Genomic DNA, 70,457 nt, shown 5'->3' with positions numbered 1-70,457 from the left:
CGCACACAACCCCATAATATCAGAACCTGATAACACAGAAATTCAGAAATCTCCAGAAGATCAAATCAGGAATATAACTATAGAAATAATACAGGACTTTCAAAAAGAATTTAGAGAGAGTCTAAAATAAATAAAGGATGAAATCATTGAAGTAAAGGCATCAATTCAAACTATAAACAATCGATTAGACAGCATGGAGAATAGAATCTCGCTCCTAGAAGATGATCACTCCAAAAACGAACACATAATTTATAATTTAGAAAAAAATCCGACAGCAGGAATCTGACATTGAAGAAATATGGGCCCATTTTAAGAGAGCTAACCTAAGAATAATTAGAACAGAGGAGTGAAAAGAAGGTGAAATCAAAGGGATCAATAATCTCTTCAAAGAAATAATAGCAGAAAAATTTCCAAACATAGAGCAAGAGGTTGATACACAGGTCCAGGAAACTTATAGAACTCCCTTTAAACAGGATCAGAGAAGAGGTTCCCCACACCACATAATTTTCAAAATGACCAATATGGAAGCCAAGCAGAGAATCTAAAAGGCAACAAAAACAAAAGGCCAAGTGACATTCAGAGGCAAGCCAATTAGAATCACTCCAGACTTCCCAAACCAACTCATGAAAGCCAGAAGGGCTTGGAGTAGCATATTCCAAACTCTGAAAGAAAACAACTTCCAGCCAAAAATTTCCTACCCAGCAAAACTATCTATCAAATTAGTTGTAAAAATAAGAAGCTTCCATGACAAACAGAAACTGAAGCAAGTTATGTCTTCAAAACCAGCACTAAAGAAAATACTCAAAGAGATTAACTACAAAGAAGAAATAGGTAATACACACCAGAACCAGAGAAACAAGATTTTCCATCCAGCAGACAACCAAGCAAAGAATAAACAGTATTTCAAACAGAAATAAAATCTTAACTTGCTAGGAATTAAAAGTTATTTCTCAATAATCACACTGAATGTAAATGACCTCAATTCCCCAATAAAAAGATATAAAGTGGCAAAATGGATTAAAAACCAGAATCCATCCATCTGCTGCTTACAAGAAACACACTTTACAAGTAAAGATAGTAACAAACTCAAGGTAAAGGGCTGGAGCAAGGTAATTCATGTTAAGTAGCCATCCTAACAAATGTGAAGTAGTATTTCACTATAGTTTTTATTTGTATTTCCTTGATGCTTGGTTATATTATGATAATGATGAGTGATATTCATGTGTTTACTGGTCATATAAAAATCTTTGGAGATTCATTATCTATTTTAGTCTTTAACTATTTCTAAATTGTATTGTTTGCTTTTATTGTTGCTAATTTTTAGGATTTCTATTTGGAATATTAATATATCATCAGATATAGCATTTGGAAATATATTATCCCATTCTATCAGTAACTTTTCATTCTGTTTACATTGTCTTTGGATGTACAATATTTTTCTATTTTTATGAAGTTTATTCTTTTGTTGCCTATGCCTTTGGAATCATATCCAAGAAATCACTGCCAATTTCAATGTTGTGAAGCTTTATGACCCTGGTTTCCTTCTAAAAGTTTATAGTCTTAAGATTTACATTTAGATCTTTTATCTATTTTGAGTTAATATTTGTATATGGTGTTAGGTAAGGGCCCAATTTATTCTTTTTCATGTAGTTATTATTTTTCAACAATATTTAGTGAAAAGATTATTATTTCCTTCACCAAATGTTCTTGGAAACCATGTCAAAAATAACTTGACCATATATGGAAGAAAAAAAACTTATCAAAGTTAATCAGGAAACCAAGCATGGGAAGGAGGGAGGAGGAGGGAAGGGCTAGGGATTGGGTAGAGGTTGGTTGGGTGATGTGTGCATGTATATATCTCCACAAGTTTTTTTTATGCCATTAAGATATATGACTACAATGCACCAATAAAAATTTATTAAAAAAAAAAAAGAAACAGGCTGGGCACGCAGTCTGACAAGCTCAACCTCCTTCTTGGACAGGGCAGCCATGATCAACCACAGCGCCCCCGCAGGCTTCCTGCTGCTGGGCTTCTCTGAACACCCCCGGCTGGAGCACATCCTCTTCCCTGTCATCTTGACTTCCTACCTCCTGACACTGGTGGGCAACACGCTCATCATCCTGCTGTCCGTGCTGGACCCCCGGCTCCACACCCCCATGTACTTCTTCCTCTCCAACCTCTCCTTCCTGGATCTCTGCTTCACCACGAGTTGTGTCCCTCAGATGCTGGTCCACCTCTGGGGCCCCGGAAAGACCATCAGCTTCCTCGGCTGCTTTGCCCAGCTCTTCGTCTTGCTGGCCCTGGGGACCATGGAGTGCATCCTCCTGGCAGTGATGGCCTTCGACCGCTATGTGGCCATCTGCCAGCCGCTCCACTACGCCGCCATCGTCCACCCGCGCCTGTGCCACCAGCTGGCAGCGGTGGCCTGGACCATTGGGTTGGTGGAGTCCGTGGTCCAGATGCCACCCACCCTCTGCCTGCCCTTCTGTTCCCAGATTTTCTATGTGAAGTCCCTTCTCTAATGAAACTCTCCTGTGGGGACACCACCTACAGTGAGATCCAGATGGCCGCTGCCAGTGTGCTCATCTTGGTTGTGCTTCTTGGCCTCATCCTGGTCTCTTAGGTACCGTTGCCCGGGCAGTGCTGAGTGTCTGATCTGGTTCTGTTGGTGCTGAGCCACCAGCACCATGGACCCAGCTTCATCTCCCTTTCTGCCAGACCTTTCCTCTTGTCTCTTCCACTTCCTCTTATTGTTCTTTTCTCCTTTACAAGACGTTTTTCTTTAACACTTAAAATATCACTGTATATTCTAACAAAAGTGTGAGTAAAGCAAATCTCTACTGTTAAAAAAAAGAAAAAAAGACAGGGTCAGCTAGTACATGTCTGTAATCCCAGTATTTGGGAAGATGAGAGAGGAGGATGGCAGCTCAGAGTCAGCCTCACCAATTTAGCGAGGCTATTGGCAACTTAGTAAGACTTTATTTCTAAAAGAAATAAAATATAGCTGTAGGCGTGCCCTTGGCTTCAATCCTTAGCATCACAAAATAACTTTTTTAAATGACAGGATCAATTCCTGGTGCGCCTCCCAACCAGGATAAGGAGTGGAATAAACATTTGAAGTGTCTTGGAAGTTCATGAGTTTCCCACTCCCCAGGATGGATCGAACCACCAGTCTGAATTTTCACTTATTTGTCTTGTGAGATGGAGTCTGGCTTTGTTGTCCAATCTGGTCCCCAATTCCTGGGCTCAAGCGATCCTCCCACCTCAGCCTCCCAAGTGCTGGCACTACAGCCCACCACCATGCCTGGCTTTTAATTTTTTTTTTTTTTTTTTTTTTTTTTTTTGGTGGTACTGGGGTTCCTGGAAACCCTTCTACTTCCGGGCTACACTCTCTGACCTATTTTTATATTTTTATTTGGAAACAGGGTCTCTTAAGCCAGCAAGGCTGGCTTTGAACCTGCATGATGCTCCTGTCTCCGCCTCCCAAGTGCAGGGATTACAAGCATTCGCCATCATACCCAGCTCTGGCTTTTAATTTTTAATTAATTACCCTTTTATCTTTTATTTTTAGATATAGTTCAGGTGCCATAAAATTTGCCTTTTTAAGATGTATAACTTAGTGTCTTTGAGTCTATTCACCAATTATGATGTACTCAACACTAGCTACTTCTGGAACATTTCATCACCCCTAAAGAAACCCCATGCCTGCTAATAGCAACAAGCCTTTGTCTGCTTTATAATATTCAATTCTTTATATGTAACCTTAAATAACAGATAACTATTTCTCTCTCTCTCTCTCTCTTTCTCTCTCTCTCTCTCTCTGTGTGTGTGTGTGTGTGTGTGTGTGTGTGTGTGTGTGTGTGTGGTGCTGGGGATGGAATCCAGGGGCTACCTCCAGACTACAATCCCAGACCTATTTTTTATATATTTTTTGGAAACAGGGTCTCACTAAGTTGCTGAGAGCCTCACTAAGTAACTGAGGCTGGCTTTGAACCTGCGCGATCCTCCTGTCTCAGCCTCCCAAGAACTGGAATTATAAGCATGTGCCACCACATCTGGCTGATAACTATTTCTTATTCCTTCATCAACTACCCTCCTAATCAACATTTTGCACTTCTAATTTGTTCTTTTACTCCATTTATTTACCTTATTTCTTGTGTGTGTGTGTGTGTGTGTGTGTGTGTGTGTGTGTGTGTGTTCTAAGTTCTAACTCTGAGCTTACCAGCCCTATTTTTTTTTTATCTGATCACCATGGCTACCATGCTGGAGCTGGGCAGTCTGAGAAGAGGAACTCTTTTTTTAAGTTCCTAGAAATTTTAGATGTTGAAAACATTCTCTGTGCACAAGACTCAATGTTATACTCAGCAAGACTGTTTCTAATTAAAAAATAAAAAGGGATGGGAGTGTGACTTGGAGGTAGTGCCCCTGGATCAAATCTGCAGTACAAAAAAAGGGTTACAAGCATGTGCCACCACACCCGGCTTTATTATTTTGAAAGAGAGTCTTACTAAATTATGGAGGGCCTCACTAAGTAACTGAGGCTGGCTGCAAACCTGCAATTTTAAAATTTCGCCAGGGCCAGATGCAGTGATGCACACCTGTAATCCTAGCTACTTGAGAGTCTGAGCCAAAGGAAGGCAAGTTCGAGACCACTTGCACTAGAAATGGACAATTTGGCGAGACGCTGTCTCAAAAATTTTGCCAGAGGCTCAGCAGACAACTTGAACTAGCATATGAAAGAATAGCAAACTTAGAGGTGGATGAGTAGATTATATAACTTAAAGTACATTCAAAAACAGAAAACCAAAACTCATGAAAAACAGGACCTGTGGGTTATCAAGCATACCAACACACACATAATGGGAGTCCCAGAAGGAGAGGAGAGAGAAGAAAAATGCGGAGAAAAGATATAGGAGAACAATTAAGTGCCACCTGTCAAAAATAAAAATGATTATGCCAAAGTGAATTAACAGAAATACCCTTCAGTAAGGCCAGGTGTAGTGGCGCACATTTGTCATCCCAGGTATTTGGAAGGCTGAAACAGGAAGATTGTAGGTTCACAGCCAGCCTCGGCTACTTAGCGAGGCCTTTGAAACTTATTGAGACCCTCTTTCAAGATGACTAAAAAATAGGCTGAGGATGTAGCTCAGAGGTAGAATATCCCTGGATTCAATCCCCCATGCCGCCAAAAAAAAAAAAAAAAACACTCAAAATAGGAAATGCTCATGTCTTAAGAATGATACATTTAAGAGTTATAAGATTCCAAATGAGAAATATGCATTATCCATGTTACAGGTTTCCAACCTCCTCGAAGAACACAAAAAACAAGGTGTTCAAACTGCATGTTTCCACAAGCAGAACAAGAAAGACAAGTTTTTCACGTCTGACACAAAGGCAAGTTTAATAAAATAAAAGCAACATTTAACTTCCACAGCACCAGCTGATTTTCTTAATCCCCACCCTGTCTCAATCTGGCCCACACCCAGCCATCTTGTGTATCAGTACACAGAACTCTCCACCTCTAAATTTGTTTCCCCACCCAATATTTCAACAACAAAACAGTAAAGAGGAGTGTCACTGAATGAATACTACCACAATATGGCAAAAAAAATAAAGGCCAATTTATTTGTTGAAGCCGGGCACTGAGATTAGGAGACACTGAAAGGGTAGGAGGGATACTATGCAGTTTTGCTTACTTCACTCTGATTTTGGAGCACACGATTGTGTCCAAATTACCTAAAGCTTAGCTGGGCGTGGTTGGCGCACACCAAAATCCCAGTACGTGATGGGCTGAGAAAGAATAATTCTGGTTCATTCTAGGTTCTGGCACAGCCTCAGCAAATAATGAGACTTTCATCAACCTAGGGAGACCCTGTTTAAAAAAAAAAAAAATACAACAGGCTGGGAGTGTATTTCAGAGGTAGAATGTGCATGGATTCATTCCCTAATACCACATACACACACCAAAAAAAATGATCTAATGATGCCAAGAAATACCCAAACATTAATTATAAAAGACTATACTGTTTATGAAAAGTTTATAACAAGATGGAAAATAATTATTATAAAGTTAAATGAAAAATTAGGATACACAATTGTATACTGTATGATCTTAACTATTTCAAAACCAACCAAACAGGGCCGAGGATGAGGCTCAGTGGTAGAGCCCTTCCATAGTATGTGGGAGGCCCTGGGTTCCATCTTCAGCACCAGAAACAAAGCATAACAAAATACTACACCAACCAACCGAACTATGCCTTATAAAAGACTGAAAGCAAATGCTTCAAAGGGTTAACGGTGTTGTATTTACGTACGGCATCTACAATGATCTTTCTGCTTCCTTCACTTTTCTGAGTTGTTTTTTTACTAAATTTAACACACAAAAAAATTAAAACAATCGTTAAACTGGGTGTGATGACTGTAATCCCACCACATGGGAGGCAGAGACAGGAGGATTGCAACCTCCAGGCCAGGCCACCCTCAACAACTTAGCAAGTTTCTATTTCAAAATAAAAAATCAAATGGGCTGGGCTCCGGTAGTCCTCGGGCTTGACCAAGCTTCCAACGACCTGCAGGCACCGCTCTTTCAGGGTGAACACTGGCAGGGTGATGTTGGCCACGACAGGCCGTCCCTCCGCGCTGGCAGAGGGCACAGATAACTCGGCTTGGTTAACCAGCAGCGGCGTCGGTGCCCGCGTCTCTGCAGAGCCACAGGTGACCTCGGTAGGTGCAGACGCGGAGGCCCCGGCCCGCCGGGGAAGTCGAGCCACCCGGGCTGCACGACGCGGGCTGCGGCTGCACAGGAGGACCTGCTCCCCGGCGTCCGGTCCTGACTCCCCGCGCCAGCCGCGTCCACACCCGACGCCTACCGCCCCGGAACCCGCCTCCTTCCGGGCCTCTTCCGGTTCCCCATCTTCCTGCGCATGCGCAGCCCTGGCGTGCGCGTGCGTGCTGAGTGCGTGCGTGCGTACGTACGTGCGTGCCCGAGCTCCCTAGTTGGTCGGCGCGCTTCGGGGTAGTATAGGCATTGACCCAAACGACCCGCTCGCTTTCCATCTTTCTTTCTTCTCTCTCTTCTCTTTCTTTTCTTTTTTCTCTCTTCTCCTCTTCTAATCTTTCCTCTTTTGCTGCTGCGAATTGTACCCAGTGGCATTTTATCTCCAAGTTACTCACATAGCCATTTACTTATCTATTTACGTATTTATTTATTTATTTAATAAGTTGGGCACCCTTACCTCTAAACTAGTATGCCCCCTGCACTCTTTTTTGTTGTTGTTTTGAAACAGGGTCTTTGTGTGTGTGTGTGTGTGTGTGTGTGTTACTGGGGATGGGACCCAGGGGCCTTCTACCTCCGGGCTACACTCCTAGACCTATTTTATATTTTATTTGGAAACAAAGTCTCACTAAGTTGCTGAGAGCCTCGCTAAGTAGCTGAGGCTGGCTTCGAACCTGCGCGATGCTCCTGTCTCAGCCTCCCAAGCGCGGGGATTACAAGCGTGTGCCACCACACCCGGCTTGAAACAGGGTCTTGCTAAGGAGTCTCCCAAGTACTGGGACTACAGAGATGTGCCATCATACCCTGCCCAGCTGTTTGTTTGTTTTGTTTTGAGTTTGGCTCTCTGTTTTTGCATAGGGAGAGCAAAGATTTTTGGCCAGCCAGTGATTGGTTGGAGGTTCTGCTTATACAAAAGGTTCTACCATTCCTCATAGATGTGTATGTGACTTGGGAAATGCTTTCAAAGCTCAATTTAACTGCTAATTTTAATTAAAATTTACAGTCTCCTGTTCCAATTTACAGTGTGCTGCTTGAGCCAGTAAGAGCCCACCCTCTGCTGATAGATCTTTGTGTCTGAATTGGATTGGGGGACGGGAGTTCACTGGGGCGCTGGGGGTTAAATCCAGAGGTTTTCTACCTCTGAGCGACACCCCCAACTTGGTTGTCTTCCTCCTCCTCCTCCTCCCCCTCCTCCTCCTCCTCCCCTCCTCTTCCTCCTCCTCCCCCTCCCCTCCTCCTCCCCCTCCTCCTCCTCCCCCTCCTCTTCCTCCTCCCCCTCCCCTCCTCCTCCCCCTCCCCTCCTCCCCCTCCTCCTCCTCCTCCTCCCCCTTCTCCTCCCCCTCCTCCTCCTCCTCCCCCTCCTCTTCCTCCTCCTCCCCCTCCTCCTCCTCCTCCTCCTCCTCCTCCTCTTCTCCTCTTCCTTCTCTCTCTATTTTTTTATTGTTTAATTTTTTGTCGTGGGGATTGAACACAGGGGGCATTCTACCTCTATGAGCCACAGCCTATCTTATTTGTTTTATTTTTATTTTGAAACAGAGTCTCAGTAAGTTGCTGAGGGTCTTGCTAAATTGCTGCGACTGGCATCAAACCTGCAATCCTTCTGTCTCAGCCTCCCAAGACTGGGATTACAGGTGTGCCGCACCACACCCAATTTGCATTGGCTTTGACTTTCTGTTCTTATGGTCAAGAATAAGTAGCACACTTGGTCTCTCTATGTGTGCATCAGTGCACACATGTGCGTGGTATTCCAGCCACAAGTCTTTCAAGGCCAGCTTTGGTAGATTTGTTACCTAGAGCGCCTTGATAAATTTCTGGCTGATTTGCCAGTCTGTTGCTTGCCCCAAACAAGACTGCAACTTCAGATTAGCTATGATGCTGACTTTCCTAATTGCTTGCCAGTAGGATCATTCTTCATTTGATAATGCTCCAAATCTGGAGAATTTTTCTCTATTTCAAGTAGAGCAGCCCCATCCTCAGCAGAGGTCCTGATCCCTATAAGCTGCCCTGCCTAACTGGATTTTGTATTGTTTTATTGGTGCATTATAAAGTCATGTTGACAAGGACATACATGCACACGGTACTTGGTGTCCCCTTCCCATTTTTCTTCCTCCCAATACCAAGTACCCAGATTGACATGGTATATTCACATGTCTACACATAGTCAATGGTAGTATTTCCATTAATGAAACTCAATCTTCTCCTCCCCCACCCTTCTTTCCTGGCTAACAATGTTTTCATGGCATGGAGCTGGAACATTGGTAGGAACAGCCTTAGACTAAAAAGACACAGACTCCCACTGCTCTAACCAAAGTTCAGTTTCTTGTATGCCATTGGTTAGATCTCAGAGTATTGAAATGAGGTTTTAGTTTTCCCCAGATGTATCAATGGCATTGGGAGAGGGTTTGCTGTGTTGTTCACATGCCATTCTTCCTTCGCTGAACTTTAACTCCAACGCTCAGTAAATAAGAATTCAAAGTAAGTTTTTGGATTAAGTTTGGTTGCTTGTTTGGGGGTTTTGTTTGTTTGCTTGTTTTGATATTGGAGATTGAACTCAGGGTGTAGCTGAGACATAGAATGTCCCTGGATTAAATCCCTAGTACCACAAAAATAAAAGAGGAGGAGGAGGAGGAGGAGGAGGAGGAGGAGGAGGAGGAGGAGAAGGAAGGAGGGAAAGAAAGCTTTCCTCTAGAGAGATTCAGTGGGTGGATTGACTTAATCAGGCCCATGCCATCAGCTTGGGGCAAGACAGAAAGTTTATGACTTCTCTGCCGCCTCCTATTCCTTTCAAAATTCCCACAGCCTGATTCCACACTTTGTTTGGTTTCTGTCTTTGTTAAAGGGCAAATAAGGTAAGAATGTTCTGTCTCTGAAGACAGTTATGATGACTCCGAACAGGGGCATCCTCTCTGGTCCTGCAACAGGAGCCAAACATGTCAGACCCCCAAGAAGAAGTCCTTCCCATGGTCAGAGGTTGGGACGGTCAGTCTAGGAGGGTTCTCTCCCTGGCCTTGGGGCAGGTGGGAAGGTCACATGGGAAAGGAGGGAGGAGGATAGGTCCACATCTGTCACTTTGGGAATGGGGACTTTTTGCTCCCAATCTGTGGTGATTTTAAGAGGGTGGGAGGCTCACTTTAACTGGTCAGAAGGGGCAGTTGACCAACCTCTAAAACCCTGCCTGGGAGTCGATACCTCACGAGGGGTAAATGTTTTATTTACCCAACTGTGTCTACTGTAGAAGTCCAGAGATAACTGTAGGACCTCGTGGCCACTGGCTGGCTGGTGGGTGTTAGTGTTATCTGGAGGTGCAGCACAGCGAGGCCCTTCAGTCCTCACGGTCTTGGGGAAACAGTTGCCATCCACCTCTCCGCCAGGCTACAGTCTTCTCTAGATTCTGAGTCCTGCACTCACGGGCTCTCTGCTGAGCGGGGAAGGGTGGTGTGGTCCAGGTGAGGACTCTCCTACCCACATTTATCCCTCTAGTGTATTTTTTTTTAGTGAGGATTGAATCCAGGGGCATTATACCTCTGAACTATACACCCAGTCCTTTTTTTTTATTATTTTGAAACAAGGTCTTGTTTAGTTGCCAAGAGTCTCACTAAGTTGCTGTAGCTGGCCTCAAACCTGTGATCTTCCTGTCTCAGCCTACCAAATACTGGGAGTATAGGTACCACCGGACCCAGCTTCAAACTTTGTCCTGCTCTTGCTTATCCCAAGGCTCCCTGCAAGTCTCTTTATTTTCCTTATTCTTGTATCTGTCCCCCTTCTTCCAACATACACCTTTCAATGTAAAATACACACACACACACACACACACACACACACACACCCCTCATAAAAAGGTTAACATATTTGAAAATGCCTTGTCCCATGGATTACAGGAAATCGGGCTTCCTTCTCTCTTGTTTACTTACTTACTGATAAATGCATGTCATAAATATTCATACTTATTTGTCCCTTGGTATCTGCATATTTATTCTAGGACCCCTTCCCCACCCCTGCAGATAGCAAAGTGCACAGATGCACATGCACCTTGGTCTTGGCATATAACCTCTGCACATCTTCCTGTAGGCTTTAAGTCATCTCCAGATTGCCCACAATACCCAACACATGCAAATGCTACGGAAACAGCCATTATACTGGATTGTTCAGGCAATAATGACAAGAAAAAGGACTGCCATGTTCAATCAGATATTTTTAATCTGTGGTTGGTTGAATCCCTGGATATACAACTGAGGATATGGAGGGTTGCCTGTGCCTACCATGCCAGGCGCTGAGCCAGACACTGGGAATGTGAAGACAAGTGACTGCGAGTGTAGCTTGGAGCTAGAATGCCCTGGGTTCAATCCCCAGCAACACAGCACACACACACACACACACACACACACACACACACACACACTCACTCATTATAATTTAAATGTTTTCCCTGAAAATTAAAAGTCCTAACCTCAACTTTTCATTATATGTAATGTAGAAAATTTTAATAAAAACTACAATGTCAATCAAAGAATGATTACTGTCTGATTTTATAACAGCAGAAATCCCTTAAGGATTGAGTGCTAGAAATGAGAAGCTGAAAAGAGATTTATTTCATGTCTTGCTTTTCATATTAGATGAAATTTAATAGAGTCAATCATGTTTAGTGGGATGTTTATATGGATTTTGGGTTTTGCATAATGCTTGGTTAATTTCATGCATATTCAATTAAAAATCTTTATTTTGAAGTAAGCTCAAAGGTATAAAGAAGTTGAAGAATAAATTGCAAAGACTCCTATTTAACTTTTTTTTTAGGTGCTGGGGATTGAACCCAGGGGTTTTCTACCTTTAAGATACACCCCCAGCCCTATTTTATATTTTATTTAAAAACAGGCTCAGCCAGGCGTGGTGGCGCACGCTTGTAATCCTTGCGCTTGGGAGGCTGAGACAGGAGGATCGCACAGGTTAGAAGCCAGCCTCAGCTACTCAGTGAAGCTCTCAGCAACTTAGTGAGACCCTATTTTCAAATAAAATACGAAATAGGTCTGGGAGTATAGCCCAGAGGTAAAAAGCCCCTGGATTCCGCTCCCAGTACCACCAAAAATAAATAAATAAATAAAATAAAAACAGGCTCTTGCTAAGTTTTGGGCGCTGGCTTCAAACCTACAATTCTGCTGTCTCAGCCTCCCAAGTGCTAGGATTACAGGTGTGTGCCACCATACCCAGCTCTATGTAACTCTTATGAAGATTCACCATTTTTCATATTTTAACAGTCACTATCTTTTAAGTAGAATGTCCCTGGCTTTGATCCTCAATACAAAAAAAAAAAAAAATTCAACTTAGCCAGGTGTGGTGATGCACTCCTGTAGTCCCCATGCTTGGGAGGCTGAGATAGGAGGATCACACAGGTTCGAAGCCAGCCTCAGCTACTTAGGCTTTCAGCAACTTAATGAGACCCTGTTTCCAAATAAAAATATAAAATAGGTCTGGGAGTATAGCCTGGAGGTAGAAAGCCCCTGGGTCCCACCCCCAGTACCACAAAAAAAAAATTCAACTTGAACAAATATTTTGCACTAATGGGTAGAATTCCTTTAGATTCCTCCCTCATGGTGATTAGGACAGTGTGTTTTTTGAGTAGACAGCTCTGGAGAAACATCACAGGAGAAAAGGACTCCTTTTCTGGGTCCAATGTCAATACAGACAAAGGAGTAAAGATAACCCTGCGGTGTTCCACCCCAGCCACATGCCTGGAATACGTATTCCCTGGCAGTCTCAGCCCCAACCCAGCCCGCTGATAGTGTAGACGCCCATGCTACAAACCTCCATCCACATTTCCTTCTGACCACCCACACCCTCAAAAGCTTTCCCCTACAGCTCTCCCAACACACCATGGGCCACAAGTCTTCCAACCAGCTTCCTGCTTTATCAGCCACCACGGGCCAGCCCTGGACTAGGACGGCCACCTACTGCCGTCCACTAAGCTGCAATGACCATTCTTCAACAAGGCCTGAATCCCAGACTGGAGAAGCAACCCAACGCCATCTTTTCTTCTAGGCTCTTCCCTCAGCCCAAGGGTAGCCAATAGAATTATATTGCCTTCAAGGCTTAGAGTTCCTCTGTTATCATGGCTTAGCAATGCTTTGCATTAAACTTTACCTGTTTGAAATGCTATGCGGTTTCTGTCTCCTGATTGTGCCTACACCAGTATAAATAAAATATGGCTAGAAAGAGACATTTTAAAAACTAGTCATGCCTGTTATCGCTAAAAAAAGGAAATATCTTGAAGAGCAGGCATGGGAAGGAGGTCTCCTGAGTGTTTGTTTGGGGTACTGTGGATTGAACCCAGGGGCATGCTACCTCCCAGCTACCCCCCAACCACCACCCCTCGCCTTTTTCTTAAATTTTGAAACAGGGTCTCACTAAATTGCTGAGGCTGTCCTCAAACCTGCGATCTTCCTGTCTCACTCTCTGGAGTACTGGTTAGACATGTGCCACCATGCCTGATGGGAAACCTACTTTTTTTTTAACCTGGAAAATCACTTTAATTTGCTCACAAGTGACAGAGAGGAGACACGGGGTAGGACTCAACGGGCTGTGTGCTTTTCAACCTCCCCATCTCCTCTGGCTCTAAACAGGGTCCTAGCAATTCTAGGAGACTCCAGGTCTCCAAGAGCAAAGGCAGAGAAAATTCACCCTAGCAAGCCAGCCACGGATGGGGCGAGGCTGTGGGCGCCTGGTATCCCTGGTGAGTGCGGTGAGGGAGGAGTGTGGAGTCCCATGGAGGCTCAGAGGCAACATCAGCAAGACCTCTGCCAGGGCCCATGGGAAACCCACTTTTGAAAGCTTATCTTTGCTAACCAGGAGTGGTTCTGTACGTCTGCAATTCAGTACTCCAGAGGTGGAGACAAAAGGATTGCGGGTTTGTGGCCAGCCTCAGCAACTTAGCAAGACCCTATTTCAAAATTTAAAAAAAAATTTAAGGGGCTGGAGGGTAGATCAGGAGTAGAATGCCCTTGGATTTCATCCCCAGGGCCACAAAAATAAATAAATAGTATATTTTTGCCTGACCTTTGAATGTTACAGCTGGGCATGCTCTATTTATTCTGACAAAGTGTGTGTGTGTGTGTGTGTGTGTGTGTGTGTGTGTGAGAGAGAGAGAGAGAGAGAGAGAGAGAGAGAGAGAGAGAGAGAGAGAGAGAGAGAAAGAGAAGAGAGAAGAGAGGAGAAGAGAAGAGAGACTATATAGGAATATAGACTCAGGACAGAGCTTAAGTTCACATCAATGTATTGAGCTGATCCATCCATGAGCCAAGGTCAGCCTTTTTTCTGTAAGCCTGTTAAGAGCTATTTCTCCTTCTAAGGCAGATTAAAGATGGCTATAAACTCTTTGACAACCCCCCTCCATCACACAGGGCATGTTCTTCCCATCCTCTTGGCTCTGGATTGACCTACCACTATTTTGACCAAAATAAAATGGCAGCAGTGTCGCCATGCCAGCTCTGGGCCCAGCCTGGAAGAGAACTGGCGATCCCACCTTGATCTTTTGGAATCCTGAGTCACCACGTAAAAAGACTGTCCTGTTGGTGAGGCCATGCAAAATAACCCTGAGATAGCATGAAAACCAAGAAGGGTCACACTGAGCCCAAACTTGTAGCGACCCCACCAAGGTCGGGCATGCGGGTGAAGCTGTCTTGGACCCCTGCATCTGCCAGCTGCATGGAGGAGAGGTAATGACCCAGCTACATCCTATGATGGATACACTAAATGTCCTAGGTACTCCTGCAGCCCCAAGGCTTTATAATTCTCTCTTACTACAATGTGGTCCATCTCAAAGAGAAAAGCTGAATTCAAAAAGTATAAGTTAAGAACTTTAAGAGCGGGCCCTGGGTCAGGTGAGGGGGTACACACCTGTAATCCCAGTACCTGGGAGGCTGAGACAGAAGGATCACAAGTTCGAGGTCAGCCTCTGCAACTTAGCGAGACCCTATTTCAAAATAAAAAGTAAAATAGAGCTGGGGGTGTAGCTCAGAGGGAGAACATCCCTGGGTTCCAACCCTAATGCCACAGAAAAAAGTGGGGTCCTGAGTGGATGAGTGGAAGGCTCAAGGGAGATATGTGGATGCTGGATCACAGGAGGTTGGGGGCAGCGAGACATTGGCCTCTTTCTATTGACAAAGAGAAGCAGTGGGTGCCCTTTTGACCTCCCACTGTAATGACTATTGCTGGCATCTTTTCTCTAGATATTCCCCTGACCCTTTACCATAACTCATAGCTAATTAATTGTCTGTGGGTTGTGGAACCCAAGGGTCCTAACAGTTAATGAGCTCTTTCTCTCCTTGGGATGAGAGTCCTGGGACCTCTCTCTCTCCACCACCACAGGGTGTCGACATTTCTAACTCGGGGCCACTATGACAGAGGCGAACTTCCCCCCACACTGAAGGTGAAGGTTGTCAGCAGACACCACCCCAGTAAACAGGTGTCTCTGACCTCCTTGGCCTCGTCTTCCCTGCAGAGGTGTGGGGGGCTGTGGTTGACCAGCTGGCCATCTGGGTTTACACATCAACTCGTGCTTACTAAGAATATTGTGTTGGCAAGTTATTTAAACTTTGCTTCAACCTCTTCTTATTAAAAGAAAGATAAAAGCTGAGTGTGGTGACACCTTCCTGTAATCCTAGTACCTGGGAAGCTGAGACAGGAGGACCGCTGGTTCGAGGCCAGCCTCAGCAATTCAGCAAAGGCCCTCATCAACTTAGTGAAACCCTACTTCAAAATCAGAAATAAAAAGAGCTGAGGGGTAGCTCGGAAGTAGAACACTTCTGGGTTCAGTCCGGGAAGGAAGGAAGGAAGGAAGGAAGGAAGGAAGGAAGGAAGGAAGGAAGGAAGGGGAAGCTGTGGAAGAGAGCCACAGGTGTGCTGGGGGTGCTTGCTTGGGGGTGACAGAACCCTGCTCTGCAGTATTTGCCGATTTCCAGGGTGTAAATACTTCTCCCACGGCTAATTCAAGCTACCAGTGGTTTGATAATCACCTCACAAAATACCTTAAATTTTAATAATCAAGAGACAGTGCGAGGCAGCTCCAGCACATCACATACACGCGCGTTCAGAAGGGCGCCTGGCTGTAAACAGTACAACTAGAGACCTGGCTGCCCATTCAAGAACATCATTCCTCTTTATTTTGCCTTTAGTTTTTGTTTCATGTGTGGTGCTGGGGACCAAATTGAGGCTTAGAGATGATGGGCAAGCTCTCTACCACTGAGCTGCATCCTGAGCCCTTTAGTTCTCTTCTCGATTTGCAAGTGGAGACGAGGCTCCAGCCGAGAGTTTGTCCTGGCTGCTCGCTGGAGAGTTTCCCTGATGGCGGGTAAGTAGCACATTTGCTCTCCTGTGAGATATCGGCTTACTCGTGCCTTCAATGGCAGATCACCAGATTTGGAGTTAAGCAGGGCAAGGTTTTACGAGACACACGGAATCAGGTGGAACTGACCGGCTCATCCCTCCAGCTTAGACAAGACAGGCCAGGGTCACCCACGGCTCCCAGGGGGCTTCCTCCTCTGGGCTTCTCGAAACACCCAGTGCTGGGAAAGTGTTTCTAGAATCTCAATTGTCTTATCTTTTCTGAGCCCGTTGGTTCTTTGGTAAAATTGGGCTAACATTTTCTTTGCAGGGTTGCTATGAGAACCAGATGTGCAGGGAGCTGCTGAGTACCGTGCTTGGCTGATAGGAAACGCCCCACAGACCACAGCTCCTCACAATAGCAGGTAACGATTATGGAACTATCCTGGAGCCCTTTGAGGGGATCTCCCACCTGCCCCGCTCCCGCACAGCGCCGGCACCGTGAGACTCCAGAAACGAACAAAGGCACAATGTGGTCTCTTAGAAGGGAAGAACGAGGAGAAATGGTAAATGAAAGAGATAAAAGGAGGGAGGTGCAATCTAAAGGGATTCGGAAATGAGGCAGAGAGCTAGGCGCACACCTGTAATTCTGGTATTTGGAAGCCTGAGGTAAGAGGAAGGCAGGTTTGAGGCCATCCTGAGCCCCTTACAGAGACGTTCCGCAACCTAGCGAGACCCTGTTTCGTAAGCAAAAATAAATAAATAAATAAATAAATAAATAAATAAATAAATAAAACAAAACAGAGCTGGGGTGTAACTTGGATGTAGAACCCCCAGGTTCAATCCCTAGTACCACGAAAGGAAGGAAAGAAGGAAAAAAGGAAGGAAGAAACGAAGGAAGGAAGGAAGGAAGGAAGGAGGGAGAGAAAAGAATGACCAAATTAAACACAGAAAACAATGGTAGTTGATGAATGGATAAGAAACAGTTGGCTATTATTAAAATTATATACAAAAAATATGTATTCCAACAAAAATCCTTTGTTTTAGTGGCTGCTAACAGTCATGAGGTTTCTTTGGGTTAATGAAATATTCCGGAGGTCGTTGGTATTGAGTACATAACTCGTAAATACACTCAAAGACATTAAATTATACATTTCAAAAGGGCCAATTTTATGGTATGTGAAATGCATCTTAAAAAATAATAAAGCAGCTGGGTACGGTGGTACACACTTGTAATCCCAGCATTTGGGAGGCTGAGACATGATTCACAGACAGCCTCAGCTACTTAGTGAGGCCCTTTGCAACTCAGTGAGCCCCTTTTTCAAAATAAAGAATAAAAAATAGGGCTGGGGGTGTAGCTCAGAAGTACAGTGCCCCTGGGTTCAATCCTCAGTACCAATAAATAAATAAATAAATAAATAAATAAATAAATAAATAAGTTTGTTCTGGCAAGTCGGGCCTGGTAGCACATGTCTGTAATACCAGGATTTGAGAGGCTGAGATAGGAGGATTGCAGGTTTAAGGCCAGTGCCCACAGCTTAGCAAGGCCCTCAGCAACTTAGCAAGGCCCTGTTTCATAATTTTAAAAGATTTATTTTAAAGGGCTGGGGGTGTAGCTGGAAGGTAAAATGTCCTTGGGTTCAATTCCCAGAACTACAAAAACAAAAAGTGAGAGGGAGGGAGAGAAGGGAAAAGAAGGGAAGGGAAGGGGAAAAGGAGAGGAGAGGAGAGGAGAGGAGAGGAGAGGAGAGGAGAGGAGAGGAGAGGAGAGGAGAGGAGGAGAAGGTTTGTTCTGGCAAAAGGGAGATGTGATGTATCTTAAACACAGGAGATGGGCAGTGGCAGGCATTGTGTTCCCAGTACTTGGGAAGCTAAGACAGGAGGATCCCAGGTTTGAGGCCAGCCTCAACAACTTAGCAAGACCCTATTTCAAATTTTTACAAAATTAAAAGAGCTGGGGTGTAGTTCCAAGGTAAATGCCCCTGAGTTCAGTTCTCAGTACAAACAAACAAACAAACAAACAAGGAAGGCCCCTGGGAGGGGAGGAGCTGTGGCACCCCAGCACCTTTGGAGGAAGCCCCGCCATATTGCCTGCCCCTCCCATGTCCTTCCTGAGGTCCTGTAAGACCCGAGAACCCTTGTTCTTGTCTCAATGTCCACAGCAGCTGCAGCCTCCCCTCCCCCATTCTGTGTGTGTTGGGGCGGGAGGGGGTACTGGGGGCTAAACTCAGGGACTCTCTACCTCTGAGCGACACCCCAAACCCTATTTCACTTTTTATCTTGAAAGAGGGTCTCACTAAGTTGCTGAGGACTTTGCTCAATTGCTGAGGCTGTCCCCGAACCTGCAATCCTCCTTTCTCAGCTTCCCAAGTCCTGGGATCACAGGCGTGCACCCCCAAGCTCAACTCTCACCCCCATCTCTGAGCTGGACTTCTGTGTCCCAATCCTTCTGTTATAGAAAAAAAAAATAAAATAAAAGGGAAAAAGTCTAGTCACCTCATCTAGGAAACTTTCCCAGATAATATTTTTCCAAAATTTGTCCTTCACCTCACAGGTCCCTGTGCTCTATGTTGGTGTTACTGGCTTTGAAATCTGGAAATCTCATAATAATGCTCTTGTGAACCCCAAGGATTTTAATACACACGAGATTACTCTCACTCCTGCCTGTAATCTTCTCACGATGGGGACTGAGCTAGGGGACCAATTCTCTTAGCCGGGACATCTAGTTGAGTGACAGGGAGGTTGCTTAAGGTTGCCAGGGCAACTGAACTGATCTTCCTGGGAGGTGAGGACTCTCCCTCATAGATAATACAGTCTCCCATCAGCCCCTTGCAAACAAAGTATAAAGTAAATAGAATGCAAAGTTTTTTGAAGCTCGCCCACAATAGGGAAATAAGCCTACAGAAATCATGTATATTTGGAAACTTCATTTAAAATATACTCCTTTGCAGCCAGGCGTGGTGGTGCACACTTGTAATCCCAGCATTCGGGAGGCTGAGGCAGGAGGATCGCAGTTTGCGACCAGCCTCAGCTACTTAGTGAGGCCCTTGGCCCTTTGCAACTCAGTGAGACCCTGTCTAAAAATAAAGAATAAAAATTAGGGCTGGGGGTGTAGCTGGGAGGTAGAATGCCCCTGGGTTCCATCCCCAGTACCGCAAAATATAAAATATATTCCTTTGCCGTTTCTTCCAATAAATAAATCAGAGACAAAGCAAGGGTCCGAGGGCATCGATTATCTCTGCTGCACAAAGGTGTTGCTTGACCCCTGCCTGACACCAGCCTCCTTCGTCCTCATCCAGTGAGTCAGGAGTGCAGGTGTGAGGCTCCATCCACCCACCAGCGCATCGGTGCCGCTTGACCAGCAGGGGGCGCACAGGGTGAGCCGTCACAAACCAGGCTCAGCCTCCTGCTTGGACAGGGCAGCATGCTCAACCACAGCGCCCCCGCGGGCTTCCTGCTGCTGGGCTTCTCTGAACACCCGGGGCTGGAGCACATCCTCTTCCCCGTCGTCTTGGCTTCCTACCTCCTGACGCTGGTGGGCAACACGCTCATCATCCTGCTGTCCACGCTGGACCCCCGGCTCCACACCCCCATGTACTTCTTCCTCTCCAACCTCTCCTTCCTGGATCTCTGCTTCACCACGAGTTGTGTCCCCCAGATGCTGGTCCACCTCTGGGGCCCCGGGAAGACCATCAGCTTCCTCGGCTGCTTTGCCCAGCTCTTCGTCTTCCTGGCCCTGGGGACCACCGAGTGCATCCTCCTGGCAGTGATGGCCTTCGACCGCTACGTGGCCGTCTGCCAGCCGCTCCACTACGCCGCCATCGTCCACCCGCGCCTGTGCCGCCAGCTGGCGGCGGTGGCCTGGACCATCGGGTTGGTGGAGTCCGTGGTCCAGACGCCACCCACCCTCCGCCTGCCCTTCTGTCCCCACCGGCAGATAGATGACTTTGTGTGTGAGGTCCCGGCCTTGATCAGACTCTCCTGTGGGGACACCACCTACAATGAGATCCAGATGGCCGTGGCCAGCGTCCTCATCTTGGTTGTGCCCCTCGGCCTCATCCTGGTATCTTACGGTGCCATTGCCCGGGCTGTGCTGAGGATGAGCTCGGCCACGGCGTGGAAGAAGGCTCTAGGTACCTGCTCCTCCCATCTCATCGTGGTCACCCTCTTCTACAGCTCAGTCATCGCCGTCTACCTCCAGCCCAAAAACCCCTACGCCAGAGAGAGGGGAAAGTTCTTCAGCCTCTTCTACGCAGTGGGCACGCCTTGTCTGAACCCTCTCATATACACTTTGAGGAACAAAGAGGTAAAGAGGGCAATCAGGAGGCTGCTGGGGGAAGAAAGGGAGTCTGGGGAGAGCTGAGGGACCGCTGCCGGGTGGTGATGCACACCTGTGACCCCAGTACCTGGGAGGCTGCGACAAGAGGGTCACAGGTTGAGGCCAGCCTTAATGAGCCAGCAACTTATGAGAACCAGTTTCAAAATAAAATCAGCCGGGCATGGCGGCACATTTCTATAACCCCAGTACTTGTGGAAGAGAGACAGAAAATTGCAGATTGGAGACCAGCCTCAGCAATTTAATGAGATTCTCAGCAACCTGCGAGATGCTGTTTCAAGATTAAAAAATAAAAAAGGAGTGTAGCCCAGAGGTACAGTGCCCCATGCCCCTGGGCTCAGTCCCCACTACCACTAAGTAAATAAATAAATAGGGCTGGGGGTATAGTGTCCCTGTGTTCAATCCCCAGTACTGCTGAATAATAATAATAATAATAATAATAATAATAATAATAATAAGAAGAAGAAGAAGAAGAAGAAGAAGAGGAAGAAAAAGAAGAAAAAGAATTGAGAGGAGATTCTACATGTATTTATGTATTTATCAGGAAGTTTGAGTTCTACACCCCTCTGCCTTTTTTTTTTTTTTTTTTTTTTTTTTTTTTTTTTTTTTTTGCAAGCCTGGGGATGGAACCCAGGGGCATTCGGCCTCCAAGCTACTCACTGAGTTGCAGAGGGCCTCACTAAGTAGCTGAGGATGTCCGCTAACCGTGATCCTCCGGTCTCATCCTCCTAAATGCTGGAAATACAAGCATGCACCACCACGCCTGGCTTCCTCTGCCTTTTTTAAACCCATCATCCTATAGCAATGGATGATAGCTCTGTGTGTGTATCACTTAGGATTGAACCAAGGGGCAGTTTATCTCTGAGCTACAGCCCCAGCCCTATTTTATTTTTATTTTGAAACAAGGTCTCACTAGGTTGATGAGAGTCTCACTGTTTGCTGAGGCTGTCCTCGAACCCACGATCCTCCTGTCTCAGCCTTCCAAGTACTGGAATTACAAGCGAGTAACACCACGCCAGCCGTATCATTCCCTTTCCAATTCCCTCCTTTGTCACACTGTCACTATTTTTCCTCTCCAATTCTAATTCCTACCACACTATCTTTGCTTCTATCGGGTTTCCTTCCACTTATCTGTATGGCCACGTCGCCTTCTCATTCTCCTTTATCCCCCAAATGTCAGCGAGGAAGAGGGGAAGCTGAACCCAGATAAGTGCAGAAACTCACCCCACAACATACAGGGGAGAACTGAAATCCAGGCTCCCTGACTCCAGTCAAGCAATTCTCAAATATATGCTGATGCTTTTATACCCATAACACATATCCCAGCACCCTGAGGCTTTGAGCCAGCACAGCGCCATGGGGAGAACCCTTCACTGCAGGCCTAGTGTCCCTTCCTTTTACCATGCCCACAACCAGCACAGAAAGGGAACCCCATTAATGTTTGGGAAGGCAGGAGGATTTGTACAAGGTCTTTGGTGCCATCTATTGGCCAGATGTGGAATGAGTTGCATAATGCTAAGTGTGTCTGTCCTCTCACATTCTCTTTCACTGGGGATGGAAGCCAGGGTCATTCTACCTCTGAGCCATACCCCCATCCTTATTTTATTTTTTATTTAGAAACAAGGTTTTGCTAGGTTACTGAGAGTCTTCCTACATTGTAGAGGATGTCTCTGAACCTGTGGTCCTTCCGTCTGAGCCTCACAAGTGTGGGATTACAGGTGTGCTCGACCATGCCCAGCATCATCCCGAGCCTCTGACTGAGTTCTTTGTGGTTATCAGCAGGTACTTACTTGGTTGACAGGTGATTATTATTGCTGTTACTATTATAAAGTATTTATAAAAGCCAGACATGGTGGCATACAACTGTAATCCCAGTACTTAGGAAGCTGAAACAGGAGGATCACAGGTTCCAGGCCAGCCTCAGCAACTTAGCAAAACCCTGAGCAATTTAGTGAGACCCTGTTTCAACATTTAAAAAAATAAAATAAAATTCAAAGGGCTGAGCATGGTGGCACATTTCTGTAACCCCCAGTACTTGGGAGGCTGAGACAGGAAGGTCACAGGTTTGTAGCCAGCCTTGGTGGTTTAGCAAGGCCCTCAGCAACTTAGCAAGACCCTGTTTCACAACACACATTCAAAAGGTACGGGGTGTACTTGGATGCCAAATGCTCCTGTTTTCAATCCCCAGTACCAAAAAATTTAAAAGAAGAGCCCTGTACTCCCAAGCATCTCTGGCACTTTTGAGATGGCCCACGTTCTCCCTTGAATGTGTATTTCCCACATAAATCTATGCCTCTGGCTCATGCTGGCCTTCTCTTCCATCACATAAGCCAGGGACTTCGCCAGTCCTGACCTGTGTACTCCTCTCCCCCAGTGGGAACAGCTCAGGACCCTTAAAGAATCAGCCTTCCTCCTGTGACCTACTTTGTTCGATGAGTGGTTTAACTCAGGCATGAGACTAACTCCTCCTTCCAATTTCATTTTGTCTCTGTGGAGAGTTACTTACCGGATATTCTAGAAGAAAAATCCAACCTAAGTTTATTTGGTCACAAGCTGCAAAATGTCCACAGAAGCCCGGGAAGGTCAGAGACCACAGAGCTGGGGCAGATAAAGGGTTAAAGGGGTGCAGAATAGAATGAAGCAGGAGTGCTTGGGGTGAGGGTGTGGGGGATCAGAGACGCTTCCTAGAGCGCTCAACCATGGCAGAGAACGCACTTCACTTGAAACTATCTGCCCATGCACCGTGTGGAAAGGGCTTAGGGCTAGGGCGCGGCGGCACACACCCGTAACCCCAGGACTTGGGAGGTTGAGACAAACAGATCACAGGCTCAATGCTAGCCTCAGCAATCTAGCAAGACATTTCAAACAAAACAAAAAAAAAAAGTAAAAAGTGCTGGGGGTATAGCTCAGAGACAGACTGACTCTAGGTTCAAACTTCAGTTGCTATATATATATTTTTTTTACATATATTACTTTTACATAATACACATATTTCCCCTCCTACATCCTTTGGCATCCCAGATGCACCTGCTTGGCTATTGCTTGCTTGGCTGTACCGCCGCCCGCAGCAGTGTCGGCCCACACAGGCCTGCACCTGCTTTCCGGTGCAGGCGCTCCTGGGGCTGGGGCCGGCCTCCTCTCCCACGAGGCTCTGGCTTGTCCTTCCTTCTCCAGGGGGCCATCTAAGTGGCTGCCGTGTTGGCTGTTAAGTAGTCTGACCCTCACCCCCCAGAAGTCTCACTGTCACGTGACCCAAGAGGCCCTGTTAAGATTTTAGTTGAAGGGACCACAAAAGGCAAAGTACCAGAATCCCCTGCCCCAAGCACCCAAGGAAGGAAGCCGTGAAGAGCGCACATGGCGCCCCAAGTCTGCTATTGGCTTTGAAAGCAAATGGGTCGCCAGCAGCTCTGTCAGAGCCATCCAGGGAAATTCCACCTGGGTCCTCGCTCCTGCCCGGTCTGTTCAAACCACAGGGTGACCCGGAAGCACAGCGTCAACAGGTTTACAAAGGACAGAGGCTTCATCGAGCGTGACTAGGTGATTTTCTTCAGATGGATTATCCAACATGTCTACCCAGTGAAAGACACCATGGGGAGCCGGGCATGGTGGCACAGGCTTGTAATCCCAGTACTTGGGAGGCCAAGACGGGAGGATAGAAGGTTCGTGGCCAGCCTCAGCTATTTAGTGAGGCCCTCCACAACTCAGTGAGACCCTGTTTCAAAATGAATAAAAATAGGACTGGAGCCAGGAGTGGTGGCGCACGCATGTAGTCCCTGCTCTTGGGAGGCTGAGACAGGAGGACCACACAGTTTCAAAGATAGCCTCAGCTACTTAGTGAGGCTCTCAGCAACTTAGTGAGACTCTGTTTCCAAATAAAGTATAAAATAAGTCTGAGGGTGTAGCTCAGAGGTAGAAAAGCCCCTGCGTTCAATCCCCAGTGCCAAGGAAAAGAAAAAAGAATATGGTAGAAGCCTTGCTATGTGATTTCCAAGACTGCCAGCAAGAAAAGGCAACCACATCTTCCTTTGGGATCCAGGCACCGCATTATGGAGAATCCCGGGTTGCATGGAAAAGCCGCAGTCGGGGGGTTCCAGCTCAGCCCCAGCTGCAGTCTCAGGGAACCACCACCCTTTTACACAGCATGCGAAGGCCCCTTCACAGGACCCTGGCCAAGTAAAGCCTGTCTGAAATCCTGGCCCACAGAAACCACAAGAGATAAGTTATTGTTGCTTCAGCTGTTTTAGGGTAACGGTGCGCAGCAGTCAGGAACAACACATACGTGCGACGTGAAGACTCCTCGTTGGGGTCCTCCCCCCTCAGCTGTGTTGCCTTGATCAGTAATGAACACACGGCCCCTCTCCCGGCCGTCCTGAACACCAGCGAGGCCAGATGCCCAACGCTCCTGGTTGGCTCGCCTCTTCTTAATATTTATTTATTGGTACTAGGGATGGAAACCAGGCAATTCGACCTCTGACCTACACTCCCAGACCTTTAATTGTTTTTATATTTTTCTTTTCTAAGTTGTGAGGGGGCACTGGGGATTGAGCCATGAAACATTCTACCTCCAAGCCCCACACCCCGCTTATTAGTCTTTATTTTGAAACGGCCTAAGTAGCTGAGGCTGGCCGTGAACCTGTGACCCTCCTGTCTCAGCCTCCCAAGTACTCCGAGCACTAAGATTATAAGCATGTGCCGCCCCACTCTGCTTAAATCTTTTATTAACTCATTGTGTGTGTGTGTGGGAAGGAGGGTACTAGGAATTGAACCCAGGGGACTGAACCTCCGAGCTACACCCCCAGCCCCATTTTATATTTATTTTGAAACAGGGACTTGAGCCTGACGTGGTGGCACACGCTTGTGATCCCAGCATTTGGGAGGCTGAGACAGGAGGATCACAGTTTGTGAACAGCCTCAGCTACTTAGTGAGGCCCTTTGCAACTTAGTGAGGCACTGTTTCAAAATAAAGAATTAAAAATAGGGCTGGGGGTGTATCTTGGAGGTAGAATGTCCCTGGGTTCCATACCCAGTACCGAAAAAAAAAAAAACACAAAAAAAAACAGGGCCTCACTATGTTGCTGAGGCTGACCAAGAGCCTGCGATCCTCCTGTCTCAGCCCCCCCCCCCCCGAGTAAAAGAAGTGCTTGTTGCTGGACTGCAAAGATTAAAAAAAAAAAAAAATCCCATCACAGAAAAGTGCTCAGGACATGCTCTCTGTAAGTGGCTGGGAGGAGGGCAGGGAGACCAGAGACCAAGGCAGGGCAGGACAGGAGACACTGGGACCTGGCAGGATGTTCGCAAGTCAGAAAGAGACCTGAACCAGGGGAGAGCCCGGACCGACTGAGGCAGGGCTGGGGCTGCAGCCAGCTCGGCCCCACGCCTCCGCACGCCCCGGCGGCTCGGTTCCTGCAGCCCGCTAGAGCAAGGACCTGGCTCGGCCTCAGCCACACGGAACCCGGCCCGTTATCATTTCCAGCTTGCCTAAGTGCCACACATGTTGAAGTGGTCATTTGGGTCTTTTAGGCTCTGCCCAGGGCTGGCGTGTGGCTCCCCCTGTGTTCCTGAAACCGGCTGTTCATTTTCCACACTGCAGCTTTCTCTCCTCCACAGGCCTCTCCCCTTCCCTTGAGATTATTCCACTGGGGGAGAAGGGGAGCTCAAATCAAGTCCAATTGGTCCACAGTGGATAATCACCATGGAACGTTTCTCAAGTACTGGGCCGATTTAACCTGCCCAGAAACAGGACAATGAAAGGACAGGGTCCATCCAACCCTCACAGCTCGTCTGCAAAAAAAGTGAGAAACATTTTTCTTTTTATTTATTTTAGTAGTAGAACCTAAACCTTCTACCTCTAAGCTACACCCTAGCTTTTCCTCTTTTTTATTTTGAAGCAGGGTCTCACTAAGTTGCTGAGGCTGGCCTCAAACCTGCAACCCTCCTATCTCAGCCTCCCCACTACTGAGATTGTTACAGGCGTGCATCAACAGGCCCACCCTTCTTAGTGTTTATTTTGAAACAGGGACTCTCTACATTGCTAAGGCTGGCCTCAAACCTCAATCCTCCTGTCTCAGCCTCCCAAACACTAGGATTACAGGTGCACATCACCAGGCCTGGCTGTGAGAAACTTTTTTTGTGTGTGTGGTACTGGGGATGGAACCCAGGGGCATTCTATGTCCAGTTCTGTTTATTATTCTTTATTTTGAAACAAGGTCCCACTAAGTTGTACAGGGCCTCACTAAGTAGCTGAGGCTGGCCACGAACCAGTCTCGGTCTCCCAAGTACTGAGATTACAAGCATTCGCCACCACGCCTGGCTCCCAGCCCTTATTTTATTCTTTATTTTGAAACAAGGTCTTACAAGGCAGAAGGCCTCGCTAAGTAGCTGAGACTATCCACGAACCGCAATCCTCCTGTCTCAGCCTCCCAAGTCCTGGGACAAGTGTGCGCCACCACACCTGGCTGAGAAACACTTTAAAAATAAATCAATCCCAAAGTGAAAGGGGGAAGTTTAGCTTCAAAAAAGCACAACTCCAAGAGGAAAGAATCATAAACATCCCAGGCAAATTTTTTCTCCCTTGGCCGTTCAAAATTTTCTTTCATTTTGACTGCAAGTTCTCCCAAGAAGCCAGGCGTGGTGGCACACGCCTGTCATCCTAGCATTCAGGAGGCTGAGAAGGAGGATCGCGGTTCGTGGACAGCCTCAGCTACTTAGTGAGGCCCTTTGCAACTCAGTGAGAGCCTGTTTCAAAATAAAGAAGAAAAAATAGGGCTGGAGGTGTAGCTCAGAGGTAGAATGCCCCTGGGTCCCATCCCCAGACCTGCCCCTCCCCCCCAAAAAAAAAATTCTTCCCAAGATGCCAAGAATTCTTAGATTTTGAGGGATGGAAGCATCTAGGCCATCTCATCCAACCCCGCCCAGCAGTCATCACCCTTTTTTGTTGTTGTTGTTATTACTTCCTGGGAAGGAGCATCCTCACATCTGTTCAGCCACCTGCTCCAGGCTCCAGTACACACCCACCATTGTCCAGAAACCCATTGAGCGCTAGTGACAGAGGCTAGCATTTTCCCAAATATACCATGGGTCGTGCCAAGACCTAGGCAGCTGAATGCATAATGAATCTAGTCCTCGCATCTGCCCTGTGAAAAAATGCATGGTTATCATTATTCTTTCTTTTGTGCTGGGGATTGAACCCAGGGACATTTTACTTCTGAGCTACACGCCCTGCCACTTTTTACTATTTTGGGTTTGAAACAGGGTCTTGCTATGTTGCTGAGGGGCTAAGTTGCTAAGACTGGCTTTGAACCTGTGACCCTCTGGTCTCAGCCTCCCAAGTAATTGAGATTACAGGCCTGTAACACCACGGCCTGTTTATCATTACTCTTCTTATCCTCATCTTCAATGAGGGCATGGGATATTAAATAATAGGGATTTTTCTTCGGTACTGGAGATGGAACCCAGGGGCACTGCTGTATCTCCGAGCTCCACCCCCAGCCCTATTTTTATTCTTTCTCGCCTTGGCAGCCTGACTCCACAGCCCACGCTTTTAGCCACAGTGTCTTCGCTCGCTAATCTCAGCTTTAATCGTGTCCTTCTTCGCCCTGCTAAGCCCTTAATGGATCAATAGAACATCTCTCTCACCCTCTGCTTCAAAGCCTTTTCATTAACTCGCAGTGCCCGCGCCTCCCTCCTGGCCGCAGCCCGCTCCCTTCACAGCACGCAGGGCGAGGTGCTGAGTCACACCGGTCACTGGTTTATTGATATTCGGGGACATCCTTCCCCAAGAGACACCACAGTGTGACAGGGACGCCGCCTCCCGCCCCATCGGTCCATCTGTCCATCCCAACAGTCAGAAGCGCCTTCCTTCGGTCCGGATTCTCACCACCTACCCTTGGAAGCAGCTCCCCAAACCTGCCCCCTCGCCCGGTTTCTTTCCTCTGAGTTTCCACCAAGGGGGTAAAAAAAGTGGAAAAAGAGAAAAAGAAAAGCACACAAAATGAACGGGAGCAGCTTGGGAGAGGGTGAGGTCAGTGTCTGGTGGCACAGAGGACGGCTGGGGCGCGGCGGCCCCCGGGCTCAGCTGGAAGGATGCGCAGAGCTCCAGTGCGACAGGAGGGAGGTCCGCGGGGACGTGGAGGGTCCGCGGGGGAAAAGACATCGATAAACACGGAGGTGTGCAAGTGGGCAGGTCATGGCTTGGCGGCCGAGCCGCGCATCCCACACACACACCCGCGAGGACGAGCCCAGGACCACGCGGGGCACGTGCGCTCCTGGCTCCGGGAAGCGCGTGCGCATGCGCACAGGCGCAGCCCACCCAGCGTGTCGGGGCGGTAGCGGGGGCCGTGGGGCGTGAACGCCCAGCAGGATAGGAGGGGATTACAAGGACACCCAGAGAAGTGGAGAGGCCCCTGCTGGGGTGGAGCACGCACTTGTGGGGAGACCCCTGCGGATGGGAGCACAGCGAAGAGGCCCTGAGGGATGCTGGGGTTGCCATGGTAACCAGAGGGGGGGAGAGAAAGATGTAGAGGAGCTGCGGAGGCGTGGCTTCCAGCCAGGTACAAACTAAATCATGAAGTAGTGATATAAAATTATATGAATGAATAAGAGAGGAAAAGGTCGATTTCCCAGAGAACTGGAGACGCAAAGAGCCCCAGGACCACAGAGGGATGTGTATTTACAAGCGACGGGATTGGACAGCATGTTCTTCCCGACCCTCCCTCCAGGACAGGGCTCCCGCCTCCTCCCAGCCCCCACCCTCTCCGACCTCCGACTCCCATTCCCTCCCCTGCTGGCCCGGCCTCCCTGACACCCCTCACTTGTAAAGCAAATGGACTCGACTCCCATCACAGCTAAGCCGGTCGGGGGGCTCAGAGGGCCCCCTGGGTAGGCCCCCAGAGGGGTCTGGGGGTGTCGGGGGGTGGCGCCGGGAGCGCAGCTGCTGCCGAGACTGGAGCTGGTGGCGCAGTTCCGAGACCCGCTCCTCTTTCTGGAGGAAAAATGGGGGGGGGTTGTGGTGTCAGGAGAGGAATCGAGAAGACACAGAAATGGGGACAGAACAAGGAAAGCCACAGAACACAAAGGGAGCGCCAGGAGGAGGGGAGAGGTCAGGGAGGTGAGAGGGAGGAGGAGGAGGAGTCAGTGCACGATGTTCCCAGTCAGGCAGGCAGAGATCCCCTCTTCCTTGGCCTGCACTAGCCCCTAACTACAGCCTGAGCACAGCAGACACCGTGGGCAGCTGCCCAGAGCCCTGGGCCGCGGGCACACGGACATCCAGCTCCCAGCTCCCTCCCTAACTGCTACCCACGGCCAGCGGCCACCCTCAGGCCTCGGGGGTCAGATGGACTGTGCCACTCCACAGCCGCCCCGCTGATCAGACCAACACTAGCTTTTAGCTACGACCCTTTCCTCCCTCCCTCCCTCCTTCTTTTTTAGGGGATTAAACTCAGAGGTGCTCTCCCCACCAAGTTACATTCTCAACCCTTTTTATTTTTCACTTTGAAACAGAGTCTCTCTAAATCGTTGAGCCTGGCCTCAACCCTGCCATCCTCCTGTCTCAGCCTCCCCGCTATACCATGTCGGTATAAGATGGATTCATGCTCAACTCTTTCCCCTGCCCTGCCCTGCTCCTCGGTCACTCCCTCCCGCGCAGGCTCTCTGAGAGCCTCACTCTAGAGACCTCGAGCCCTTGAACCTATGCCATGGGCTCTCGGTCCCCTGGACTAAGTCGCAGGCCTCCTCTCCTGGACGGACCCCCACCCCGGCCACCCTGCACCCCCACTCGCCTCCGCAATGATCTTTTCCAGTTCCCGGTTCTCCTTCTCCAGCAGCCGGGACTTCTCCTCCTCGTTGTTGTTGGTGGACGAGCCCGTCTTCATGGTGTCCTGGGCCTCGGACTGCCACTCCCCCCGGGTGATCAGCCTGCGCATCTGGGGAAGATGTTTGGGCATGGGATGGCGGAGGAGGGAGAGAGAACAGGAAGGACCAGCTGGGCCAAGACAAGGGAGGAGCGAGGGGAGGGCGCAGCGGAGGGCAGGGGACCGGGAGGACGGCAGGGGATGGGGAGGACGGCAGGGGACCGGGAGGACGGCAGGGGACAGGGAGGAGGGCAGGGGACAGGGAGGACGGCAGGGGACCGGGAGGACGGCAGGGGACAGGGAGGACGGCAGGGGAAATGGAGGACGGCAGGGGACAGGGAGGAGGGCAGGGGACCGGGAGGACGGCAGGGGACCGGGAGGATGGCAGGGGACCGGGAGGACGGCAGGGGACCGGGAGGAGGGCAGGGGACAGGGAGGACGGCAGGGGACCGGGAGGACGGCAGAGGGCAGGGAGGAGGGCAGGGGACTGGGAGGAGGGCAGGGGACCGGGAGGAGGGCAGGGGACAGGGAGGACGGCAGGGGACCGGGAGGACGGCAGGGGACAGGGAGGAGGGCAGGGGACCGGGAGGACGGCACGGCCGGGCAGGGCAGGAGAGCCCCAGAGTCACCTTGGGCACAAAGAGCACGACCAGGGTGATGTAGGAGGAGAAGACGATGGCGAGAGAGGCGAAGGCGAAGGCCGCGTCCTGCTGGCTGGACAGGATCATGGTGACCGGGGCCGTGATGAGGCACAGGACCTGGGGGCACAGCGCATTTGGGGAGACTCAGAGCTGCGGCCAGGATGGGCGCGAGGGGCTTCGAGGGAGTCTGTGAGGTCAGGGTCCTGGTGACCTCTGCAAATTCCAGATCATCCTCAACTGGAGATGGGGGAAAATCCCAGATAAACTGTCCCCAATCCATTCTCAGCTCTGGCCAGCCCCTCCCTCGAGGCAGGAACTCCAAGGACCTCTGGTACACTTGGTCAGTCCCCGGGGATACCTGGTGGGAAGTGGGCACACAGATCCATCCCATGAGCCAGGCGTGGGGCTCACGCTTGTAATCCCAGCATTCGGGAGGATGAGACAGGAGGATCATGGGTTCCTGGCCAGTCTCAGCTACTTAGTGAGACCCTGTTTCAAAAGAAAGAACAAAAAATCGGACAAGGGGTATAGCTTGGTATAGCCCCTGGGTTCAATCCCCAACACTAAGCTGGGCGTGGTGGTGCAGGCTTGTAATCCCAGCATTCGGGAGGCTGAGACAGGAGGATCACGGTTCATGGACAGCCTCAGCTACTACTTAGTGAGGCCCTGTGCAACTCAGTGAGACCCCGTTTCAAAATAAAGAATAAAAAATGGGATTGGGTCCCCACGCTTGGGAGGCTGAGACAGGAGGATCGCGCAGGTTCGAAGCCACCCATGTGCACTGGTTTAGGAAACCCTGTTTCCAAATTTTTAAAAAAATGTAAAAATAGGTGTGGGAGTGTAGCCCGGAGGTAAAAGGGCTTCCAGGAACCCCAGTACCACCAAAAAAAAAAAAAAAAAATGGGGTTGGGGGTGTAGCTTGGAGGTAGAATGCCCTTGGGTTTCATCCCTAGTACCAAAAAAAGTGCCAATCCCTAGCACTGCAAAAAATAAAATAAAAATAAAAATAAAATAAATAATAAGGGCTGAGGATGTAGCTCAGTGGTAGAGTGCCCTTGACTCCAAACCCATTACCACCAAATATAAAGAAACAAATCTGATGGTAACAAACATTTTAAAGAATCCCCAAAATGGGACCTGGTGGCATTGGGAGGCTTGAGACAAAAGGATCACAGGTTCGAGGACGGCCTCAGCAAGTGAGACTTTCATCAACCAGGCGAGATCCACTTTCAAAAACAAATATGAAGGCGGGCGCGGTGGGCACGCTTGTGATCCCCGCGCTTGGGAGGCGGAGACGGGAGCATCGCGCAGGGGTATAGCGCAGAAGTAGTATGCTTCTGGCCTCAATCCCTCGTGCCACAAAATAAATAAACTATAAATAAATATCGCCATGCAGCGGATCCCAGCTCTAGGGCCAGGTTGGCCCTAGTCGGCCACATGGGGGTCGCCGTGGCGGGCAGCCTCCCAGGGTGCAGGGCGCTCACCGCCACGTTGTAGATGGCCATGCCCACAGCCCTGTGGTCGTTGATCTTCTCGGTGGACACGCTCTTGGTCTCATAGGCAAGGAAGATTCCCAGCAGCAGCAGCAGCCCCTTGTAACCGTAGAAAATGCCTAGGATGGCAGGAAAGACTCACTGGGCGACAGAGGCCTCCGGCTCCTCACTCGGTCCTTGTCCTTTGTCTTCACCCAGCACCAACTGCTGCTCTGCCTTACAGATCCACAACGGAAAGAGAGCCCCCTCCCCAATGCAGCCCCTGACCCAGCTGACCCAGCGCGCCGTCCCTGCGACCCCCACGCCCGGGGTCCACACATCCGGCCTGGACCACCACCGCCCCCTGGAGCGAGGAGCCACATTCCGCGTGGGAAGATGGCGGTCCTCAGCAAGCCGTCGGTCAGGCAAGAGCCCGTGGAGCAGCTGGGAATGGGCCAGACGAGGTCACACAATGCCTCAGCCCTTCCCCTCTGGGGGGAAGACGGCTTTCCAGGCTGAGGCTACGTTCGCCGTTTGTGGTTAGAGCAGAGGAATACTGGCAAGGCCGAGGGAGCCGACACCCATGCCCTGGCAACTGTGGCCTTGCTCTAGGGAGCCGACCAGACACGGATGGGGCCGATCCTGGGGGCCGAACACAAGCGCCTCTTCATCCCTACTCCGGCCCCTTCGCTCCTCACAGCACAAGACAACTCTCCCCTGCTCTCAGAACAGGTGAAGGCAATGACAGGCGGGCTGACACGCGCCTGTGTCCTCTCCCACAGACCCCCTCCCTGTCCTCGCCGGCCCCCCACCCCACACACACACACACACACCGAGCCACGTGTTCATCTTCTTGGAGCTGCAGTGCTCCAGCTGCGGCAGGATAGAGACGTCGATGTCCTCCTTCGGTTCCTCCTTGGCAAAAGTCTACGGGAGAAAGGGGAGCACAGGAAGATGGCTGCCGCCCCCCACACCTGCAGCTCTGCTCAAGCCAGACCCTCACCTTGCCTCATGTCCTCCTTTTATTTTGTTTTGGTTTCGTTGGTTGGTTGGATGGAACTCAGAGGCAGTCCACCTCCAAGTTATACCCCCAACTCAATTTGTTCATTCACTCATTCATTCATTCATTCATTCACTTATTTGGTACTGGGGATGGACCCAGAGCTACCCCCCCCAGCCCGATTTTATTTCTTATTTGAAAACAGGGTCTTGCTAGGTTGATGAGAGTCTCACCACTTGCGGAAACTGTCTCTGAACCTGCGATCCTCCTGCCTCAGCCTCCCAAGTTCTGGGATTACAAGGGTGCACCGCCACGCCTGTCTCCTGATTTTATTGCTTATTTTTGAAATAGGTCTCACTAAGTTCCCGAGGCTAGCCTTGAACCTGCGATCCTTCCGTCTCCGCCTCCGCATCACCACGCCTGTCTCCTGATTTTATTTCTTTTGGAAACGGGGCCTAAGTTGCCGAGGCTGACTTCAAACCAGCAATCCTCCCATCTCAGCCTCCCAAGTACTGGGATTACAGGCATGCACCACCACCCCTGGCTTGCTGCCTCTTTTCTGAGACCCTCAATACTAATCCCAATCCTGCTCTGCACCTGGGACGTTTCCCTGAACACAGTGGGAGCGTTTGCGCCCCTCTTTCCCAGATGCCTGGAAATCCGACACATTCTTCCCAGACACACAGCGCTCGCTTTATTTGGATGAATCCAGAGGCCTCGACGGTGCTCCCTCTAGAGGAGAGGAGCCACCAAATCCCTAAGGCCAGAGAGCACTCTCTGGACACGTGGCTCTGCCCCTCAAGACCACACGCAGCCCAGGAACTCTGACAGCCGGTGGTCTTGGCTCAGCCTCCCGACCCCGGCACCTCCTCTCCAGCGGTACCTCGATGGTCCGGTGTAAGGGGTCCACGATCTGCCAGATGGCCAGAGCGAGGATGTCCATGCCCACCAGCAGGCCCACCGTGGCGTACAGCTTCCAGGGCTCCAGCGTCTGGCCAAATATCCAGAGCGGGCGGGTCAGGAGGGGACTCGGCATGCCCAGGAGCCAAGGCGAGGGCTGGGGAGGGGAGGCTGCTCACCTTCCTCCACTCCTTCCTCTCCTCCTTCTTTGTGAAGACCGTGTGGACCCACCAGATCTTGGTGAACATGGAGCCGTAGCCCAGACTAAAGCCCAGGCCCAGGAGCCAGAGACGGGCCTAGAAGGGAAGACAGGGCAGACAAGCAGGCGGTGGCTGGGACTGTGGCCTGGGGAATGCGGGAGGATGCTCAGGGCAGTAGGTGGGGCTGGGAGCAAGGGATAAAGCAGGGGACAAGGTGTGGGGGGGGGCGGGGCAGAGCAGGGGACAGCCTTGGAACCTTCAGCCAGCCTCAGCCTCCCTGCAGCCATCTTCCACTTCTACGCACTGAGGGTGACTCACCAAAACCTCTTGGTGACTGCCTAATGCCTACGGTCCCAGCAGGCTGACCTGCGGGTGTGGCATGGACCCTTCCCGACAGGGCCTCTCCCTCCTCGTTTAGCTTAAGTCCCCTGGGGTTCCTGGAAGCCCTTCTACCTCCGGGCTACACTCCCAGACCTATTTTTACATTTTCATTTTTGGAAACAGGGTCTCCTAAGCCAGCGCGCGCGGCTGGCTTCGAACCTGCGCGATCCTCCTGTCTCCGCCTCCCAAGCGCGGGGATTACAAGCGTGCGCCACCACGCCCGGCGCGTCCCCTTTGTTTTCTATTTTCTCTCTAGCTTCCACATATAAGAGGGGGGAAAAAACCTTCACTGTCTATGACTGGCTGATCTTACTTAGCATGAGTTTCTAGATCTCCCCACCATTTTTCTGCAAATAATTTTGTTCTCCTTTGTGGCGAGTGGAATTCCATTTGTGTGTGTGCCACATCTTTCTTTATCCCTTCGCCCACTGATAGACAAGCGGGTTAGGTTGTGCTGTTGTCACCGTGGAGATGCAGGCATCACGATAGTATTCTGGCTTTGATTCTTTGGGGAAGATACAGACAACCATATAGCTGGGTCATATGGTGGTTCCGTGAACTTCCATGCTAATTTCCATGCAGTCCTACCAATAGAGGGATAAGAGTTCCAATTTCCCTGCCAGATTTTATTATTGTTTGTATTCTTTCTGTATTTTTTTTTTTCAAAACAAGGTCTCACTAAATTGCTAAGGGCCCAAGTTGCTGAGGGTGACGTGGAACCTGTGATCCTCATTCTCAACCTCCCTAGTACTGGGATTACAGGACTGCACAACCATGCAGGCCCTTATTTGTATTCCTAACATGAGCATTCTAACTGGAGTTAGATGGAATCCCTGGACCGTTTGATTTGCATTTCCCTGTGCTAACGACGTCAAGCAGCACTTTCTGCAGAATCCCAGCCATGGTGCCTCTCCTCTGGTGCTGCAGTGACACTCACATCCCACTGGGAACTGGTAAGTCCTGACGCCCTGCATGTACACAAAGTGCATGCAAATGCCGTGTGCATAATACATGATGGGGCAGGAGTGCAGGCAGAGGAAGAGAGGGTGTCCAGAGGTTGGGGAAGAGCAGGCACTTCCCACACTGTCGAGGCCAGCCTTTTCCCACAACCCCAGAACTGCCAAGTCTCAGAGCCCAAGTCCTCCTCCCAGATCTCTCAGCCGGCAGCTTAGATCCAGCCTTAATCCTTCCAAGTCCCAACTAAGGCTCCCACGGGAAGCCCAGGGCTCTGTTCTCAGCCCCACAGTGCACACAAGCCACCATTGTTTTTTCTGCAGGCCCCCTCCCTCTTCCCTGCGAAGTACACCATAGCAACCTTGGAACTACAGTGAACTACAGAACGGGAAAGGCTGGAGGTCTAGAGAGAATGGACAGAGCCAGGCAGAGACCAGAGGGGCAATGCTGGCAAGGAACAGGGCCAAGAGGCTGACAGCGGGACGAAAGGCCAGGAATCGAAAATCATGGCAAGTGCTCCTGGGAGGCTGGCACCCACCACGTCCTCACCTGGCAGACGAAAGGGAACTGGCTGCGCCCGATGTGGTACCCATCCAGCCCCAGGGGAAAGACAGCCGCCAACGCCAGCGAGCAGCCCACGGCCGTCAGATTGTTCAGGTTGGGCTGCGAGTTCTGGATGTAACTAGGGCAGAGGCGGAGAGGGTGGGAGAGGGAGAGAGCACACGATTACCCCCTCTTCTCCAGGGGTACTCAGCCACACAGCAGTGCAAGCCCTAACTCCAGGCCCACACGGCCAAAGGAAGACGGGCAATAGAGCCTGGAGGGACGGCTCGGCCACAGGGCTGGAAACGGAGCCGCAGAGGCTCCCCCAGCGCACAGCTCCCTGGAGTATACTTTCTTTTTGAAGGGGGAATAATAGAGATCAACTACAGGAGCATTCTACCTCCAAGATGCACCTCTAGCCCTTTTAATTTTTGTATTCTGAAACAGGGTCTCACTAAATTCCTGAGGCTAATCTCAAACCTTTAATCCTCTTGTCCCAGTCACCCAGGTACTGGCATTACAGGCGTGCGCTACCTTGTCCAGCTGGTATACATTTTGGGAGGAATATGGGGGAAACGGGGATTGAATCCCGGGGTATTCTACCGCTGAGCCACAGCCCGGCCTCTCATATTTATTTATTTGTCTGTTTGTTTATTTTGGTGGTGGTACTGGGGTTCCTGGAAACCCTTCTACCTCCGGGCTATACTCCCAGACACCTATTATATATATTATTTAGAAACAGGGTCTCTTAAGCCAGCACAGCTGGCTTCAAACCTGCACGATCCTCCTGTCTCCGCCTCCCAAGCGCGGGGATTACAAGCATGGGCCACCACGCCCAGCCTTTATTTATTTATTTATTTATTTATTTATTTAAAAATAGGATCTCACTAAGCTATTGAGGATGGACTTGAAAATTCAGTCCTCCTACTCAGCTTCTCAACTTTTTTTCTCATTTTTGTGGTACTGGGGATTGAACCCAGGGGCATTCTACCTCTGAGCCACACCCCCCCACACAGTTCTATTTATTTTTTACTTTGGAACAGGATGTTGTTAAGTTACTGAGGCTCTTGCTAACTTGCTGAGGCTGGGTCTGTGATCCTCCCATCTCAGCCTCCCAAGTACTGGGATAAGGGGTGCGTGCCACCACACCCGGCTCAGCCTGCACTTTCTTTCTTTACAGCCCAACTCTGGTCCCAGAGGCTATCAGGTTAGTTCTGATTTTCCATTTTGTTTTTTCAGCTGGCCGCTTTGGAGCAGGGCTGAGGGTCCTATCTAGCTTCCCCCAGATGTTCTTAGTGAGTCAGAATGGAACCCTCCATGACACCTGCAGTAGGAGCTACTAGGGCTTATTCTCACTCCAAGGAGCATGCGCGTTGCCTTAAAGAGGCAGACAGGACAGGGACGGCATCGGAAGAGAAACTTACCGCACGTGGGAGTTGTAGATGTTAAAGGACAGACAGACAACAGCAAGGACAATGCCCAGGCTGGAGAGAACCGAGACCGAGATGAAGAGTTTCTGTGACAGGAAGCGGAATGTCTTGATGACCAGGGTCTGGTCAGCTGGGGGGGACCCCCCTGCAGGGTACAGGGGACGAGGAGGAGGAGAAAAGAGAGAGGAAGGCAGACAGAGTGGAGGTGAGGTGGGGAAAGGGCGGAGCCCGAGGCTGCCGATGGGCGGCCTGTCTGCGGCTGAGGATGCTACACTGACGGGGCCGTGGCAGGGCACGAGGGGCCTCGGGAATGAGACGAGAAGACGGAGTGGTACTGAGGCCTTTCACCAAAGGCGCAGAGTCTCGTCTGGTTATGGCTTGTTCTTTCTGCTCTTGTTTTTTGGGGGGTTTTTTGTTTGTTTTGTGGGGAGGAGTCTGGAGATGGAACCCAGGGGCATTCTACCTCTGAGCAGACCCCCTGAGCTATTTTTTATTCTTTATTTTGAAACAGGGTCTCACTAAGTTGCGGAGGGCCTCACTAAGTAGCTGAGACTGTCCGCGAACCGTGATTCTCGTGTCTCAGCCTCCCGAGTGCCGGGATTACAGGAGTGTGCTGCTGCGCCCAGCTCCTTCTGGCTTTTTGTTTCTTGTTTTTGTTTGCGGTACTAGGAAAGGAACCCAGGAGCATCCTACCTCTGAGCTATACCCCCATTTCTATTTGTTATTCTTTATCTTGAAACAGGTCTCAGTGAGTGGCAAAGGGCTCACTAAGTAGCTGAGGCTGTCCGCAAACCGTGATTCTCCTGCCTCAGCCTCCCAAGTACTGGGATCACAGGCGTGCGCCACCACGCCCGGCTCTTTCTGTTTTTCTGTCTTTCTTGCAGCAGAGAAAACTTGGAGAAGAAAGAAGAGGACACCTGAGAAGTAACCCTACAGCCTCCAATCAGCAGACTGCAAGCTGCAAAGACGATTTACAGAAGCCAGTGGGGCCTCAAGAGTCTCTAGCGTGGCCTCCGAACTCGATGCAAAATAAAGCGAAAAAGGGAACTAACCCGAGATTTTAACCCTGGCTTTCGGGATGATGTTCCCAAAAGTTTTCCGGTTTTTATTAAGGGGAAGTTCAAACTTGTCAGAGTTCACCAAAAAAACTAATTGCAAGTTGCTTAGATATTTTTTTTCCAAAGCTAATTTAGGTCACGAAGCGTTTATAGCAGTATAAAAGACTGTCCTAAATTCAAATTATGAAAAAATTAGAAATATAAAAAGAAGCTCCACTCCAGCAGTGCTGGGAACAAATAGGTTTCCTGGGCAGGGCAGAGGCAGCAGTCTTCAGTGGCTGTCAGCCCCTCGCCCTCCAGGTGCAGAACCTGGTTTTTTTTTTCCCCATGGTGCTGGAAATTGAACCTGGGGCGCTCTGCCGCTGAGCCACAACCCCATCCTTATTACTATTTATTTTGAAATGGGGTCTCACTAAGTTAAGGCTGGCCTCAAACCTGCCATCCTCCCATCGCAGCCTCCCAAGTACTAGGATTACAGGTGTGTACCGCAGTGCCCAATTTCAGGTGCTGGCCCTTCCTTTTGGCAATAGGTCTTTCCTTTTGCCCACCTCCAAGATTTTTCCAATTTTTTTGTATCGTTTAGCCCACCAAGTACACCTAGAATAACTGCCTGCTTTTTCTCTTTTTTATTTTTTATTTTTTGCAGTACTGGGGATGGAACCGAGGGGCATTCTACCTCTGCGCTACACTCCCAGCCCTATTTTTTATTCTTTATTTTGAAACAGGGTCTCACTGAGTTGCAAAGGACCTTACTAAGTAGCTGGGGCTGCCTGTGAACCATCATTTTCCTGTTTCAGCCTCCCATATGCTGGGATTACAAGCATGTGCCACCACGCCCGGCTTGCTTTTCTTCTTTAAAAAGCACACTGTAAACCGGGCATGGTGGCGCACGCTTGTAATCCCAGCATTCGGGAGGCTGAGACCAGAGGACCTCGGTTCGCGGACAGCCTCAGCTGCTTAGTGAGGGCCTGCGCAACTCAGTGAGATCCTGTTTCAAAATAAAGAATAAGCCGGACGTGATGGCGCACACTTGTAATCCCAGCATTCGGGAGGCTGAGACTGGAGGATCTCAGTTGGCAGACAGCCTCAGCTACTTAGTGAGGCCCTCTGTGACTTAGTGAGACCCTGTTTCAAAATAAAGAATAAAAAACAGGGCAGGGGGTGTAGCTCAGAGGTCAAATGCCCTTGCATCCCCAGACCCATTAAAAAAAAAAAAAGAAAAGCACACTGTAGCTGAGTGTAGGCACATGCCTGGAATCCTACTACGTGGAAAGAAGAGACAGGAGGATCACGGGTTTGAGGCCAGTGTCAGCAACTTAGTAAGACTCTGTTTCCAAATGAAAAATCAAATAGGGTTAAGAGTGTAGTTCAGCGCTAGAATAGGCCTGGGTTCAGACTCCAGTACCACAAAAAAAGAAAAGCAAATTGCACACTGCAGCAGGCGACCATGATGGGAGGTTTCGCATCCTATAGTTTAAGCGACAGAGACAGTGCGGGGCTTGATATATCAAGCCACCAGGACATCTGGAAACCAAGTGGAGCTCCCATTTCCCGCCCCCTGCCCGCCCCCGTCTCTAATCCCGCTCCCCCAGCAGCGTGCTATTAAAAATAGTACAACCCACCGCCTCTCCCTCTGCAAATACCCCAGTCTCCCTCCCCTCCTGGAAGTTGCACTCACTCTCTCTCACCCCCTGCCCTGGCCCATCGCTCTGCCCATCTTAATCTGACGGCACCCACCACTCCATCCTCACTCAAACGCCATTTCCCCGATTCTTCAGAGGGACTGAAAATACAAATGGGAGCACCTACCAATCCACTTATCTGTTTTGGACCAGGAAAGGATATCCTTACTGCTGTCATAGTAGCCGATCTTCTTATAGCTGCCACCTGAGCGGACAACAATCAGAGGACCCCAGGAAGGTGAGAGGCAGCCGGGCATTTCAGCTCCCCAGCGCCGCTTCCCACGACTGCGTCTGTTATCTGCAGCTGAGCAACTAAGATGCTTAAATGCTAGATCCGCTGGCTTAAAAACCACTCCTGCCGGGCGCGGTGGCGCACGCTCGTCATCCCAGCATCGGGAGGCTGAGACAGGAGGATCGCGGTTCGCGGCCAGCCTCAGCTACTTAGTGAGGCCCTTTGCAACTCAGTGAGACCCTGTTTCAAAATAAAGAATAAAAACTAGGGCTAGGGTATAGCTCCAAGGTAGAATGCCCCTGGGTTCCATCCTCAGAACCAAACAAACAAACAAAAAAAAAATACTCCTTTCTTTTTTAGTTAAACCCAGGAGCATTCTACCTCTGAGCCACACCCTCAGCCCTTTTTACTTTTTATTTTGAAACAGAGTCTTGCTAAGTTGCAGAGGCTGGCCCTGAACCCATCATCTTTCCTGTCTCGGCCTCCCGAGCACTGGGACTGCAGGCGTGCGCCCTGAGTCTGGCTTCATGAACCTGGCCCGTGACAAAGGCGTCTCAGGACGTCTGCCACCCAGTCCGCGGCGTCACAGTCCTCCTCCCAAGATGTCTCTCGCTCTGATTCTGGCTTTGAAGCTTGGAACATACTTCTGCTGCTTCTTGTGACCGACAGAATCACAGGATCTGTTTTCCAGAGTGGCTTTCATTTTAATTTTAGAAAGCTCTCTCCCGTTGGCTTGGATTCTCATTCCTATGTGCAATTCAGCCACTCCTAAGATTTCTGTTCTAAAAGCAGTGCCAGTTACCCAAACTTCTCCTTCAAAAGCCAATTCGCACCCTTTTCACGATGGCTAAAGTCCCTTCCGTCTTGTCCTGGTACAAAGAAGCGCTGAGAGGGTGTGGGAGGCAGAGAGGGGGAAAGAATGAAACTGTTCACAGGAAGCCAAGAAATAGGTCTCCTGGCCATGCTAGAAAAGACCGTGAGCGGCTGGAACCTCAAAACCGACTCACAGAAGTTTTGCAAATACATAATTGTGTTCAGTTATAAGAAAATGCGATCTAGGAACTGGGTACAGTGGGGCACACCTGTAATCCTAGTACCTGGGAGATTAAGCCAGGAAGATCGCAGGTTCAAGGCCAGCCTCAGACACTTAGCGAGACTCTGTTTCAAAATAAATAAATGAAAAGAGAGTCGGGCGTGGTGGCGCACGCTTGTCATCCCAGCATTTGGGAGGCTGAGACCGGAGGATCGCAGTTTGTGCAAACAACCTCAGCTACTTAGTGAGGCCCTTTGCAACCCAGTGAGATCCTGTTTCAAAATAAAGAATAAAAAATAGAGCTGGGGGTGTAGCTTGGAGGTAGAATGCCCCTGGGTTCCATCCCCAGTACCAATAAATAATTAATTAATTAATTAATTAGTGGACTAGGGACATAGCTCGAAGGAAGAATGTCCCTGGGTTCGATCCCCAGAACTAAATAAGGAGAATAATAATACAACCTAGAAAAGCCTAACTATAGAAACCGCAAAGAGTTAAGAGTGATAGCTTACATAGCAAGAAAATGCACTGAATTCCTCAAGAAGAAAAAATGTAGATTTCCTAGATTCCTCTTCCCTTGGATTGCGTTTTGTTTGTCTGTGGTGCTAAGGATCGAACCCCAAGGAGTTCTACCTCTGAGCTACATCCCCAACCCTAGTTTATTTTTAATGTGGAAACAGAGTCTCACCAACTTGATGTGAGCCTCACTAAGTAGCTGAGGCTGGCTTCGAACCTGGAACCCTCCTGTCTCAGCCTCCCAGGAACTGGGATTACGAGCGTGCGCCACACACTGGGCTTCCTGGCCCTGTCCAGCTGACAGCTCATTAACCCTTCAATCTGGCTTCAGAAAAGAAGTCTCTTTTTTCTTTCTTCTGGTAGCCCTAGGGATTAAGCCGGGCCCCCAAGCATGCAAAGCTAATGCTTTACCCCTGAGCTACTCCCTCAGCACTTTCAGTTTTGTTTTGTTTTCAAAGGGGTCTCACTAAGTTGCTAAGGGCCTTGCTAAGTTGCAGAGGCTATCCTCGAACCTGGGATCCTCCTATCTCAGCCTCCCAAGTATTGGGAACAGGCATGTGCCACCACACCTGGCTCTACAGCTTTAGAAGAACTTTTTTTTTTTTTTTTTTTTTTTTTTGGTGGTACACTGGGCTACACTCCCAGACCTAAAATAAAAAAATATTTTATTTGGAAACAAGGTCTCACTAAGTTGCTGAAAGCCTCACTAAGTAGCTGAGGCTGGCTTCGAACCTGCGCTACCCTCCTATCTCAGCCTCCCAAGTACTGGGATTACAAGCGTGCGCCACCACGCTCCTGAAGAGCATTATTTAAAAGCTTGATGAACACGGAAGAGAAGGGCAGGAGGGAGGCGCCAGGCAACCTGCGGGTGTCCGGCCCAGCCCCAGCCGCCCCTCACCCGATCCCCGCCGCCCGGGCCCTGGCTCACCCTGCAGCTGCTCGATTAGCGTCCAGGCCATCCGGGAGCCGCTGGCATCAAACACCACATGGCCCTGGGGGGATGAAAGCAGGAGGAAAGAGAGCATCGGCCGCTCTCGCGCCTGTTTGATGTCACGGAGCTTCTGAATGAATGCTATTTATGGTACTTGTCTGCATATAGGACATACCCCAGATGCCCATACCCTAGATTTTAGAAACGGTGTGCTTTGGAGAAGAAGCATGCCCTGGGGGATTTGAGTGGAAAAGATACCCAGACAGAACGCCAGGAGACCTGGCTTCCCGCTGCGTCACCCACTCCAACGGCCCCGCCGCTTCCTCACTTTGAAAGGAGTAAGGAGATGAACTTTGGGGTGGCTTCCTCTCTCAAAACCCTCCAGTGCTCATGTGACTCACAAATACCTGTACTGGGTTGTAAAGAAATGAGAGGAGGGGTGGAAAGAGCTGGAATGCACCGCTTTCTTCCTCCTAGTCTTAGGTGGGATTTGCTTTTCTTTTCTTTTTTTTTTTTTTTTTTTTTGCGGTACCTGGGATAGAACCCAGGGGCATTCTACCTCCGAGCTATACCCCCAGCCCTATTTTTTCTTCTTTATTTTGAAACAAGGTCTCACTGAGTTGCAGAGGGCCTCACTAAGTAGCTGAGGCTGTCCACGCACCGCGATCCTCCCGTCTCAGCCTCCTGGGTGATTCTGGGATTACAAGCAGGCGCCGCCATGCCCGGCTTTTCGGTGGGACTTTCTAGTTTAGGGATCTCTACCTCCCCTACTCTGAGACTGGTTTTCGCAGAGAAATAACTGAAAAGATGAGGGAATGTGTGTTTCCAGAAGGCGTCTGTGCCACGGGTGGGCAGGCGGGCAGGGAAGGAAGCGGCCGTAACTCACAGAGACGCCCTCGAAGGACGAGGAGTTCATGGCGCGGTAGATCTGGTCGGTGATGGTCTGGTTGTTGTAGTTGAAGTCTTCCAGGCGCACCCCCGAACGGCCGCCGCCTCCGGACGTCTTGTTCAGCGCCAAGGCCAAGGCCCAGATGGCGTCGTAGGCCAGCGGCGCCTCCTGGAAGCCCCCCGTCTCCTCGGGATGTCTTTTGAGTCGCTTGGTCAGTTTCTCCACAAATTCCTGGGATGTCTGGGGGAGGAAAGAAGAGAAAAAGACGGAGATGTGCGTGGGCATCGGGGAAGGGGCCGCCTCCCTGGTGTGGCTCTCACACTGCCCTCGGGCGGACGCTTAGTGTCCCTGCTGTCAGATAAAGCAGGTGTACGTCAAAGTCTTTAACCCCAGCCCGGCGTGGCGGCGCACGCCTGTGATCCCAGCATTGGGGAGGCTGAGACAGGAGGATCGCGGTTCATTGCGGTTCGCGGAAGCTTTTTAGTGAAGCCCTTTGCAACTCAGCGAGACCTTGTTCAAAATAAAGAATAAAAATAGGGCTGGGGGTGTGGCTCACAGGTAGAATGCCCCTGGGCTCCATCCCCAGTACCACACACACACAAAAAAAATACATAAAATAAAATCAAGTCTTTAACCAGCCCCGTGTCTGGGATTGACGGCAGACCACAGCGGGATTGGCTGGGCCCGGTGATCTTGGTGTGCACAGCTGCTAGCTCGGAACCACAAAGAGAGGAGTCCGATGACTCAACCTCCGGGGGATGAATGGCCACGGACAGAAAGTAGGCGCACGGCTGAGAGACACGCTCCAGCACAAGCGCTGCGACGCTGCCGCCCCTCGACTCTCGGCAGAGTGACCCGGGATCTAACAGCTCCTCCAGCTCCGAAGGGCCCCGGGGAAGGCGACACCACAGCCTCTCGCCCGCCCGCCAACCGGGAAGATTTTCTTCAGGGTGTTAACTTCTTGACATCCTGGTGTGACTTCAGTTCACTGCCTTTTAGAGAGTTTCCAGAAGGCTGGGGACAGCGGAAATGCCCTTCACACTTTCGAAGTCCATTTTTCAGTCCTGCTCACGCCCCTCTCAACACTCAACCTTCTTTTTCCAAGAAAGCGAAAAAGAATGGTAGTTTCTTGCGGGGTGCGGTGGCACAGGCCCTGTTATCCCTGCTACTCAGGAGGCTGAGACGGGGGGGACAGCAAGTTCAAGGCCAGCCTGGGCAACTTAATGAGACCCTGTCTCAGAATGTTTATAGAAAGGCTGGGAGCCGGCCGTGGTGGCGCACACTTGTAATCCCTGAGCTTGGGAGGCTGAGACAGGAGGTTCGAAGCCAGCCTCAGCTACTTGGTGAGGCTCTCAGCAACTTAGTGAGACCCTGTTTTCATTAAATATAAAATAAGTCTGGGAGTGTAGCCTGGAGGTAGAAAGCCCATGGGTTCCATCCCTAGTTCCACAAAAAATAAATAAATAAAAAGGGAGCCAGGTGTGGTAGCACACGCCTGTAATCCCAGCATTTGGGAGGCTGAGACAGGAGGATCACGGGTTCACGGCCAGCCTCAGCTACTTAGACTCTCCATAACTTAATGAGACCCTGTTTTAAAATAAATAATAGGGCCGGGCGTGGTGGCGCACACTTGTAATCCCCGCGCTTGGGAGGCGGAGACAGGAGGATCGTGCTGGTTCAGAACCAGCCTCACTGGCTTAAGAGACCCTGTTTCCAAATAAAAAATATAAAATAGTTCTGGGAGTGTAGCCCGGAGGTAGAAGGGCTTCCAGGAACCCCAGTACCACCAAAAAAAAAAAAAAAAAAAAGAAAGAAAGAAAATAAAAAAATAGAACTAAGGGTGTAGCTCAGAGGTAGAATTCCCCTGGGTTCCATCCCTAGCACTGTAAAATAAAATAAAATAGGGCTGGGAGTGGAGCTCAGAGGTAGAATGTTCCTGGGTTCCATCCCCAGTAACAATAAAATAATATCTATCTCTCTCTCTCTCTCTCTCTCTCTCTCTCTCTCTCTTTCTCTCTCTCAACCTCTCTCATGAAAGAATCAATGGATGAATGAAGAATACATAAATATCTTTGTTCCCCATACCATGACCACTTTTTTTTCTATTCAACTTTCTAGAAACAGTCCGGGCTTCGAAGACACACACCGCTCCCGGCTTTACCATCCCTGAGGACAGGATGGTTCCATTTTCTCTTACTCGCTGGCCCTTAACACTGTGCCCAGCACAGAATGGAGAGACAATGGCCGGTCGTGGTGGCGCACGCTTGTAATCCCCGCGCTTGGGAGGCTGAGACAAGAGGGTTGCACAGGTTCGAAGCCAGCCTCAGCTACTTAGTGAGGCTCTCAGCAACTTAGCGAGACCCTGTTTACAAATAAAATATAAAATAGGTCTGGGAGTATAGCCAGGAGGTAGAACAGAGATCCTCCGGTCTCAGCCTCCAGAACGCTGGGATTACAAGCATGCGCCACCACGCCCGGCTTAATTTTTTTTTTTTTTTTTTTGTACTGGGAATTGAGCCCAGGAGCATTCTACCTCTGAGCAACACCTCTGGCCCTATTTTTACTTATTTATTTTTTGAAACAGGGTCTCACTAAGTTGTCAAAAGCCTCACTAAGTAGCTGAGGCTGGCTGCAAACTGCGATCCTCCTTGTCTTAGCCTCCTAAGTACCGGGATTACAAGTGTGCGCCATCACACCCGGCTTTTATTTTTTATTTTGAAACAGGATCTCACTGGGTTGCTGAGGGCACTCACTAATGAGTGAGTGCTGAGAGGCTCACTAAGCTGCTGAGGCTGGCCTCGAACCTGTGATCCTCCTGGCTCAGCCTCCCAAGTACTGGGATTTACAAGTGTGTCACCATGCCCAGCAACATTAGACTTTCCTAATCACCAAATCTTAATTCTTTTATTGAGATATTTCACTAATCTCATAGGAGGGTGATGACAAACATTTACATTCCCTACTGTGTGCCATTTACATTGTCCCTACTGTGTGCCAGGCACTGTCTTTGTTTGGTACTAGGGATTGCACCCAGGGTACTCTACCTCTGAACTATCCCCCATCCCAGGCCTTTTTTAAAATTTTGAAATGAGGTCTCACTAAGTTGCTGGGGCTGGTCTGGAACCTGTGATCCTCCTGTCTCTACTTCCCACATATTGGGACTATAGGCATCTACTACTATGCCCAGCTACCAGGCATTTTTCGAAGGTACATATGTCAGTAATTTAACCCTTGGACCATCCAATGAGGAGACACTATAATTATCCCTCCCGAATACCCCCCCCCTTTTGGTTTTTGGTTTTTGGTGTTTTTTTTTTTTTTTTTTGGCAATATTGAGATGGTACTACTGAGCTACATCTCCAGCCCTTTTTATTTTGAGAGCCTCACTATGTTGCCTCGGCTGGCCTTGAACTTGCGATCCTCCTGCCTCGGCCTCCTGAGTCGGGGATGACGGGCTGTGTTACCACGCCTGGCTATTGCCCCTATTTCAGAGACAAGAAACTGAAACACAGAAGCTAGAAAATGTGGGGAAAGTGATACTGCTAGCGAGGGCAGGGCTGCGATCCAAACCCAGGCGGTCTGGCGTCAGAGTCGTTAATTTATTTATTTATTATTGAGGATGGAACCCCAGGCCAGGCAAGTACTCCCCTACTGAGCCACACCCCCGAGCCCTTTTTAAAACTGTGCCTTGAGACTGGGTCTCGCTAAGTTGCCCAGGCTGGCCTCCAACTTGGGACCCTCCTGTCTCAGCCTCCAGAGTACCAAAGTTTACTTTTACTGACTCGCTTGTACACACTGGAATGCCTGACTCTAAGGGCATTTGCTCACAGACAGCAGCTAAGCTGAGACTTTCTGAGACTTCCAGGTCTATCTAATCCTCAGCTGAGAGCATAGATTGCATCAGAAAATCACCCGGATAGGAAGGGATTAATCTGCTGGGCGCAGCCCTGCCCCGGCCAGGTCCTCAGCTGTCCTCCCTCCCAACCCCAGCCAGTGCCATGCACACACCCGCCCAGCGAGCACCGCGCTCATCACAAAAAGAAAGAAAAATGAAATCTTCCCCCTCCAATCAGCAAAGATCTGGCTGCAAATTTTCAACAAGAAATTCTATTGTGCTGCTAAGGAAAGCTGCACGACAAAAACTCCACATTCCACAGATTTAGTGCATTAACAAAATGCAAATTTATGACTTTCCTTTGTTATTTGTGCGGCTAGAGGCTGAACCCAGGGACATTCTACCTCTGAGCTATGCCCTCAGCCATTTTTATTATTTTTTCTTAATCTGGAAACAGAGCCTCGCTAAATTGAGGAGAGCCTAGCTAGGTTGCTGAGGCTGGCTTTGAACTTGCAATCCCATCTGGGTGTTGGGACAGCACTTGGGAGGCTGAGATAGGAGGATCTTAGGTTCGCAGCCAGCCTCAGCTGCTTAGTGAGGCCCTTTGCGATGTAGTGAGATCCTGTTTCCAGATAAAGAATAAAAAAAAATAGAGCTGGGAGTGTAGCTCAGAGGTAGAATGCCCCTGGGTTAAATTCTCAGTACCACGAAAAAAATTTTTAAATAAAATAAAATAAAATAAAATAGGGCTGGAGGTGTAGCTCAGAAGTAGAATGCCCCTGGGTTCCATCCCCAGTATCACACACACACACACACACACACACACACACACACACACACACACACTTGTGGGGGAAAAAAAACTAGGACCTTCCTGTCTCGGCCTCCCAAGTACCCGCACCCGGCTCTCATTTTTTTAATAGCCCTGTCTGGCTGCCTCTGTGTATGGAAACAGATACTCGTCAGTGATGTAACAGGTGCGCGGGTCCTGAGGCAGCGTTTTAGTTTGCTCTGTACCCATGTCTGATGGGCTCTGCACCGTAATCAGGATGCATTCACAATCTCATCCCGGGGATGCCACCTGCCACCTCTCCCTGCAAACCACAGCCGCGCCGCTCTCCATCTTCATGTACAGAAACTCTCTACACCAGAGTTTCTCAGTGTCCACACTGCTGCATCTTAGACGGTAGAGCTTTGTTGTCAGGGCTGAGCTTTACACTTAGGAGCGTCTCTGTCCTCTCCCCATCAGACACCCGGAGACACTATCCCTCCCTCCCCAAACCTTCACCCGGAGTGGCGTCAACCAAAATGACCACGTGAGAATTAGGAGACAGGCCAGGTGCCGCGGAACACAAATGTAATAATCCCAGTACTTGGGAGGCTGAGACAGGAGGATCTCAGGATCGCAGGCAGCCTCAGCTACTGCAACTCGGTGAGGCCCTGTTTCAAAATAAAGAATAAAAAACAGGGCTGGGGATGTTGCTCAGAAGTAGAATGCCCTGGGTTCCAACTCCAGTACTGAGGAAAAAAAGAAAATTAGGAGAAAGAACAGTAGAGCAGTTAAAAAAAAAAAAAAAGGATAGGAGGAGGGAGGAAGAATGAGAAAGGAGAGATGATACAGGGAAGAAAATAACCCAAATACTGCTATGCACATTCCTATGAATGTATCATATGACACTCGCTATCACGCACGCTTTTTTTTTTTTTCTTTTTTGGTGGTACTGGGGTTCCTGGAAGCCCTTCTACCTCCGGGCTACATCCCAGGCCTATTTTATATTCTTTATGTGGAAACAGGGTCTCTTAAGCCAGCGCGGCCGGCTTCAAACCTGTGCGATCCTCCTGTCTCCGCCCCCCAAGCGCGGGGATGACAAGCGTGCCCACCGCGCCCGGCCGTCATGTACGCTTTTAATGCGTCAATTCTGTGGTGTGTGTGGTGTTGGGGATTGAACGCAAGGGCATTCCACCTCTGGGCTACATCCCCAGCCCTTTTCATTTTTTTTTTTCTTTATTTGGAAACAGGGTCTAAGTTTCAGAGGGCCTCACTAGGTAGCTGAGGCTGGCCGCGAACCTGCGACCCTTCCTGTCTGAGCCTCCCAAGTACTGGGATTACACGCGTGATGCGCCACCACGCCCAGCTTTTTATTCTTCATTTGAAAGCAAAGCCTCACTGAGTCGCAGAGGGCCTCACCAAGTCGCTGAGGCTTTCCGCGAATCTGCGATCCTCCAGTCTCAGCCTCTGGGGCAGACGGTTTCACCCAGCTTTAATGCACCAATTTTTAAAAAAAGTCCCCCCAATAAGGTGCTCCCTGACACTGCAACCTCTAGTTGAAATATCGCCACCCTAATCATTCTCAGGGCCTCTCCCCAAAACAATAACATCAGCACCCCTGACAACTTGCAAGAAATATAAACTCTTAGCCCACATCTGCTGAGTGCGGATTCCCAGGGACAAGAGCTCGGTGGCCTGCGTACTCACTGCCTTCCCAGGCAGCTCCGAGGGGAGCTAGCGGCGGGAGCTGCTCATCGTTAAGCTGGAGGTCATTCCACGGAGCGAAGGCAGTTCTGCTCCTGCGCTGACTCCACGGCTCTGTCCCCCTCGATCCCCTGCTTCTGACCCACTGGGCGCTGTTCAGGTCACCTCTAATCTCTTCCCTAGTCTAATCATCAGGGCGACGTCCATCTCTTAATGGAAAATCTCGCCTTCCTCAGTTGGCACTTTAGGCTGGTAACACTGGAAACCTAAGGTCTAGAAGGCAGGCGCCATCTTTCTATAGGGACCAAGAGCCACGAAGAGCCCCTCCAGCATCCTGCTCCCAACCCCGAGTGGCTCTCTCTCTCTCTCTCTCTCTCTCTCTCTCTCTCTCAAGCAGTCCTTGGCTTCCTAGTGGGCTCCCCTCGCCCCTGCTACCAGATAGGAGCCACGCGGGGCAGGCCCCGAGCTCGGGGCATCACCAGCCCTTCCGGCTTCAGTAACCGGCTGGGCTACTTCCCCGGTTCTTGAGGGTGTCCCTCCACCCTCCACCCCCGTGAGGCACTCCACGGGGAAGTAGCCTTCCGGACATCTTTCATTGTATTTTTCAAAGAATACATATATATTCTTTGAACATATATATATATATATATATATATATATATATATATATATAAATATACACAAACATATATTAGTCTATATACATATATATTTGTATGTGTATATGTGGTACTGGGAATTATACTCAGGGGCATTCTACCTCCAAGCTACACCCCCAACCCTATTTTATTTTAGTTTTTTTTTTTTATTTTGAAACAGGATCTCATTAGATTGCAGAGAGCCTGGATAAGTTTGCTGAGGCTGGCAACGAACCTATGATCCTCCTGTCATCCAAGGCCTAAAATTACAGGTATGATCAATCAATAGCTGGCTCCCAGCACTATTTTCTATTTATTTGTGTGTGTGTGTGTGTGTGTGTGTGTGTGTGTGTGGTATTGGAGATTGAACCCAGAGGTATTCTATCTCCGAGCTATACCCCCAGTCTTATTTTTAAATATTTATTTATTTATTTATTTATTTATTTATTGGTCATACTGGGGTTCCTGGGAACCCTTATACCTCTGGGCTACACTCCAGGCCTATTTTTTTATATATATTTTTATTTGGAAAGAGGGTCTCTTATGCCAGCGAGGCTGGCTTCAAACCTGCGCGATCCTCCTGTCTCCGCCTCCCAAGAGCAGGGATTACAAGCGTGCGCCACCACACCCAGCTAACTCTTTATTTTGAAATAGGGTCTCACTAAGTTGTGAAGTCCTCACTAAGTAGCTGAGGCTGACTGAGAACCTGAGATCCTCTTGACTCAGCCTCCCAAGTACTAGGATTACAAGCATGAGCCACCACGCCTGGCTAAAAGAGATATATTAAACCTGGCGTAGTGGGCACATCTTTAATCCCAGTACTTGGGAGGCTGAGACAGGAAGAACAAAGGTTCAAGGCCAATCTGAGCAACTTAGTGAGACCCTGTTTCAAAATCAAAAATGGCTGGGGATATAATTCGGAGGTAGAATGCCCTGAGTTCAATTCCAAGTACCAATCAAACAAACAAAAAGATACATTAAGCCTGGCATGACAGCCCATGCCTGTGATCCCAGTACTTGGAAGTCTAAGACAGAAGGATCACAGGTTCAAGACCAGCCTCAGCCACTTAGTGAAGCCCTCAGCCACTTAGCAAGACTCTAAAATAAAAAATAAAAACGGCAGGGGATATACCTGAGAGGTAGAATGCCCCTTGGTTCAATTCCCAATACCACCAAGAATAACAACAATAATAATACATTAAACATGAATGCCTTTAGAATGTCCCAAAACAGAGACAGCAATAATAAATTAAAAATGAATGTCCTCAGAATGTCCCAAATCAGGGACTCTGATCAGCTGATGGTTCATCGCACCCACTCCAGAAACCACTCCCCGAATCTTATTTCTCCCTTCCTCAGAGACTGCCATCAGCTGAACAGTGCTCATGAGCGGACAGAAGGCTTGAGCCAGACTTCCCACTGGCCCACGGAGGTGACGAGGAAGAGCAGTTTGAAATTAGAGCCAATAGGAGTCCGTTTTAGCAGGACCGCTCAGTAGCTGTGTGACTTGGGACGTGTCAGTAAACCCCTCTGAGTCTCAAATCCACGGTCTACAAGATTAAAATGATAATTCTACATCAGAATATTGCCGCCAGGATCACGAAAATCACCTACTGAAGCCGCAAGTTCACCACATAGTATCAGTTATCACTAAAACTTCTTTAAATAAGTAATTTAGCCAGATGTGGTGGAACATGCCTGTAATCCCAGTACAGGGAAGGCTGAGACAGGAGGATCTCAGGTTTGGGACCAGCCTGGCAACTTAACAAAACCCTCAGCAACTCAGTGAGACCTTTTTTTTTTTCCAAATAAAAGGAATACATTAGGGCTGAGGTGGGGGGTTGCTCTGAGGTAGATTGCTTCTGGCTTCAATCCCCAATACCACACAAAAAAGAAAAGAAGAAATAAGTAAGTGGGGGGGGGGGGGCTGCACCACCGTCAGCCCACCCCTTGCCTGCTCTCCAAAGCAAACATCCCAGACCTGAAGGTTCACTTGGTACCACAGGCCAGACACACAGGTTACCCATCAAGCTCACCAGGCTCCTACACTCTCAGACGCAGTATTCAGCGATGGCGGAGCTCTTCCCCACACCCGCACCTACACGCACTCCGCCCCACCTGCAAGGCTGCCCAGCCCTCCCGCAGCAAGGAGCACACCCTCTCTCTAGCTCTAGGTCGGTCTGTCGCCAGCCGGCTAACTGGGGCTAAGTGATTTCCAAAGGCTCGTTTACATCTAACATTCTCAAAAAAGAATCATTTAAAAAAAAAAAAAAAAAAAAAGAAGGCATCAGGATCCAGGCTAATTTCGTATCCATCATGAGTGGACATTAAGCAGCTCTCAGGTACTAACGTCAAGTCACCAAGCAAATAAAACGCATTTCTGCCCGGGCGCAGCGCCCTGTAAAGGTGTGCCGGCTTCGCCCTGACAAGCGCCTGGATCGTCATTAACGCCTCTCCCTCCTTTGACTCCTCACCAACCGCTCCTTGTTTCCATGGCAACAGCCCTTCCACTCATCAGGGGCCTCCGAAACACATCACTCTATTATTTCTTTCTTTCTCGCTCACTCTCTCTCTCTCTCCTACCCAAGAAAGTCACAGCAGAGGTAGAATCCACAGGAGACCTGACACAAACAGCTCAGAGTAGGCTCCGGCCCCTTCCCCTCCTAAACGTCCAAATCCCACGGCCTCCCTGGCCCCCTCCCCCAGGGTGCCAGCCTCTCGGTCCCACGCTCTCACCATGTTGGAGATGCTGCGGGTGTTGGCGGGGTTCAGCATGACGATCTCCGTGGTGATGTGGCCCTCCACGGCCTCGGTCATCTCGTCCACAGTGCAGTTGATGGACGGGTCGTAGGTCTTGAACCAGTTGTCGGCGTACCACCCGATGAGGAACCAGACGTACTTCTTCCCAAAGAGACGCTCCTTGTACACCTGCGTGCAGAGGAGGAGGAGGAGGAGGGCTGGGGTATGGCTTGGAGGGTTTTTTGCTTTGTTTTGGGCGGTTATTTCATTAGACACTATTCAGCCTCTCTTGGGGATCAGAGAAGCAAAGCAGAATTAATAGAAGACTGTATTCCTATCACTTACATAATAGGTAATAAGAAAGGCTCAAGAATCTCTGTTCCCAAGTTTTGCCCAGGCTCTTTAGAGCTCAGTGGCCTTTATTTTCTTTTTCTTTTTCTTTTTTCTTTCTTTCTTTTTTTTTTTTTTTTTTGGTACTGGGGATAGAGCCCAGGGGCATTCTACCTCCAAGCTACACCCCCAGCCCTATTTTTTATTCTTTATTTTAAAACAGGGTCTCACTGAGTTGTAAAGGGCCTCACTAAGTAGCTGAGGCTGGCCTCGAGGCGACCCTCCCGTCTAAGCCTCTCAAATGCTGGGATTACAAGCGTGCGCCACCACGCCCGGCTGACAGCTGGCCAGTCAGAAAGGAAGGTATCACAGGAGAAATGTAAAGAGGGAGAAAAATAAAATACAGTGTGTGTGTGTGTAAACAAGGGATAGAATTCAAGCTGACAGAGACGTCGTATTAATCATAACCTCAGGTTTCTTGATATCCACTTGAGCAGAGACGTGGGGAGGAGACCCCAGGAGAAAACCAAGGCAGGAGCCCACCCAAGTTCCCCACCTCTCAACTGGGGTCCCAACTCCACCTCACAAAAGACTTTCCGGGCTTCGGTCTCATAGAAAAGTCCCACGATGATCCGGGCATCTTGGCGCTGCAGGGCAGAGACAGAAACAAAGCCCCTGAGAGTCCAGAAGCGCAGGAGTCTGCAGCCAGGCGCTTTCACGTCCTGGACTTCCCATTCCCCAGTGCTCAGCGTACAGCAATGTGCAGAGGGCAGCGGATAGATGTCAACGGGAAGACGGAGCTACGCGTCCCCTGGAGACGCCACCACCGCCTCACAGAATCAAAACCAGCCCAGCTAACCCTCCTCGAGTGACCGCCGTCCCCTCTGCAGACTCTGCCCGGCGCTCCCGGCCATCCCACCTTCAGGTTTTTGACAGGCACAGCTGGATCCGAGAAGAAACTCTGGCGGAAGGTGATCTCGATCCCAGCCTCCTTCACACGCTCCTCTAGGTCGTCCAGGGTCTTGGGTGGGGGTGAGGAACAAGCAGGGGATGTGGTGGGCGAAGGGGGGACAAGGCAGAGACGTTAGCGGGGATCGCACACTGAGCTAAGGGTCGGGCTCTGAAACTCCCTCGGCAGCTCTGTCCCCAAGGCGAAGAAGCACCTGGAGCCCTCCAACGTGGCCTCCGGGAGGAAAGGTGCATGGCGAGACCCCCGAGGGTCTGTGCTCACCAACGCCACCCCGCTAACCCCACTGAGAAGACCGCGTAGAGGAGCCAGAAAAGACGAGAGACCAAGCGGGCAGATAGACCCGAGGACCAGAGGAAAACAGCCTGTGCGGCTGGGAAAGAGCGACGGGGGAGGGTGAAGGGCCACTGAGCGTCTGAGCGGGTAGAAGAGCCAGAGGAGAGATTCCCCGGGAGGGGCGCACCGCCATCTTCACACCTACAGCACGCGCTTCCCCTCTGCCGTCACGCTTCCCGTCCCCCTTCAACCTCTCCAACAGCATCTCCCTCTGCGGACAGTCAACCACCACATCTGTGGGCCTGTCTCCTGTCTGTCTGTCCGCCTCTCTCCCTGTGCCCCTTGCCCTCTCCCTGTCCACGAGCTCTGCCCCTCCATTCCCCTGCACACCAGGCCCTCCAGGGCCTCTGGAGTCCACGACTGGCCCTGGTTCCTAATCCACACACAGTTCCTCCCGCCTCCTGATTCACCTTGGGATGGGACCTACTTTAATAGAACTGAGTCCTTTGGGGTCTGTCTGTCTGTCTGTCTGGGCAACTGAGCATCAAAAGAATGTGTGTGTGTGTGTGGGGGGGGGTGTTCTGGGGATGGAACCCAGGGGCATTCTACCTCTGAGCTACACCCCCAGCCCTATTTTTTAGTCTTTATTTGGAAACAAGTCTCACTGAGTTGCAGAGGGCCTCACTAAGTAGTTGAGGCTGTCTGTGAACCGCGATCCTCCTGTCTCAGCCTCCCAAATGCCAGGATTACAGGCGTGCACGCCCAGCTTAAAAGGAAATTAAAAAAAAAAAAAAAAAGCAAAAGCAAAAGTATGGAGAGGATCCCAAAATGAACCTCCTCGTTCCCCTGGCTACAGAAAGGGCCAGCACTTAACCCTCTCGGGATCTGTCCCTTTCTATAAAACATCACGTTCTTCCCCCAGGGTAATCCTGCGTCATGTCTCTTACAGCAGACGCCCAGGCCCCTCTGCGGTCCCTCCTCACCGATGTGAAGACCTCCGTGGTCTGCTGGATGGTGGCGATCTTCTTCCAGCCCCACTTCTCAAAGAGCTTCACCCGAGTGGGGTTGTGGAGCGTGGCAGATGGATGAGTCCGGAAGAAGGTGGGGAACCGCTGCCGGTTGGACAGGGCCGGCGAGCTGGATCCGTAGGATAGCTAGGCGGCAGGGACAGGGCGCCAGGGTGTGCCCGCGGCCACGGACAGGACACCAGGAGGCTTGCTCAGAGCTCCTTAACCCTCGCCTGCCTCGGGGGCCTCCTCCCAACTCTCTCCAAACCTTCCCTCACTGTTAGGGAAAGTGATTCTCAAAAAACGACCTATTGGGATGCTCCTTAGCTGATCTAACCCCAGTTCCTTCTTTGTCTGGGGTGTGTGTGTGTGCATGCGCGTGCACACACACGTGTTACTGAGGATTGAACCCAGGGGCATCCTACCTCCGAGCTACACCCCCAGCCCTATTTTTTCTTTTTTCATTTTGAAACAGGGTCTAAGTTGCAGAGGGCCTCACAAGTTGCTGAGGCTGGCCAAGAACCTGCAATCCTCCTGTCTCAGCCTCCCAAATACTGGGATTACAGGCAGGTACCACTGTTCCTGGCTTCTTTATAATTTTGAAACAGGGTCTGGCTGAGTTACCATGCACTGGCCTCAAACCTCCGATCCTCCTGTCTCAGTCTCCCAAGTACCGGGGTTAGAAGTGTGCACGCCCGCACTCGGCTAACTCCAGTTCCTTCCTCCAGAAGGAAGAGACCAGCTGCAGCCTGGCCAGGCCGCTGGAGCTAAAGAGCCGACCAGCTCAGGCCTGCAGAAAGTGTTGACCCCCGCGGGAAGTGGGTCCCTCTTAAACACAAGCCCCCTGGTCTGTACAGCCCCCCAGGGGGTGACCCCACCTTCTGGCCCCCAGAGCCCTGCTCACCACAATGAGGTTCCACATCCTGGCAGCCTCGGCCACAAGCGTGGAGACTGAGCTACAGCCGGGCATAAGGATGATCTTGATGGGGTCATTGTAGAGCAGCTCATACAGGTATTTGGTGGCTTGGCCTGGGTCACACTGTGCGGGGAGGAGGGAGGGGAGGAGGGTGAGTGCCCCTGAGGCCCCTCCCCTCCGTCCTGGGCAGCCTAGTTCCTTCTTCAATAGCTCATTTCCATCATTATTACCAGATTCTTCTCCTCCCTGACATCTCTTCCTGTCAAGTTTCCTGCTTCCCCTCTTTCATTAAACTCCATCCCATCTGTCATCTTAAGCCTCCCCTCTCCCGTGCACGCCCCTCTTTCGGGATCAAGGCACAGGTGCCTGCTCTCTTTCAGGGCATATCCTCAAACATGGCAAGCCCACCTCTCCTGCCACCCTGCCTCGGGTCTACGGGAACGTGAGTAACTGGAACATGAGTAAGAGGGTCTCCGGGAACATGAATAAGAGGGTCTCCGGGACATGAGTAACTCTCCCCAGGCCCCCAGGCGGCTGGGCTTCCGCATCCTGCGATCTCCTCCTCCACTGCGCACACTCCCTCTCCTCCCTTCCTCTCCTCCTCTCTCTCCTCTGTTCAGGGCTAGTGATAAGTAAGCAGGAGAGAACGGAGCACGACCAGCAGGGGGGCTGTCAGCGCCCCATCCCCTCCTGCTGGGCCCTGACATTTGACAGGTCCATTAGGAAAAGAAAAAGAGGAGAACAGGGAGGAATCTAAGAGGAGGAAAAAATGGGGAGAATAGATAGCACGGAACTCTCTAGAAACCGAATGGTTTTGGGGGTGCAGAGAGGGAGGCTGGGAGGAGGGGCGTTGGGGGAGGAGAGCCAGCTGTGGGTCCCCCACTGCCTGTCCCCCTCCTGCTGAAACCTGACATTTCAGAAGCTGCTGGAGCCCCAAAGGAAGTGGAGAAGAAATGGCAGCCGGCGGGGAGCCAGGGCAGAGGGGACACAGACGGAGGCCCAGGGGACCTCGGGACAGGTAGGAAGAAAGAAACAAGGGTGCCTAGGGCCCGCTCACCCCCCACGGCGCCTGACATTTGGGACGCCGTGGGAAGTCAGCCAGGAGCTGGTGGATCTGAAGACAGAAAACTCACCCTGAACTGCGGCCGCCTGGCCCTCACCCCTGCCCCTCACCCCTGCCCCACCCACCTCAGCCCTGCGCTCCCAGAGCACCTCTGTATATCTGCCTGCATCCAACCATCTATTACTGCAGACCCTGCCCCCAGCTCCCCCCACAGCCCCCTCAGCACCCCTTCACCTCTGGTTGGAAGAACTGGTTAATAAAAACAATGAGGGGCTGGGCGTGGCGGCGCACACTTGTAATCGCAGCACCTGGGAGGCTGAGACAGGAGGATCGCACAGGTTCAAAGCCAGCCTCAGCTACTTAGTGAGCCTCTCAGCAACTCAGTGAGACCCTGTTTCCAAATAAGATATAAAAAAAAAAAATAGGTCTGGGAGTGTAGTCCGGAGATAGAAGGCCCCTGGGTCCCATCCCTTGTGCTACCACCGAAAAAAAAATAAAATAAATAAGAATAATGTGGTCAACTAAGAACCTATAGTTTCATGTGATCTCATTTCCTCCTTTTTTCTTCTTTTTTCTTTCCGTTCTTTCTGTACTGGGGGGTTGAACCCAGAGACATTCTTACCTCCAAGCTACAACCTCAACTTTGCTTATCTTTTTTTTTTACTTTGAAACCAAGTCTAAGTTGCTGAGGCTGGCCTCGAACCTGCGACCTGCCCTTGTCTCAGGCCCCCAAGTACCGGGATTACAGGCATGCACCACTGCACCCAGCCAGCATTTCTCCTCTTTTCTCAGATCCCTTCCACACTCTATTCATCCTCCACAAGGCTCCCCCTTCCCAGCACTCTCTCTGCTCCCCTTCCCCTGGTGGGCAGCAAAGGGGCACCTTCCGGTTGACATGGTCCGGTGCCCTTGAGGTCTCCTCTCCCCCTTGGCTGCCTCTGCTACCTTCTCCTCCAGCTCCCCTCTCCTGGGCCCCCAGCTGCTCTCCATGCCATGGTGGGTGAGTTTGAGCTCACAGCACGGCCTCCCTGCTGGGTTGCCCGTCATAAAGCCTGCCTCCTGGTCCCTCCGCTTTCCCCACGGCCCAGCCAATTCTCCCAGGTCCTCTCCAGAGCTTGGCCCCTTCGATACCTCAGAAATATACCTGTACTTTTCGTTTTGACCCTAATACTTAGTTCTTTGCCAAGACCCTGCTATTCTTTCCATGGGTATTTTGAGGTTAGATAGAGCTCAGACACGCACCATGCAGAATTTCTATTGGTAAAAATGAAGATTGGACTTGGGATTCCAAAGTGGCCAAGAAGTTAAGACTCTTTTTTTTTTTTTTTTTTTTTTTTGCACTGGGGATTGAACCCAGGGGCATTCTACCTCTGAGCTATACCCTCTGCCCTATTTTATTTTTATTTTGAAACTAGGTTGATGAGAATCTCACTACTTGTTGAGGCTGTCCTCGAACCTGTAATCCTCCTGTCTTAGCCTCCCAAGTACTGGAATTACAAGGGTGTGCCACCACACCTGACTTAAGACTTTTTTTGTTGTTTCTTTTCTTTCTTTCTTTCTTTCTTTCTTTCTTTCTTTTGGTGATGGGACTGGGGATTGAACCCAGGGGCATTCTACACCCCCAGCCCTATTTTACTTATTTGGAAACAGCTTCTTACTAGGTTGATGAGAGTCACAGTACTTGCTGAGGCTGTCCTCGAACCTGTGACCCTCCTGTCTCAGCTTCCCAAATCCAGGGATTACAGGCGTGCCCCACTGCGCACAGCTGAGAGTCGGTATTTTTAACAAACTCCTCTGGTGATTCTTAAGTACACTGACCTTTGGGAGCCACAGAAAAGGCAGTCGTTCAAAGGGATTTTAAGTTCTCTCTCCAGGCGCCCGACAGTCCTTGCGTGCTCTCCTCTCTCCAGCCCCTACCTGTACCCCGCTTCTGCCTCCTCTCCCCTCACAAGCCCATTTTTAGATAAATACTGATGTTCTAAAGAATGGATATCAAGCCTCGGCACACCCCAAATCCACACCCTATGTTTTTTTTTTTGGGGGGGGGACTGAGGATTGAGCCCAGGAGCATTCTCCCTCTGAGCTATACTCCCAGCACTTTTTAGTTTTTGTTATTGTTTGGAAACAGCGGCTAGCTAAGTTGCCTGGAACCAGTGATCCTCCAGTCTCAGCCTCCCCAGCACTGCGGTTACAGGTGTGCCCCACCACACCTGAACAGACCAAATCCTCACCTTTCATTTACTCCGTTCCCAGAAGCCAACCCTTGAAGCCTGGGGCGGGGGGACACACGTGTCAGAGAAGACACATGTGAAGAGGACCCAAGACTCCTTTCTTTCTGGAATGTCTTTCCCCACTCCCCAGCTACTCAGGCAGGAGAGAGAGAGGGGAAAGAAATCTTATTACAGACCAATCCCCTGTTCCCCCAGACTCCAATTTCCTTGCCCCCCTCCTTTCCTCTCCTCTAACCCTACCTCTTCTTTCTCACATCCTAGAGGCCACCGTGCTAAAAGGGAAGAGACAACCGGCCCTGAGAATGCACATCCTCAGCCTGGCCCGGGACCCCTCTCCCTCCCGCCCCTCCCCCACGCTGGTCTTTGGGTTCTGCTTCTTCCCCCAGGATCCGGGCTCCTCTCCACCCCCAAGCTGTGGTGAGGGCTCCGGGTGGGGGGCCACTAAGGCAATTCACTCCCGGGTGCCTCTGCCCACCTCTTGACCAGAGTCCTACCCAAGGCTGCTGGGTCGGAACATCCCTGCAGCGCAGGAATCCTCGTCAGGGTTGGGGTGGGAAGGAAGAGGAGCCAGGAGGGCTCGCAGCTACCTTGCTGTTTGTTTTGATAAATAAACTGGGGCTCTCAGGTTCCTCTGAATTTTCCTCATTCTCTTTCTCTCCTCTCTCTCCTCTCTCTCTCTCTCTCTCTCTCTCTCTCTCTCTCTGCCTTCCAACCCAACCTACGCCCAAGATTTACCTTGTTGCCATGGCAAATATCAACCCCTGATCCAGCTCCCCAATCTGCCGCTCTCTCCAGCCCCCAACCCAGTGCAGGGCTAGCTGCCCCCAGAGGGCCGGGATCAGCTAGGAGCCTCAGTCCATCACACTTTCCCCAACCCCGCACCTCCCCGAGCCTCCTGCTGCGAGGCCAGGGTCTGCCTCAAGCATGCCCGCCGCCGCCTCGAAGCCCCGAGACCCTCATCTTGAACCTCCGGCCCCCGCGGTCGGCCCTCCCCGGGCTCCGGCGCCCCCAGCCCGGCTCCGCGCCGCGCAGGGAGGGGGCTGCCTCCGCTCCAACGCGGCCCCGGCCCCGGCCCCCCCCCCCCCGGGGTCCCGGCTACCTTGCTGTCGTGGTGGATCAGCTTGAGTTCATAGTCCGGCAGGATGTCCCTGCGGCTATTCACGTCCTCCAGCGCCATCTCCACCGCGGGCTGGCAGGCCTGGCCCCCTGGCCAGCCCCCGCTCATGGGAAACAGCGCCCCGATGTACACTGCGCGCCGTTCTGGGGAGGGGTGCGGGGGGACCCTCGGGTGAGGCCGCGGGAGGTGGGGGGAGTGGGAGGCCCACAGCGGAGCCACCCCAGCCGCCATCACCACCAGGAGCGGCAGCGGCCACCCCACCAGGGGCGAGGGGGCCCCCGGACCCATGGCGGAGAGGGGGCGGGGGTAGCTGCTTGGGATGGGGGAGGAGTTCAGGGGGGACACTTTTCCCGAGGAGGGCCGCTGAGGGGGTGTCGGCGAGGCGCCTCCATCCCCGGTGTCGTGGGGAGGAGGGGGCTGGGGCCCCGGGGAAGCGGGGAAGGTTGGCTTCCCACGGCCCCCGCGGCTCCCGCTCCCGCCGCCGCCGCCACCGCGGACTCTCCTCGCGGACTGACTGACCGACGGAGGGGAGGAGGAGGAGCAGGAGGAGGAGGAGGAGGAGGAGGGAGACGGCGCTGGGAGGGGGCTCTGACGTCACGGGCGGCGCGCGGGCCGGGGGGCGGAGGCGGGAGGAGGGGGGCGGGGATGCGAGCGAGGAGCGCCGAGGTGCGAGCCGGAGCCGAGGGGAAGAGGGCGCAGCCTGGGGGGGTAGGGGTCCCCGCTCCCAAAGCCTGGGCCCCGAGGGCGGGGTGGGCGGGGGGAGCCGCAGGGAGGGGAAGGGCCGGGCGGGGCAGACGGGGGCCCAGGTGCCCAGGTGGGGAGGAGGGCGTGAACCCCTGGTGTGTGTGTGGGGGGGGGGGGGGCTTGGGAGACAGAAACGGGTGAGGACGGGAGGGGTGGTGTAGACGGGAGCGGTGCGAGTCCAGGAAGGGAACGTGGGATGGGACAGACCGAAGGCTGAGAAAGGGTGATGGGAGAAGGAACCGTGGAGAGAGAGAAGGTCCCGGGCAGGGTGGAGAGGAGGGCGGGCTGGTGGAGCCCATCAGGCGTGGCCCCGGGCAGGGGGCGAGCAGGCAAAGGTCCCCCGGAGGTCGGAGGCAGCCCGGGCGGGCGGTGGGGGCCGGGGTCTCCCGCACGCTGCCGCCCCCTGCCGGAGCCCGGGAGGTGCAGCCCGGGCGGGATCGCGGAGCCCGCGGAGGACTCGGCTCCAGCCGGGGCGCAGGTAGGGACAGAGGGGGCGCCGCGAGCTGGGGCGGGCCGGGGGAGGGGGTGGAGGCCCCCGGGGCCGGGCGGGACTCCTGTGGGCCGGGTAAAGAGTGCCGGGCGGGGGGTGCAGTGCACGCGGTTGGGGTTTCTGGTCTCACCTGAGTGTGGAGTTCGAGTCACTGGCAGCAGGAAAGACCGGGATCAGAGAAGAGTTACCACGGGCGCCCAGCTTCCCAGGCCTGATCCCCAGCCCCCTCCCACACCTGTCCATGCCGAAGGCCGGGGAGGGCAGAAGCCTGCGTTTCGGGGGAGGGGGTGCCTGGGGATAAGAGCAAGGTGGGGCTGGGGGTCAGGACTGGCGGATTTTCTTCTTTTATTTTTCATAGGACAACAGCGTTGAGACAGGAGGGCCAACAGTAAGGCAGGGCAAATCCTGGTTTGGTGGAGCCTGGATATTATAAAAATTTAGGGGGTCTCTAGTTAGGCAAAAAAAAAATTACAATACGATTGGTTTTACGCTATTGCTATTAAAGTATGTTTGCAATTTTGGTTTTACAAGAACCAGTTAGCATGTGAATACGTTCTTAGAGCCTTTTGCCTCCTTAGAGCACACAAAAGAGGCAGGCCCGCGAAGTTGAGACTCCTGGAAGGCTTAAGAGTTTTCTTAGCCAAACAGTAAAACCGCCCCTCAGTGGACGCGGCGGTTCCAATTGGAAGAGTAAACTAGAAGCTAAGTAACTGCCATCGATTGAGTAAAGGAAGAACCTTAGATCTCGGGAAAGTCTGCAGGGCAAAGGATTCCTGACACTAGGAACACATGCCCCATCCCAGGCGGAGGCTGCACAGGGCGGGTCTGAGGGCCACAAACCGGAGACATCTGCAGAACTCGATGGCAGAAAAAGGGGGTTGACACAAAAAGGGTTCCTTCAGGGGATGCAGGAGTGTGTGCAGGAGCAGAGAGAGCTACCCTCTTCCCATCCTGCCCCTGGGCTGTCCTTAATGTCTGATCAGTCTACACCCAACTTCAGATTGGTTTGTTTTTTCTTTTGGGGGGGGTGTTTCCTTTGGGGGGGGTGCCCTGATACATTTCCACTCCCAGATCTCCTCCTGACAGTTTTTTTTCCCCTTAAAGTGCCATGTACCACTTAAATCCCGGATCTTCCAAATCACTCAAGGACCAGAGGGATGGGTCCTAAGAGGGTGATGCAGAGAATGCTCTAAATTTAGAGAAAGGGGATGCGTCTAGAAAAAAGTGTGGCATGTAAGCAGTCCTCAAGAAGGTTGAGAGGCTGGGGGCAGATTCGCAAGAAGAGGAGATTAAGGCCCAAGAACCGGAAGCAGGGGGGAGATACCAAAAGACAGAGGCGTGGAAGGTAAAGTGGACCCGCGGCTGGCAGGTGTAGAGTTGGCTTCCCCCTGCGCCTCTCAAAGGCCTTCCCCCGCCTCCTTCATACGCCCCATCCTTCCCACCACCCACTCCCACCCCAGCCCATCCCCACCCAAGCGTTCTCAGCAGCTGCATGCACGCAGCCAGTCCCCTCACCCTGGCAGTGGGGCTTGGGGGTGCTCCACTGGCCCTGACTACAGACGCTCCGGGAGCTGCCCACCAGATGGAAGTCGGGGTCACAGCGGAAATCCACCCGGGCTCCGTCCAGAGCGGGCAGGTCCCCACCCGTCAGGAAAACTTTCCCATTTTCCAGGGCCAAGTAAGACTTGGAGCAGATTCGGACTGTGGAGAGAGATAAGAAAATGAGGAGAGATGGCAAGCTGGGGGCGGCTCCTTTCTTCCCCTCAGAGAGCAGGGCTCCGGTCTGGGGTTCGGCCCACAAGCATCCTACTCTACTGGGGGGAAAAATCAAAAGCAAAAGGGATCTATGTCCCTGCCCTCCTCTCCTCCCTGAGCCCTGCAAGCATCCACACATCCTCAAAAGAAAACAAGAAACAGTGTTTCCGCGTAGGAACCCAAGATGGAGCTGTAGGCACACCAAAGGAATGGCTTCCCGTCCGCGCCAGGGGGCGGTTCTCTGCCTTTGAGATGTGTAGATGTATAGAACTTCGCATCACACTCAGAGTGGCTTTTCGTAACATGGTTGCTTTATATTAATAGTCAACCCGGCTTTTTTGTTTGTTTGTTTCCTGGGTATAGCATACAGCCACTGGACTTGGAGACAGGTGTTTGGAAAATGTATTGAAATCCTTTTAGAATTTTTTTGGGGGGAGGGAGGTGGGCATAGTCTGCCATTAATGATCCTCAAAGACAGTAAGTCAGAAGATGAACGGTCAGAGTTATTTCAAGCAATGACCACGGGCCCAGGGAAGGGAAGACGGACTGAAGAGTGTGCAGGCTGCGGGCTGGGCTGGCCCCAGCGGCACCGCAGCATCCGATGGCCGGCACGGTAGTGGGGTCCATCGGATGAACTCGGGGATGCGGTCACCCTGGGTCACCCTGGATTTCCAGGCTGCGCGCGAGGCAGGGGAGGGGAGGGGCTTCCGGGGCTACTCACCGCAGCGGCTGGGCGTGTCCATGTCTGTCCAGGAGCCGTTGGCCAGGCACTTGCGCACCTTGGGCCCCACCACCTCGCGCTCCCCCCGGCACACATACTCAATCTCATAGTCCACCGGCAGGAAGTTGATGGCCTTCACCTGGTCCCGAGTCAGGCCCCGGTACCTGATGCCCCCTTCCCAGGGCGGGTGTATGATCTGGCAACCTGAGGGGTGGGGGCCACAGACGGGGGGCGGTGAGGGAGAGGCGGCCCCGCCAGGGGGCGCAGGGCGTGGTCAGTGGGCCCGCAGGGCCCCGGGAGGGAGGGGCCTTGCAGATGCCCGGCTAAAGGACAGAGGGTAAGGGGCGAGGGTCACCGCGAGTGATGGTACTCCGCCAGTAAGGGGAGCTGGCTGGGAGTACTGGGGAAAACTAATTAAGAAATCGGAAGGGTGTCGTGCATGGATGGGGGCTGGTTAAAGGGCCAGCGGGGCGGGGAGGGGGGACGAGGATGTCAGAAGTGGATCCCAAAGGGGAAAGAGAGGGGGGCGCTAGGGGCCCTATTGGGCAGCCAGGTGGGACCCGGGGAGGTGCGGGTGTAGTGTGTGGGACCAGGACAGGGCGGTGGGCTGGGAGCGGCGGGGTCACGGGGGGGGGGGTGGAGCAGAGGAGCGATGCGGGGTGAGAGGGAGGAGGGCAGGGGCCGCCGAGTGGGGCTGGCCGCGGGCGGCGCGCGGAGGGCAGGGCGGGCGGGGGCGCGGGGAGGGGCACCTTCGGAGGTGGCGTTGGGGGTCTGCGCCCCGCCCGCGCCCGGGGGGCGGAGGAAGAGCGGCGCCAGCAGCGGCGGCAGCAGCAGCAGCAGCATCTGAGTAAGAGGCGGCGGTGAGCGGCGGCCCGGGAGGCAGCCGGCCTCCCTCGGCGGCCTCGCAGGCGGAGGCCGGGCCGGGGCCGGAGGCGGCGGGGGCGGAGCCGCGCGGTGGGGGAGGGCCGTCCCCACCCTCGCCGCCGCCCGCCCCCCACCCTCCCGGGACTCCACCTCTCGCCGCCTCCTCTCCCCCGGCCCCCGCGGCCGCTCCGGCGGCCTCCATCCCGCCCCGGCCCGGCCCCCGCGCCCGGCCCGCGCTTACCTCGGCGGCCGCCCGGCTCCCGGCTGCCCGGGCCCCGGCCCCGGCGCGGCCTCCGCCGCCCGCTCCTCCGCCCCTCGCCCCGGCCCGGCCCGGCCTGGGTCTCTCCCTCCACTCTCGCCTCCCCAAACCCCACCCCCGTCTCTCCTTCCCCCGGGCGGCGGCGCGGAGCCGGGAGGGATGGAGGGAGGAGGGAGGAGGGATGGAGGGAGGAGGGAGGGAGGAGGGAGGGGGAGGGGAGGGAGGCGGCGCCGGCGGGGTGGGGAGGGGCCGGGCTCGGGGCGGGGGCCGCGGGCGGCGCAGGGGGGGCCGGGAGGCCGCCTCCCCCCGCCGAGGAGCCGCCCGGAGCCCGCCCCGCCCCGGAGCCCCGGGCGGAGCCGAGCTGGGGAGGAAGATGGAGCCGGCGGCCCTGCGCGCCCTGGATGGGCCGGAGAGCGCGGAGGCCGGGCCGGGGTCGGGGCCGGGGCCGGGGTCGGGGCCGGGCGGAGCTGCCCGAGCCCCAGCTCCGGAGCCGGGGAGGGCGGCCCCCGCAGCGGAGCCCCTCGCCCAGCGCCCCGTGGACGCGAGCGCGACGCGGATTGGAAGCCGAGGACCGGGAGGGGGGACCGGGAGGGAAACCGAGGTGGACGTGGGCAGAGGGAGGGCGGGGGGTGCGCGGACGGAGGCCCCGGCTCCCCGGAGGACGGGGACGCAGGACGCTGGACAGCGCCGTCTGCGCTGAGGGCGGCCCGGGCTGTCTAGGGCAACATTACGGCTTGAGTTTGGGCTCCAGAGGGGAGGAGAAAGAGGCCTCCTCTAAGGAAAAAAAAAAAGGAGGAGGAGGAGGAAGAAAGCTTTCTCGCTGGTCCCCTAAAAAAAAAAAAAAGTGCAAAGAAGCCAAATACTACGAGACTGAAATTGAGGCTCTCAACCGTCAATCCTCTTGAATAATAAAATAGCCTGTAGTGATCCCTTTGACATCATGAACTGAAATGCACAGATAGTATAACCTCCCTACCCACATGACATTTGTAAAAAAAAAAAAATCAAAATACTTCCCTGTCTGTAATATCAATGGGATTTTTAATGACTTGTAATAAAATAACATAAACAGTATTTTAGTGTGTGAGTGCGGAGGCCGGTTCACTAGCAGTGGGGGGATGCTCGCACCTATCCACACACTCCTGGAGACAGGCCGGGGCTGCTGCCCGCAGACGCTGATACAGGTGCGGCCTGTGACTCAGCTACCTGCAGCAGCCTGTTGCCATCCATGGAGTGACTTGAGAATCGGTGAGCAGCTCCCTCCCCCAAATCACACAGAACGGTAATTGCGTTCCTCGAAAGTTCGCTGTGTATTTGGACCATTTTTCTTAAAAACTGGATTAAGCTCGAGGCTCAGATAATTACAGCAAGTTCTCACCTACATGACTGTCCTAGGGGACTTGCGAGAATCGAGCTGACGGACAACTCCTGCATTCTGTGCTTTTGAGAAATATCTTACACACACACACACACACACACACACACACACACACACACACTGCCCATCAACGCCAGTAGTACCCACCACCACCATTGTAATTTTAAAAAGAAACCCACAAGGTTTCAAAGTCTTCCCTAGGGAGAGGTTCAGAACCACTGAGCTAGAAAAGTAAGAGGGAGAGGGAAGGATTTCTGAGCACACAAAGACAGCCCCCCCACCCCCCATGGCCTGTCCTCTTACTGGGACAGAGCCAAAGGAAAGTAGATATCAACCAAAATAGAATTATTAACACCAGGAAGAACTCCTTGAGGATAAGCTTCCCACACTGCTTGGGGAAGAGTTTCCAGACTCTGTGCCCAGCCTGCAGGCCGGTCCATCTGTCTGTCTGGCCACACCCCTGCTCTGTGTGCTCCTGTGTGGTCCTGGCCAGGCTGTACTCAGAGGACCCCCTTCCCAGACCCACCCTGAGGTCCTGTCTGGAATGAGAGGTATGGAAGAAAAGCTCCCCCCTAGAAAAGAGGGGGCTAGGGTATTGAGTTAGTGATGTTCATTGCCACACAAAAGAAAACGGGCCCCCATATCCAAATCACAAAGTGATGGTTCTAAATTAACATGTATACATTCTAAAAAAAAAAAAAAAAAGACTGCGGAGGGGGTGCACACCTGTAATAATCCCAGTACTTGGGAGGCTGAGACAGGAGGATCACGGTTCATGATCAGCCTCAGCTACCTAGCAGTGAGAGCCCCGTTTCAAAATAAGTTTGGAAGTAGAATGTCCCTGGGTTGGTTCAGTCCCAAGTGAATAATAATAATAATAATAATAATAATAATAATAATAATAATATGAATTAAAAGGGCTGGGTTGTACTTATAAAAAGAATACCCCCCCGTGCCAAAAAAAAGACCAAATAATGGTGTGTGCATATGCAAATATACCACTGCAAATCTCACTATCGTGTATAATTATAATGTTCCAACAAACTTTTTTGTAGTGTTTGGGATTGAACCCAGAGGCATTCTACCTCTAAGCTACACCCCTGGCCCTATTTTTTTTTTTAATTTGGATACAGGGTCTCACTAAGTTACAGAGGGCCTCACTAAGTACCCGAGGCTGGGCGCAAACCTGCAATCTTCCTTTCTCAGCCTCCCAAATACTAAGGTTACAGAGTGAGCCACCATGCCCAAATGCAACAAAAAAATTATAAAGAATGTATCCGCTCAGATGGTTACAAAAAGGAGCCTAAAAGAGTAATAACATTTGGCGGTCCACGCTTGTGATCCCAGCATTCAGGAGGCTGAGACAGGAGGATCTGGTTTGAGGACAGCCTCCGCTACTTAGTGAGGCCGTTTGCAAGTCAGTGAGACCCTGTTTCAAGACAAAGAAGAAAAAATAGGAGTGGGGCTGTAGCCTGGAGGTACAATGCCCCTGGCTTCCATTCCCAGTGCCACAAAAATAAATAAACAAACAAACCCACCAGTAGCTGCGATGTTCCCCTATCACCCCTTTCCCTTCTGTAATATAACTTCCAGGATCTGGGGCCCATTTTCCTCAGGCCATGTCCTCCCTCCACCACCCTGCTTGATACCCTAACCCACCCTCCCCACGACCAATTGTTTTTTGTTTTGTTTTGGGGGGGAACCAGCCCAGAGCATCTCACTAAAGGTCGTCTCCCTTTTGCGGTCTTTGAGTGTTATGCATAGAAATGGCTGGGTCCCTCCGCCGATAGCCTGAGGATGGCTAAGCTCCTTGTCCGGTTTATTTAGCGTCCATTCCTTCTACCTTCTTTCCTCTCTCTTTCACATCTTCTGTCCACCCTAGAGAACCGGTAGCCCAGAACTTAACACTGTAGAAGCCGTGAAAACATTAACCAAAGCAGCTCGACGTGAAAACATTAACCAAAGCAGCTCGACGTGTTGATGAGCTAGACGCTGGGTGCCCTTCGGGGGAAAGTGATGTCCACACCGTCACACAAATAAGATATCCACGGATGCCTCTTTTTTTTTTTTTTTTTTTCGATGCTGGGGGTGGAAGCCAGGGGCATTCTACCTCGGAGCGACACCCCCAGCCCTATTTTTCATTTTTTATTTTGAAATGGGGCGTCACTGAGTTGCAGAGGGCCTCACTAAACAGCTGAGGCTGGCCACAAACCGTGATCCTCCTGTCTCAGCCTCCCGAATGCTGGGATTACAAGCACACGTCACCACGCCCCCCCCCCCAGACTGACAGCTCTATGCATGGAAACACCACGAAACTGCCAGCAACAGTCAAATCTAGGCTGGGCGTGGTGGCACATGCTTGTAATCCCAGCACTTGGGAGGCTGAGACAGAAGGATCACAGGTTCCTGGCCAGACTCAGCTACTTAGCAAGGCCCTCTGCAACTCAGTGAGACCCTGTTTCAAAATAAAGAATAAAAAATAGCCGGGCGTGGTGGCGCACGCTTGTAATCCCAGCACTTGGG

The 70,457-nt window shown here is 51.3% G+C and overlaps 2 protein-coding genes and 1 pseudogene across 6 annotated transcripts; 2 read left to right on the top strand and 1 right to left on the bottom strand.

The window, feature by feature from the left end:
* The first annotated feature begins 1,715 nt into the window (after positions 1–1,715).
* On the top strand, positions 1,716–2,656 carry LOC308273258 (olfactory receptor 2H1-like; annotated as a pseudogene). Its single transcript has one exon. The product of its transcript is annotated as an olfactory receptor 2H1-like (transcript).
* A 16,853-nt stretch (positions 2,657–19,509) lies between these two features.
* On the top strand, positions 19,510–20,448 carry LOC308272926 (olfactory receptor 2H1-like; the record flags this gene model as incomplete). Its single annotated transcript, XM_080709967.1, has 1 exon — positions 19,510–20,448. The coding sequence occupies one exon, from the start codon at positions 19,510–19,512 to the stop codon at positions 20,446–20,448; it is 939 nt and encodes a 312-aa protein (XP_080566093.1).
* An 8,779-nt stretch (positions 20,449–29,227) lies between these two features.
* Positions 29,228–66,276, bottom strand: GABBR1 (gamma-aminobutyric acid type B receptor subunit 1; the record flags this gene model as incomplete). Of its 4 annotated transcripts, XM_080709945.1 has the most annotated exons (22): positions 29,228–29,401; positions 30,198–30,341; positions 30,899–31,027; positions 32,395–32,522; positions 33,216–33,309; positions 34,266–34,373; positions 34,462–34,578; positions 36,367–36,499; positions 37,785–37,935; positions 40,658–40,735; positions 43,240–43,303; positions 44,129–44,371; positions 53,814–54,005; positions 54,728–54,793; positions 55,066–55,167; positions 56,373–56,543; positions 57,301–57,435; positions 61,706–61,866; positions 63,088–63,108; positions 64,473–64,658; positions 65,434–65,637; positions 66,183–66,276. In XM_080709945.1, the coding sequence occupies 22 exons, from the start codon at positions 66,274–66,276 to the stop codon at positions 29,228–29,230; spliced, it is 2,895 nt and encodes a 964-aa protein (XP_080566071.1). The 4 variants fall into 4 exon arrangements, with proteins under 4 accessions (XP_080566071.1, XP_080566072.1, XP_080566074.1 ...); XM_080709946.1 differs by lacking the exon at positions 64,473–64,658; XM_080709948.1 differs by lacking the exon at positions 63,088–63,108 and having other exon boundaries at positions 66,183–66,246.
* Between the last annotated feature and the right edge of the window lie 4,181 nt (positions 66,277–70,457).

Source organism: Muscardinus avellanarius (assembly GCF_963383645.1).
Source record: "Muscardinus avellanarius genome assembly, chromosome: 14".
Classification (NCBI taxonomy): domain Eukaryota; kingdom Metazoa; phylum Chordata; class Mammalia; order Rodentia; family Gliridae; genus Muscardinus; species Muscardinus avellanarius.
Note: the sequence above shows the minus strand (reverse complement) of the source record. Positions and strands in the feature narration are given on the sequence as shown.